At 54.4% G+C, this 70,139-nt stretch overlaps 2 protein-coding genes across 4 annotated transcripts; one reads left to right on the top strand and one right to left on the bottom strand.

Annotated features, from left to right (window-relative positions):
* Window positions 1-37,513: 37,513 nt before the first annotated feature.
* Window positions 37,514-53,358, bottom strand: RRP1 (ribosomal RNA processing 1). 3 transcript variants are annotated; one of them, XM_059921679.1, is made up of 13 exons: window positions 53,132-53,357; window positions 51,845-51,927; window positions 50,566-50,623; window positions 48,774-48,859; window positions 47,265-47,326; window positions 44,672-44,801; window positions 44,519-44,583; window positions 44,166-44,311; window positions 41,299-41,390; window positions 40,550-40,647; window positions 40,365-40,384; window positions 39,349-39,459; window positions 37,514-38,029 (listed from the first exon to the last, which is right to left on the bottom strand). In XM_059921679.1, the coding sequence occupies exons 1-13, from the start codon at window positions 53,262-53,264 to the stop codon at window positions 37,803-37,805; spliced, it is 1,311 nt and encodes a 436-aa protein (XP_059777662.1). In that variant the 5' UTR covers window positions 53,265-53,357; the 3' UTR covers window positions 37,514-37,802. The 3 variants fall into 3 exon arrangements, with proteins under 3 accessions (XP_059777662.1, XP_059777664.1, XP_059777663.1); XM_059921680.1 differs by having other exon boundaries at window positions 37,941-38,029; window positions 40,309-40,384; window positions 53,132-53,358; XM_059921681.1 differs by lacking the exon at window positions 51,845-51,927 and having other exon boundaries at window positions 53,132-53,214.
* An 11,829-nt stretch (window positions 53,359-65,187) lies between these two features.
* On the top strand, window positions 65,188-69,194 carry CSTB (cystatin B). The gene is made up of 3 exons (XM_059922313.1): window positions 65,188-65,382; window positions 68,302-68,400; window positions 68,836-69,194. Exons 1-3 carry the CDS (start codon window positions 65,317-65,319, stop codon window positions 68,962-68,964), a joined length of 294 nt encoding a protein of 97 aa, XP_059778296.1. The 5' UTR covers window positions 65,188-65,316; the 3' UTR covers window positions 68,965-69,194.
* Window positions 69,195-70,139: the final 945 nt, after the last annotated feature.

The following is a 70,139-nucleotide window of genomic DNA, read 5'->3' as shown; positions in this document are numbered from 1 at the left end:
GTGGCTTCTCTGTTGTGGAGCACGGGCTCTAGGGCGCGAGGGCTTCAGTAGTTGTGGCTCACGGGCTCAGTAGCTGTGGCTCGTGGGCTCTAGAGCGCAGGCTCAGTAGTTGTGGTGCATGGGCTTAGTTGCTCCGCAGCATGTGGGATCTTCCCGGACCCCACGGGCTTGAACCCGTGTCCCCTGCATTGGCAGGCAGATTCTTAACCACTGCACCACCAGGGAAGTCCAGTACTGGCTTTTAAATACTATTAGTGTGTAATGTATTTTTTTTTCAGGCCACCCCGTGCAGCTTGCAGGATCTTAGTTCCCCAACCAGGAATTTAACCTGCGCCCTCGGCAGTGAAAACTGGGAGTCCTAACCACTGGACTGGCAGGGAACTCCGTATTAGTGTGTAATTTAATGATAATTTTCTGGTATAGCCTTCCGTTTGGCCCTTATATTTACTTTTAAAAAATACTCTTATTGAAAAAGTGATGTCACAGCATTAAAAAGAAAAATGATGCTATCCTCATATAACACTATTTTCACTGTTGTATAATCTGCTTATATCAACACACATTTTAGAATTACCTGTGTGACAATATATTTAAAGTGATGAAAGGGAAGAACCTACAACCAAGAATACTCTATCTGGCAAGGTTCTCATTCAGATTCAACGGAGAAATCAAAAGCTTTACAGACAAGCAAAAGCTAAGAGAATTCAGCACCACTAGACCAGCTTTGCAACAAATGCTACAGGAACTTCTCTAAGTGGAAAAGAAAAGGCTACAACTAGAAACAAGAAAATAACACATGGAAAAGTTCACCAGTAAAGGCAAGCACACAGTAAAGGTAGGAAATCATCCACACACAAATATGATATCAAAACCAGCAATTGTGAGAAGGGGAGAACACAAATGCAGGATATTGGAAATGCATTTGAAATTAAAAGACCACCAACTTAAAACAATCTCGTTTATATATAGACTGCTATATTGAAACTTCATGGTAACCACAAACTGAAAATCTACAATAGGTACACACACAAAAAAGAAAAAGGAATCGAAACACAACACTAAAGTTAGTCATCACATCAGAGGAGAATAGAATTACCTGTGTGAAAATTATTTTGTATCCTGATTTTTCGAGGCTGCAGGACAACAAAGGTTTTTTTCCTTTTCCTACACAGTCTTCGTTATGCTGATTTTGAACAGTGTTTGCCACGATCTGTACTGTGCTGAGGAACTTTACGTACTAAACAATTATTTTTTAATGACATTGGGTTATTTTAGATTTTGCCATTGTCCATACACTGCAAAGAATTTTCTTGTGCCAAAGGGTTTTACCTCAGTTAAATCACTCCCATGCGATTAATTCCCAGTCAAGGAATAGCACTTCTAAAGATGGTTCTTGTAATGTATTCTGTGTCTGTCGTCTCATTTTTTTTAACATTTTTGTTTGAAAAGTTTAAACTTTAATAGAAAAGTTGAAAGAATTACACACTGGGTACCTACTGTCTTGATTCCACAATGATCATTTCACATAGCCAGCCAGCTACCCACCCAACTTCTACCCGTCAATCTATCTTATTTTTATGAATCTCAAAATAAGTTACAAATACCAGTACATTTCTCCCCACAAAAGACTTCAGCATGCATTTCATTAACTAGAGTTTAAGCTCAATATTTTTTTATGGTTCTTCTGAAGTAAAATTTACACACAATAAAATGCATGGAATTTGCTGATTCCTGGCAAATCCACACATCTGTGCCACCCAAGTCCCAATTAAGGTATAGAATGTGATTGTTATTCCAGAAGGTTCCTTCATGCGCCCACCCACCCCACCAGAGGCCGCCGTTGTTCTGATTCTCCTCTACTGCAGGTTAGTTTTGCCTGTTTGCCCTCTTAGAACTTCATATAAATGGAATGATACAGTAGGTGTACTCTTGGGTAAGGCATAACGGGTTTTAGATTCATCAGTGTTGCTGCATGCATTAACACTTCTTTCCTTTTTTTGCTCAGTTGAATTCCATGGCATGGATATAGCAGAGTTTATCCATTTTCCTGTTGATGAACACCTGGGCTTTTTCTAATTTGAGGTTATTATGAATAAAGCTGTGCTGTGGACTGAATGTTTCTGTAGCCCCCAAAGTTCATATGTTGAAATCTAATCTCTGGTGTGATGGTATTTGGAGGTGGGATCTTTGGGAGGTGATGAGGTCATGAGGGTGCAGCCCTCATGGATGGGATCAGTGCCCTTATAGGAAGAAGCCTCTTTCCATGTGAGAATTCAGCCCAGAGGAGGGCTCTCACAGAAACTGACCTGGCTTCAGACACCCCGCCTCCAGAACCGAGAGAAATAAAGGTCTGTTGTTGATAAGCGCCCCTCACCTCCCGTCTTTGGTACTTTGTTACAGCAGCCCGAACTGACCAGACAAGCTGCTATGAAGATTCCTGCAAGGGTCTTTTTGTGAACGTATCTTTTCATGTTTATCTTGGTAAAAAACCTAAAAGAGCAATTGCTGGCTTATAGAGGAGTTGTATATTTAGTTTTATAAGAAACTCCAAGCTCTTTGACCAAGGAGTTGTAGCATTTTACGTGCCCATCAGCAGTTGCTATGATGTTACCTAAACTCCATCTTGTTAGTTTTAACCATTCTGACAAGTGTTGTAACGGTAGCTCATTGTGGTTTGTACTTTTATCTCCTTGATGTCTAATGATGCTGAACAATTTTTCATGTGTTTTTTGACCATTTGTATGTCTTCTTTTGTGAAGTGTCTGTTCAAATCATTTGCCCATTTCCTTCTCTTTTTTTATTGATTTATTTTCTTTATTTTTTTGGCTGTGTTGGGTCTTCGTTGCAGTGTGAGGGCTTCTCTCTAGTTGTGGTGTGCGGGTTTTCTCTCTCTAGTTGTGGCACGCGGGCTCCAGGGTGCATGGACTCTGTAGTTTGTGGCACACAGGCTCTCTTGTTGAGGTTCACGAGCTCAATATTTGTGGTGCGTGGGCTTAGTTGCCCCGCAGCATGTGGGATCTCAGTTCCCCGACCAGGGATCAAACCGTGTCCCCTGCATTGGAAGGCAGATTCTTTACCACTGGACCACCAGGGAAGTCCCTCATTTGCCCATTTCTTAACTGAGTTGTTTTTTTATTGTTGAATTTTAGGAGTTCTTCACATATTCTGGACCCCAGTCTTTTGACAGATTTGCATTTTACGAATATTTTCTCACAGTCTGTGGCTTGCTTATTTCTCCTCTTTTTTTATAAATTTATTTATTTATTTATTTATTTGCTGCATTGGGTCTCCGTTACTGCACGCAGGCTTTCTCTAGTTGCGGCACGCGAGCTTCTCATTGCAGTGGCTTCTCTTGTTGCGGAGCACGGGCTCTAGGCAGATGGGCTTCAGTAGTTGTGGCTCATGGACTCAGCAGTTGTGGCTCGCAGGCTTGGTAGTTGTGGCACACAGGCTTAGTTGCTCTGCAGCATGTGGGATCTTCCCGGACCAGGGCTCTAACCCATGACCCCTGCATTGGCAGGCAGATTCTTAACCACTGTGCCACCAGGGAAGCCCCTTATTTATTTTTTAATGAAGCATTTTGATGAGCAGAACTTCTTAATTTTCTTTAATGGTTATTGCTTTCTGTGTACTTTCTAAGAAATCTTTGCCTACCCCCAAGTCAACAAGATACTTTTCTATTTTTACTCCTAGAAGGTTTATAGTTTTAGTTTTACATTTATGTCTAGGCTCCATCTCAATTTAATCTTGAGTAAGATGAGGTAGGGACGAAGGTTCATTATTTTCCACATGGGTATCTAGTAATTTCAGAACTGTTTGTTGTAGACTTTCTTACCTGCATTAGATCACTTTAGTGCCTTTGTTGAAAATCAAGTGATAGTATAAATGGGGGTCTAGTTCTGGGTTCTCTATTTTGCCCCAATGATGTATTTGTCTATTGTTTGCCAGTACTATGCAGTCTGATTGCTGGAGTTTTACGGTGAAGCCATAAAACTTGAAACCCAGTAATGCTGAGTCTTCCAACTGTTCTCTTTCAAGAGAGCTTTGGATATTCTATGTCCTTTGCATTTCCACATTTTATTTTATTTATTAACTTTTTTTAATAATGCATTCCAAGACTGGAAGATTCATTGGCCAGCCCTTTTTTAAAAAAACAAAAATTGATTGATTGATTGGCTGCGTCAGGTCTTAGTTGCAGCATGCAGCATCTTTCGTTGCAGCACACAGGCTTAGTTGCCCTGCAGTATGTGGGATCTTAGTTCCCTGACCAGGAATCGAACCAGCGCCCCTTGCATTGCAAGACGTATTCTTAACCACTGGACCACCAGGGAAGTCCCTCCATACACATTTTTTAAACCAGTTCATCAACTGCTCCAACCAAAGCTTGCTGGGATTAGGGTTGGGATTTTGCATTAAAGCAGTAGATCAATTTGGGAAGAACTGACCTCTCGACAATATTGGGTCTTCCAAATCATTGAACATGATATATCCTGGTATATATTTAGGTCTTCCTTAATTTCTCACACCATGTCATTGTGTATGTGCATGTATGTGTACATGTGTGCAGCTTATTCATTATTAAAAGCATAAAATTTCATTGTAAAAAAAATGGAAAGTACAGAAAAGTAGATACAACAAACAGAAAAGAAAAAACCCCGCAGTCTGCGCTGTCGCTCAGAGACCCCCACTGCTAACAGTCAGGTGTGTTTTTTCCCAGTCCCCTTTCTATGCATAGCTTTTGTTTGTTTCATGTGGCTTGTTAGTAGTGTATATAAAGTTGTGAGCCTTGCATTTATGACTCAAGCATGCTGTAGCAAACCCTGTTGGCGCCTGCCCACGTGCCCTGGGTCTTCCCCAAAGATGGTTCCAACACCTGTTTCTTACATCTCTGCCTGAGGCGTCTCCAGCCCTGGAGGCTGCTGGGGTGGTGCACGGAGCTGCCAGAAGCACTGGGGAGCTGATGTCACAGGAGCAGCCCTCCAACACGGAGACGGGACGCTGCATGGACCTCGGTGGAGTGTTCCCTGCCGTCTCTCCCGGGTCCTCCCCTCCCGGTCCTCTCCCGTCCCCCCTCAAGGGGACCACGCTGAGCCTTGGGCCAGCTTTGGTGGGAACCCACACTAAGATGCATTTCCCTGGGTTAGGGTTAGTCTTAATTCTCTGGAAACATCAGTTTCAGTCACTGCATAATATTCCATCCAATATATTGACCATTGTTTTCTCAACCCTTCCTTCTTTTTGGTGAGCTTTTCACTCTCAAGAGTTGTACATGATGATTTTTGGTATCTAGAGTAATTTCCTTAGGATCGTTTCTTGGAACAGGAATTTTTTTTTTTTTTAAGGCTCTGAATTCATTCTGCCAAAATGCTCTTCTGAAAAATTAAACCAATTTAGAGTCTTCCCAGTAGGATATAAAAGTGTCTGTTTTATCATATGCTAAGTGGCCCATATCTTCTAAGAGGAATTAGCATCTACTCTTAGTTTATGTAATGGAAAAATTTTTAAATCTGAGTGATTTTTTTCCATTTCAGGTGATTCAGGAAGAAAACAGACACACCACTAATTTCCACGGCCTCCACCTATGTTTCTCTTGTGCAGAAAATAGCTATTATTTTTATCAGGAGGTGCTGGTCAGAACACCCCCGGAAGGGGGGGCAGCAGCACCCACAAAGGTAACAGCTTCTGGGCCGTGAGTCGGGTCTGTCCTACATTCGGAGCAACCCAAGGACGCCTCACCGAGCACCAGGATTTGAGCACAAATTGCTTTTTCGTTTTTCAGGTATTTTTTCATTTGGCTGAAGACACGTAATAAGGTGAGAAAACATGTGTAGCTGAGAAATGTGGTTTAGGAAGAACAGATTATTAAAAACTAGCTCTTCACTTCGGTCTCCAAAGAATTCCCACAGAGTCAGTCTCTTGGCATCAATCTCATCCTGGATGAGCGAGACTTGACTTCACGTTTAATTGGTTTCCATGGTGAACAGAATAATGCCCCCCAAAGAGGTCCACATCCTGATCCTCAGAACCTGAGAATGTTACCTCACAGGGCAAAAGGGACTTTGCAGATGGGGTTAAGTTAAAGACAGGGAGATGCTGGAGGGGGCAGGGGGGACTCCATGTAATCACAAGGGTTCTGTGAGAGGGAGGCAGAGGGTCGGTGTAAGAGAAGCGAGGTGGTGGAAGCGGGTCAAGCTAGGCTGTGTGCTGCTGGCCGTGGAGGGGCCACGAGCCCAGGAAGCTGGCGCCTGTAGAAGCCAGGAAAGGCAAGAAGGGGATTCTCCCCCGGAACCTCCAGGAGGAAGAGGGCCTTGCCTAAATCTTGATTTTAGGACCTCCAGAACCATAAGATAATAAATCTGCGTTGTTTTAAGCCACTACATTTGTGGTCATTTATTTGTTCTGCAGCCACAGGAAACCACTGCAGCTACTTTCTGCTCTCCAGATTATCAAAAACCCCCACAAACACGTCTCGATGGGAAAACCTCTCCTAGAAACACCACTTTCTTCAAATGTCCAGCAGAGTAATAATTACTTTTTTTAAAACTCCAACATGGATAGACCTAGAGATGATCATAGTACGTGAAGTAATTCAGAAAGAGAAAGACAAATATCATATGATATCACTTATATGTGGAATCTAAAAAAATGATACAAATGAATTTATTTACGAAACAGAAATAGACTCACAGACATAGAAAACAAACTTATGGTTACCAAAGGGGATAGCGGGGTTGAGGAGAGGTAAATTAGGAGTTTGGGATTAACAGATACACACTACTATATATAAAATAGATAAACAAGGACCTACTTTATGGCACAGAGAACGATACTCAATATCTTGTAATAAACTATAATGGAAAAGAATCTGAAAAAGAATATATGTATGTATAACTGAATCACTTTTTCTCTACACTTGAAACTAACACAACATTGTAAATTAACTATACTTCAATTTAAAAAAAAAACTCAACCAGCTTCCCAGACACAGCAACTCTGCAGAACCTGCCCAGAGACCGCCGACCCGGGACAGCATGTGCTGTCTGTGCGGACCCAGGACAGCAGCCCCCAGCAACCCATCTCTGTGCAAACAGAGTGGGGGGAAATGGGGTCAGATAGTAAAAGCTAGCAGTAAATTTAGGAGAAATGTTAATTCTACTACATATTAAAGATAAAATGGAGGGACTTCCCTGGTGGTCCAGCGGTTAAGACTCCCTGCTCCCAGGTCAGGGGGCCTGGGTTTGATTCCTGGTCAGGGAACTAGATCCCACATGCCGCAACTAAGAGCCTGCACGCCGCAACTAAGACCCGGCGCAGCCAAGCAAATAAATAAATATTTTTTAAAAAAACGATAAAATGGACACCTTTACTCCAAGACATTGCCCGTTGGCTCCGTTACTGGGCTTCAGGTGTACATGGCTGCACCACACTCGTTGGAGGGTACTGTGTAGACACCCCTCTCCCAAGTCCATCCACAGGGATGCATCTGCCCTCTCCCGCGGGAGAAGGAGGGAGCCCAGGTTGTGCTTGCTGTGAGTCCTTCCGTGGGTCTCAGCGCTGTCTCATGTCCACGTGGTCGTGTTCACGGGGGACCGCTGCCCACAGTTCCAATTTGATTCCTTTAGCCGGTCAATAAAGCAACATTAAGCACCTACTGTGTGCAAAGCGTGCTGGTCACTATTCCTGCCAGCTCAGGGCCATTTAGGGGAGGCTGAAACATGCGTCACACTGCCGATACCTTGACTTAATTTCTGTTCTTTTCTTTTAAAAAATAAGCTTTAAATTGTGAAAGACGTGCTGTCCCTTGGGCTCCCCTCGCTGGCCCGGTGCGTCTGCACACGTGTCCCCCAGCCCTCCGGTGGGGCAGAACCAACTTGCAAAGCCAGCTGAGCCTGTCCGGGGCTGTTCTGTTGTTGGCTGGCCAGTTTTATTTTTTTTACTTTTTTAAAATTTATTTAATTTTATTCATTTATTTAATTTTTGGCTGCATTGGGTCTTCGCTGCTGCGCACGGGCTTTCTCTAGTTTCGGTGAATGGGGGCTACTCTTCGTTGTGGTGCGCGGGCTTCTCATTGCAGTGGCTTCTCTTGTTGCAGAGCACAGGCTCTAGGTGTGCGGGCTTCAGTAGTTGTGGCACACGGGCTCAGTAGATGTGGCTCGTGGGCTTTAGAGCGCAGGCTCAGTAGCTGTGGCGCACGGGCTTAGTTGCTCCGCAGCATGTGGGATCTTCCCGGACCAGGGCACGAACCCGTGTCCCGTGCATTGGCAGGCAGATTCTTAACCACTGTGTCACCAGGGAAGCCCTGGCCAGTTTTAATGTTGCTGTTTTCTTGGAAACTGCTGAGCCCATGTCTGACGACAATCAGAGTTTCCAGACTTTCTCTTCCTCTTGTATCAATTCTGGTAAATCTGGGTTTTGTTTTTTTAGGAATTGGCCTTTTCATTCAAATGTTTTAATATGTTGGTATAAAGCTGTTCATAAAGTTCTCTTGTTCCTGCTCTCTAAATGTTTTTTATTTATATCATCTATTTGAAACTTTTGGGGTATTTTTTTTCCTTGGTCATTCTTTGCTGAAGGATTTTCATTTTTTCTTGAGTGGCTTTTCAAGAGCCAGGATGGGATTGGTGGTGTTGATCTGTTTTATTGTCATTTCTGACTTTCTGGTGCCACGCCTGGTGCCAACCTGCCTCAGTGCGGTACCTCGTCAACCAACAGGTGAATGAAATCACAGGGAGAATTCACTCAGCAAATGATTGAATTTGATTAAATGATTTAAATTGTGAGATGAAGATGGTCTTCTGTGTTTTAGCTTTTTTAATGTTCCAGCAATTTAAACAGTTACTATGTACGATAAGATTACTATTTTAGAATGACTGGTTAATGAATGAAACTCATGTATGATGGCACCTGTTAGCACTCGAAGGGAAAGTCTGGGCAATTCACCTCCACTCAGCCTCTCCGTATACTCTACGCAGGTGGATTAACCGTTGCCTCTTTGGGAAGTCATGAAACACACTCACAAAGCGTCCTGGACAGTCCAGTCAGGATGACGCAGGGCCAGCGAAAGGTCCCCCGGCCTGGGGACCTGCGTGTCCCCCCGGTGCTCACCTGCGTGGTGAGCTTGGGTTTTCTCCTCGGCCACAGGTGAGAGTTTGGATTTGGAGTCGACGAGCCCATGGTTGTCAACTTGGCTGTACCAGCTGCCACTGCAAAACCGCAGCACACCTCAGTCTCAGAAGCTGCCACGGGGCCTCGCCCTTCTTCGGGCCCGGTGGGAAGTGGCCAGCGCTGCCGGACTGAAGTCCCCCCACTTCCGGAGGCCTGGAGGACGAGGATAATCCCTCCACTACGTGCAGGCCTCGAGATGCCACCGTGCAGGTGACGTCACATCACATTGGGCCCCAAACCGCACACCCAGTCCTGTCTCCGCCTCGCAGGGATCAGGTCTTGATGATCTTAGTCTGTTCTGATGGAGCCCGAGGTGCCAGCAGAGCTGGCCGGGGCCCCCCCTGGCCTTGCTGCCCACGCCAAGGCCCCTCCCCATGCCCCCCACACCCCAACGTCAGCCCAGCGTCACCCCCTCCTGTGGGCCAGGTCAGCCCAGCACAGGATCCGGGCCCCCGGCTCTGCACCCCTGGCGCTGGGCGGATGCCGCTGCATTGCTCCGTCATCCGTGTAGCCGTCGCGGCCACGTCTCCTTCCCTGCAGCTCTCCCTTCTCCCCTCGCAGCCCTCAGCGCCTCCAGGCCCCCCACTGCAGCCCCGCCGGGGGCCTGGGTCTCCCCTGAACTTGGTGCTGTAGGGGCACGGGGAGGGGGGCCCACTCAGTCCTAAAGGAACAAAGTCATCGATCCTGGTGCGTCTTCTGCTTCCTCAGCGTTTCCTCCATCGTGGGACCCGCCTCTGTGGAGGGGACGGAGCACGAATGTTCAGCACACTCGGCCTCGGGCCATAACATCAGAGCAGACACTAACCTGATGGCGGCGTCCTGTGAGTCAGGACCAGTCGATGCGCCTCTCTCCCCGCGAGCGTGCTCCCTGTCTGCCCAGGCCGGTTCTCAGCCGTCAGAGCTGGAGTGCCTGCCGCGTGCTCACGCCTCACCTGGAGGCGCCGCCCAGGTGAGCAAGCAGGTGGGGGGGGGGGCACCTCCACGTGCGAAGACCTCCGACAGGCTGAGTGGGCCCCAGGAGGGGGAACTGTAACCTCTGACTCCCTCAGCCCGAAGGACAAAGTCCAGCCCCGACCCCCGGCCCACGTGCTGGGGTGACCCTCCCGCTGGCCTCCAGAGAGGACGGACAGGAGTGAGAGGCTGCTTTTGCAGAGCTGGTCTCAGCGTGGCCACTGCGGGGACAAGTGGCCAAAGGGCCAGAGACCGAGAGACTCTGAGAGGGCACAGGGGAGGTCAGGACCCCCAGACAGGGAAGGAGGCCCCTCCCATTAGAGGCTGAGCCCTGCCCCATAGGGCGAGGTGTTCGCAGGCCGAAGAGATGACCAGAGCCCCTCCCGGCCTTCCTGACCCTGGTCCAGTCACTGGGACTTGGATTTCTTGCCCAGGGGCCACCTCCGGGGTCTGCATCCTGCGGAGGAGAACCACCCCAGGCCTGAGGGGCTGCTTGCTGCGGGGGCACGGGGAGCAGGGACCCAGGCTGGGAAGGGCAGGGGGCGCAGGCCGGTGCCTCCAGCACCACCTTCCAGAGCCCCTCAGAGCAGCCAGATTCCCAGGTCCGACCTGGTCCCCGCTCTTTGTGGCTCGTTGGCTCGTTTATGACTCTCAAATATTCAGGCACAGCCGCCTGCCTGCACGTGTCCCGCCCACCTTGCCGGCCCGTCACGGGGGCGGGGGGGGGGGGGTGGGCCGGCGGTGGGTGGGCCGATGCTCCCTGCCACCGGCCATCAGCGCCGCTCCCATCCCCACATCCGGTGAGGAGCTGAGCTCAGGGGGACCTTCCTGGGCCCCAGAGACAAGAGTGGAGCCGCTATCCCAGCAGAGTCAACACCGGGCAGACACCTGGGAGGCGCTCAAATGCCCGGGTGTGTTGGGGGGCCTGCACACCTGAGCGCCTGCTGTGTGCCCTCATGAGTCACCTTCAAACAGTCCCTTCAGAACAATCCCAAAGATAAGCATCAGTATGTTACGGTATTATTATCTTTATTGCATTGGTGAGAACATTGGAATAGATTGAACGAAGGGGCTGGAAGACCCCTACTCCCTAGAGCCAGGTGACTACTCTGACCCTCAGTTTCCTCATCTCTGAGACAGAAATGACCACAACGACTGTAGTCCTGCGGAAGTGCTGAACCCAGCACACTCACAGCCCCCGAAGACAGTGCAAACCAGCAGGCTGCTATTACTATTACGACCTCCGTACTCCAATTCCATTTCAAAAACCTCCGGGACACAACTAAACACACAAAAAATACAAGGGCAAAGGATGCTGACCATAAAGGGAACGTGTCTTTGATCACTCGAAACACACTGGTCTTCAGGGACATGGTTGCGAGAGGCCCGCCTTGAACTCAGGACAACCTGACCGATGGCCAGCCCTGTTAAGAAGGGGACCCAGGGGCTTCCCTGGTGGCGCAGTGGTTGAGAATCTGCCTGCCAATGCAGGGGACACGGGTTCGAGCCCTGGTCTGGGAAGATCCCACATGCCGCGGAACAGCTGGGCCCGTGAGCCACAATTACTGAGCCTGCGCGTCTGGAGCCTGTGCTCCGCAACAAGAGGCCACGATAGTGAGAGGCCTGCGCACCGTGATGAAGAGTGGCCCCCACTTGCCACAACTAGAGAAAGCCCTCGCACAGAAACGAAGACCCAACACAGCCATAAATTAATTAATTAATTAATTAATTAAAAAAAAAAAAAAAAAAAAACTAGCTGTAAGAAGGGGACCCAGCTGACCAGGTTTTCTGAACACCGCACACAGCCAAGCTGGCCAGAAACAGCCGGCCCGAGGAGGGAGACGCTGAGTCATTGGCAGCTCCTGATGCCCACACTTCTAGAAACAGATATTCTGGGTTCCTTTGGAAAGCGGTTTCTAAAGAGGAGTTTGACTGGGCCGTCATGTACCAAGGACGGAGAGGAGCAGCCCTCAGAGCCGAGCTCAAGGCGGGCCGGGGAGGGGGCTGAGCCCTCCTTCCATCCTGGGGGCCCGGGGACCGGGGTTCCTCACACAACCACTTCAGGCCTCTGTTTGTGTTTGGGCTCACGACGCGATCACGAAAGGACCCCAAGGGAGATGGGGATCTTTTGGGGGGTGCACTTCTAAGCGTTCTGCGTAGCTCTGACCAGGGTGCCCTCTCCACCGGGGTCTCTGTGGGGATCTCCGCAGCCCCCTCTGCAGATCCTGGCGTGTTCTCCAAGATGAAGCAGGCCGAGGTCACCAGGGGACAGACACACAGTCAGGAGGCCTCAGAGCAGAGGATCCCCGCCCCCATTGTGGGCGGCAGACCCAGCCTGTAGGGGGCCTGAGGGACAGGAGATGGGTCAGCGCCTCTCTGTGGGCCACTTTCTTCATCTGCATAAAAGGAAGCAGCAAGAGGAACTTGGGAGGATTCTAGAAGACTCACCACAGGACCCTCTGCGATCGAGGTCTGGACAGGGGCAGTGGAACCTGAAACCTCGGGACTGAGGTCGGCCCCCCCAGCTTCCATCTGCGTCCTAAGTGCTCAGACCCCTTACAGTTAGCAGGTCACCTCCTGGTGCCTGCTTTGCAGACGCCCGTCCTCGGAACGAAGAGCTGATTCCGCCCCAGACCACCTAAAAACAGAACAGCCAGGGACAGGGGTGCTGGGCGGGTGCTCTTCCCAGGCCTGAAAGTGGGGGGCAACTGCTTCTGCAGACAGTCTTAGGCCCAAACACAACAGCTCTCAACAGACTGTGTGCGGGAAACACCTCCTGCTGACCCCAAGCTGGAGCTGGCGGGCCTGGGGCCTTGAGGGAGGACGGACTCCTGCATCCCGGATCCACCCGGGTGTGTCAGTGGGTTCTAGAAGCCTGTGTTCTCACGGTAGAAACTGCCATCAGCAGCGCATCTTCCCCGTTTCTGACTGTGGCGTTATCGTGCCCGGACCCACGGTGAGGACGCCCTGCCGCGCGGGTTCGGGGTTGTCTAATGGCCAGAAGCTTGGGGCCGCAGGGCCTCAGCACCAGGCGGGAACGGGGTCCCCCCACTGGGGCCCCTGCTGTCACCGGAGCCTGTGCTGGGAACCTGGGACAGTCCTGTGTCCCTCTGTTCTCAGCTCCCCCGACTCCCTGGCCTGGCTGCTATGTGAGCAGCCGCGCTTGCTTGCTCTGGGCCCATCTGCAGCTCTGCCCCGTGACAGAGGTCTGCCGGGTCAGACCCCACACTTGCCTGCGTACCCCCGCCGTTCCCAGCAGCCTCTCTGTCCAACAGCTTCCTCCCTTCCCACTTCAGCTCTCTCCTGCCAGCCTGCAGGCATTGCCCCCTCAAGGAACCTTCCCCCGCCGCCTGCCCTGCTGGGTGGTCCCGATAGCCTCCCCCTTCTCCTCGTGCCCCGGGGTGTGGGACCCGCCACCAGCCATGCCCCTGAGGAGGGGGCTTACATCCCAGTCCCCTGCCTCCCCTGCACCCAGCTCGGAGCCGGGGCTATGTTCAGACTACAGTGAACAAACAGGCGGTTAAAGCAAAATGAAAGCGTCCGTTTAAAAAAAAACAGTGGTTACTCTTAGCAACTGAGAAGAGGTGGGACTTTCCTGGCGGTCCAGTGGTTAGGACTCTGTGATTCCACTGCTGGGGGCCTGGATTCCATCCCTGGTCGGGGAACTGAGATCCCACATGCCGTGTGGCACAGCCGGAAAAAAAGAAATTGAGAAGAGGTGTGGGGTGTCGGGAGTGAGGAGTGGGTAGTTTTTTTAAATAAATGTGTGTTAACTGACTTTCAAAAAACCTTAAAAACCCTCATGCCTTCCACTGACATTATTTGAAATGTGAAATTAAATTCTGCGACCAAAGACAAATCAGCTGCAGACACAGACTGCTTATCTCCAAGTCTGCTTATCTCGTGCAGGGGGCCCCACGCCCCAGGAGGATCTCAGCCTAAACTAGTCTGCAGTGATGGGTCCCACTTTATTCCAGCCCCCTCCTCCTCGAGAGCTGTGGTCACTTGGGCTAAAGACAAATTTTTGCCGAAGTATGAGTTTGTGATGGTCAGTGGGTTTCGGTGAGCTCTGCTCTCCTTCACCCCAACTTCTGTGGCCACAGAGACTGATCCCAGCTGGAAACAAGACCCAGACTGGGGAGGGCAGGCGTGTGCAGTTCTGAATCAGGTAGGATGCCGGCAGGGCTCAGACCCATCCTCCAGCAAACACTCACACTGCACTCCTCTGTGAGCCAATCAGGACCGGGGCCGGAATTCGGGGGACAGATCAGCCCAGCTCCCGCCCTCAGGGAGTTTGCACTTTTATGGGGAGACATAGTTACAGACTGTGGTTAGTGCTGTGAACAAAGCAAATAGGGGCCGAGAAAAACAGACAAAGCTTGGGGCACCTCCTTCAATGTGCCAGTGAGGAAACTTGCCCCTCGCAGCCTGTCCAATATCCATTCTCTTCTCCTCCCTTTTAACACAACTCCAGTATTGGTGGTGCAGCCATGAGCACAGCTCCGAAAATGTTCCTCATTTCCCCCTGCAATGGGGTTTGCCAATGAGATATAAATGACAGGCTGAGACTTCCAGAAAAGTTCCTTATAGAGGGCGGCCTCCACTAAGAAATGCTCTCTTCCTCGCTCCATTCTTCTTCTTCCTGCCTGAAATATGGTTGTGATGGTTGGAGCTCCAGTGGCCATTTTGTGACATGAAGTGACCTTCTCAAACAGTGTTTGGGAATCCAAAGTTTAAACAGCAGGTAAGTTCTAGAGCCAAGCATTGGACTTTTGATTCTAAAACCTATATTCCTCACCCTCTCCAACCCCTTCCCTCTAACACACACACACACACACACACACACACACACAACCCTAAGATGGAAAACAGGGGGAGCCTTTCCATGTTAAGGAGACCTTCTTGTGGGATGGAAGCCTCCTATGACTGCAGGGAAACTTCTTGCCCATGTGAGTTCGGCCTCAGGCAGAGGAAGCAGACAGACCAGATGACAGCAATTCTTGTTCTACTGAGAGCTCTAAAATCAAATTCCCAATTCTCCTCTGTGACTACACCAGACAGAATTACACAGTGCCAGCAACTTATAAATAGAAGAAAATAAATGGGGAGAAACCAGCAGATTAAGCTGTAAGCCACCGGGAGAAATCAGAGGGTGGAATTTGCTTGGTTGCTTTTTCTTGCATCCTGCCAACACCGTGGCTGGAATTCTCTGTGCTCTGCATCTGCTGTGTATGGTCCCCCGTGAGTCTCTGGCTCCATCCCCTTCTCACGTCAGCTGAATCCGAGGTGACAATGCAGAACATCGTGCTCTGGAACCTCGTCTGCACTTTCGAGTCTGCTTAGGACGCTGAGTCCATAGAATGAGACGAATCAGGAGACATGTGGTCACCTCGATGGTCTGTATTTAGTGGCGCCACATTCCTGCAGATGAGGGTCCCACAGAGAGCAGCCCCAGGCAGACCCCAAGGTAAGCAGAGTGGCGGAACACCAAGTTCATGGCCAAGTCAGCAAAGGGATGCGTTTTCTCCTCCAGCACCATTTCTGACTTGCTCTTAACCAGGAATCAGATGCTCACTCGTCTTTGCAAACGCACTTAAAGTGCACGGGACGTCGACATGAAGCAAACCGAAGGGGAGACAAATTTAAAAAGAAGAGATCCAGTGCTTTGTCTCCGGAGCTGCGGAACTCTTCTGATGTGCAGAAGAGACACAGCTGTGATCTTTTTTTCATTGCATTGCTCCGCCACACAGAAGGCGACATTGAAATACGTCAGGCGACATGGTGAGAGCCAGGAAAAGCTCATCTTCCCTGCGATGCCCCCGCAATCATTGCCCAAAGAGACGTCTGCTGGGGGCAAGTCTCAAGCAGCCCAGCCTGCATCTCAGGCCTGCGAGTTTCTTTTCTTTTTTTTTTTTCATGGAAGAATGAGGACTGTTTTCCTCTTTTTTTTTTGGTCTGCGAGTTTCTGAGCAGGACAGAGAGCCTGCCCCGTGAAAGCCTTGGGCACGGGCTCCAGGAAGGGTCTAGGTACCCACATGCAGTGGTCCTGGCTGCTTGCTGTTTTTTTATTATTATAAAACTTTTAATTTTAAGATAATAGTAGATTCACACGCAGTTATAAGAAATAATACAGAGAGATCCTTTATTCCGTTTCCCCCACGGTAACATGTTGCAAACTGTAGAGGAGTGTCACACCAGGACGGTGACACTGATGCAGACACAGAACCTTCCGTCCCCGCGAGGTCCCTCCTACTGCCCTTCTGTAGCCTCACCTCTTCACTCTCGCCCCCCCGAACCCCACCAACCGCCAACCTGCCCTCTGTTTCCATAATTTTGTCATTTTAAGAATGCTCTCTAAAAGGAATCGTAGGTATGTAACCTTTTGGAATTGGATTTTTTTTTTGCTCAGCTTAATTTTCTGGCGATTCGTCCAGCTGGCTGTTTGTCAAGGCTGTTCCTTTTTGTCACCAGTGTCTTTTGAATGGCCCATCTGTATTCGGGGAAGGGCCAGGTCATTGGCATCCTGGTGTAGGAGCCGGAGCTCCCTCTCCACCCCCAGCAGCCCGACCCAGCCCGGATGCACCGGTTGAGGCTTCAGATTGATGGTGGGGGGGCGGGGCGGGGGCGGTGTCAGCACTTGACATGCGTGTTTCCAGGTGCAGGTGAGCTCGGGTTGCTTTTAGGGCCACAGCGTCCAGGGTCAGGGTGGGCGGCCGGCAGTCAGGAGCTTTCCTGGCACAAGTGTGCAGCACCAGGGCAGGGGCTGGGGGATCCTGGGCCCCGGTCTCAGCGAGGCTTGGGGTGCTGCTTTTGGAAGCTTCCCCTGCTTCTATCGCCTCCCAAGCCCCCCGACGTCCCTTTAAACATCCCCTTCCAGCTGAACTGAACTGGCCCGAGAAGCTTCTGCTGCTGTCAACCGAGGACCCCAATTGGGGTACCCTCTTCTCCTGAGGTGAGACGGGGCACCAGGCCCCGCCAGCCCTGAACGCACGGCTGGGGACGGAGCCCCACACGCCCGCACGAGCCCACCCGGGGAAAGGAGTCCAGCCCCGCTGTGCAACGGTCACAGCCCCGGCTCTTGGGTCTCGGTCCCCCCGGCTGGAAGCCAACTGGCATCACACAACGCCTGTCACGGCCAACATCTCTGTTCAGTGGGCGAGAGCCCAGGTCTGGCTGCGAGGCTGCCTCTGCAACGGAGGAGGAGAGGCTTCCCGAGGAGACCTCCTCTCACAGCAGGTCGGGCCGATGGAGTCTCCTCCTGGCCTCCTTTCTCTGCCCTCCCCCGCCCGTGCACGCTCTCTCACACACGCTCACGTTTGCACGCACCGTTGCACACCCATACTCGCATGCTCACATCCAACACTCGTGTGCCCACACACGCTCATGCTCACACTCACTCTCACATTTAAGGTCTGAGCTCACTTTCTGGGTCCTTTATGTGCCTCGGCCTTTAAACTCAAAGATGAGCTTGAAGCAGGAGAAAAAAAGAAAACAAAATCCGTGGTCTGCCTGCTGTTTAACTGCTTAATCTTCGCGTCTTTTGCTACCTTGGCGAGGCACTCATCTGGCTTTTGTTTCGTTTCGTTTCTACTTCTTAGGAAATGAACCGATGCAGCCGGGCAGGCATCTGAGGGCAGGAGGCCCGGCCCTCACCCTCCTCCAGCCGGGGTCGGGGATGGGGGTGACTTCAGGCCTCCTGCCCTGGTGGTCCAGGCCCCACCGCAGGGTCCCCTCCTCTTGTCCTCACATCCCACTAGGCCCAAGGGCGTTACCAGGTCACCCCAGGCTGCGAGTATAAAGGACAAAACCCCAGATGCTGGTCGGGGGGGGCAGGGGAGGCTGGCCGGGGTCCCCGAGGGATCCTGCACGCAGGGCGGGGCCGGGCAGGAGACCTGTGCCTACTTGGGTGAAGTACTTGAGGGGCTGCCAAGAACTCAGCAGTGAGATAAATAACATTTTATTTCAATATTTTAATACATCAAAATGGATGCCCCCAAATCAACAATAAACAAAACAGCAAATTTTTAAACAAAGGCAGAATCTGGCCCTGGCCTTGCCGGCTGTTTTCCCTCCCCTCCCCCAACCCCGGCCCCACCCGTGGGCAGCTCGGGCCCCAAAGCAGGGAAGGAAGTAGGGGTCAGGGGTCCCTCTGTGGCTCAGAGCTCTCTGGCCTTTGCAGCCTGTCAGGTCCTCATGTCACCCATGTGGCAGGGGGGCTTTGAGAAGTGAGTTGGGGTCTTTCCCTGGAGTCCCACAGCTCTTGCCTCTGGGCGTCCCCAACACACGCACACGTGCGCACACACACATGCACACACATCCACACGCGCACACGTGCGCGCGCACACATGCACACACTCACATCCACACGCGCACACGTGCGCGCGCACACATGCACACACATCCACACGCGCACACGTGCGCGCGCACACATGCACACACTCACACCCACACGCGCACACGTGTGCACACACATGCACACACTCACACCCACACACGCACACGTGCGCGCACACACATGCACACACTCACACCCACACACGCACACGTGCGCGCGCACACATGCACACACACCCACACACGCACACGTGCGTGCGCACATGCACACACTCACACCCACACACGCACACGTGCGCGCACACATGCACACACTCACACCCACACACGCACACGTGCGCGCACACATGCACACACTCACACCCACACACGCACACGTGTGTGCACAGCAGCCAGCCTCCAGGCAGCCCCTCCTCGCTGCCCACGGGCCGGAGCAGTGGCTGCAGGGTCCTCATCAGCCAGAGCAGATTTCTGAACCCGGGTCAAAGGCCACCTGGGCAAGAACTGGCGGAGGCCCAGGCGCCCCACGGGGCTGCGTCCATGATGCTCCCTGACCCGGGCCCCGGCCGGGCAGCACCGACCCTCCGGCTGTGGCACCTCCGCGCACGTGCGTGTGCGCTCAGCATCTACATCCCCGGCTGGACGGCACCTCCACAGGGCACAGCCCTGCCACACCATCTACCCCTTGGCTCTGCTGCACCGTCGCTCGTTCTGCTAGAATGCACGAACGACCAGCGCGGGCGGGGAAGCACTGCGCTCAGCTCGCAGCAGGGGCTGTCCGTCCGCGGTGCAGCCCCTCCTGTGCAGCCCCCGCGCTGCAGGGCGGACCGCCGTCTGGTGCAGGCTCGGCGGGCCACGTGTCAGCCACATAGCTCTTCAGGCTGTGCGGAGGGCAGGTGGGCTCGGGCGCAGAGGGGCGGCCGCCACCGGCCCCAGGGAGGGCACGGTACAGAGAGTACCATCTACACTGGCCGCGCTAGGAGCCTGCGTCCTGCGGCCAGTAGAGACGAGCTTCTGTCCTTTCTTCCCTCCCAGCAGTGACCCTTCTGCCTGACCCGACCCGCCGTGCACGTTCATTGCTGTTCCGAGCACCTTCACCCCCTCCTTGCTGTTTCCAGCTCTGTCAGTCCCACTATTTATAGCTATTTCACAGACACAAACGAATACTGGGACATGGCCTTTAAATTTCGTTGAAGACAGCGGGCTGAAACGTTTGCCAACGGACTTCGCGTCTCTGGCGGGAGAGCAGTAAAACTGACTCTCTTCTCTTCAGCGATGAGTGTCCTTTAGCGTTGCAAGAGGCTTCTCCAGAAACACACCTTCCTTTAAATAAACTGCCCGATCACCCCGCTCTCCTAACCTGCCATCCCCGGGAGAAAGGCCGTCTTCCACACTGGGGTTTAGGAAGGTCCCAGACGTTCCCACGTGGCCCCGGTTCCCAATTCCACGGCCCCTCCCGCGTCCTCCCCAAGCTTGGAGGTCGGCCTCCATTCAGCACAGAGTGAAAAAAATGATAAAAAATCAAATCGCTGACACGTGCCCACAGCTGCTCTGGGCCCCGTGTGCTTCTAAGTACTTTACACGTATTAGTTCACTAAATCCTCAGGCGACCTCGGAGGCCGGCGCCGTCGCCAATCCCAGGCGGGAGACGGGGAGACAGGCCTGGCTGTCGCTGCGCCGGCGTCGCGAGGCTGCTCTGGGCCCCGACGGCCCTGCGGGGGCTCCTGGGCCCGAGCCCTGCCCGCGCCGAGCTGCTGGTCAGGGAGCACTGGGGCCTGGGGTTACTGGACGGGCGCGTGCGTAAAGTGTGGGGAGGGATGGCGCAGCAGCGCTGGGAGGCAGACCCCCGCCTTCTGGGGGCCGCTGGCCGGGGCAGGTCACGAGCCTACAGCCGAGTCACGCTGAATGCCCACAGGATTTAGGGCCGACGGCTGCCTCTCTGGCCCATGAGGCAGAAGGAGGTGTAGCTGGGAGAAGCCCCACTCCGGCCCGCAGAGGAGAGGGCGCTGGTGCTGGGACCCAGGTCGGGCTGAGCAGTTACCCGGCGCGGCGTTTGGACTTGGGGAGATGAGTTATGAGAGTCCTCGGGGTTCGCTCCACCTCCAGACAGGCCTCGGCCACTCAAACCCAAACCCGCCAAGCCCATCGGAGGGGTCAGAGCCCGGGAGGGACGTGCGCCTGTTCAGGACGTGGCCCACGGACTCCATTCCAGCCCCGGGGGAGCCGCTGCCTGGGACCCTGGGCCTGGCGGTGACTCACCCGGCGCCCCCTCCCCCGCCCCCGCGGGGTGTGCGTCCCCACCTCTCTGCCGTTTCTAACACAGCAGAGGAGACACGGGCCCGGGGGCCCCAGGCCCCGAGAGCTGGGGGGCAGCAAGACGAGACCTCTCCCAGCCAGCCCCGCGCGGGGCCAGGACGAGGTCAGGTAACCCAGCCTGGGAAAGCCTGTGGGGAGACGGCTGGAAGGGAGTCAGACGCCCCGGGCGCCGGGGCAGGGCCTGGAGAAGTGGGGCTCTGCGCCACCCCACCGCACCCACCCAGGAGGAATCGCCACCCCCGGAGGAACCAGGCAGAGCTGGGGGCCGCCCACCTGGCCTCTCGGCCGGGGCCTTCACGCCGGGTCCAAGGGGAGCCCCCCCACCAGCGGGTCTCCCCCTCGCGCCGGGTCCCAGTGGCTGGCGGACGCCGTCCCCGGCATGTGAGGTCCGGGCGGCATCAGGCTGCGGTCCGGCTGCTGAGAAGCCAGGCAGACGGCGGGAGGGAGCGTCGGGCTGCCAGCAGCTCTCCCGCCCGTGCAGACAGCAGAGGCGCCAAGCGGACCTCCTGAGGCTGCGTGCCAGGCCAGCCAGGGCCCAGCGCCCGAGGAGCTGGGGAGACGGGCACCCTCGCCGGAACCGGGTGTCGGCGGGCGGCTTCCCTGCAGGCCCGGCCCGCTCCAGGAAGGGACTGGCAGACACCCAGGCCAGCGGAGGGCAAGTGTCAAAATCCCGAGAGAGGGCGAGTCAGATGAGGGCGGCAGAGCCTCAGGCGCAGGCGGGGGAGCAGGGGCCGCACGCCCACCTCCTGCCGCCAGGACAGACGGGCCAGCTTTCCTATAAACACACACACACACGTTCACACTCACATGCATACACTCATAGCACATACACACCACAGACACATGCACACACAACACAGATACACACTCGCGAGTACACGCGTTTCCCTGAACCTGAACTGTATTATGGTCCTGTGGACCCGTGCAAAGTATGAACACAAGAGTGCATGGTGACACGAGTAACAGTCCCACCCCAGCAGGGTCACACTGTGAGGACCCCAGGACAACAGCCAGGGTGTTTACCAGGCCATCAGGGCCCAGGCTGAGGCCGACGGCACACACACACACGTGCGTGCACGCGCACACACACACACACACACACACACGGTGCTGGTCCAGTGAGGATGTGTCCCAGGATGTCCTGGCACTGTGGTCGGGGGTATGGGCAGCCCAGGCCGGCCAGGGGGCTCCCCGGGGGCGGGGCTCCACGCGGCCATGAGCCACGGAGGAAGGGATGTCCCCGACACGCGTGGGAAGCCTCACAGACAGCGCAGGGGCGAACAGCGGAGGAGGGATGAAGCCCCAGCACAGCGATGTGTCCATGGACCCAACAGACGGCCCTGCGCCCAAGGACCAGCCAGCAAAGTCTGACTGTGGGAGTCTGAGGGTCAGAGCCCAGACTCCCCAAGAGACAAGTCGTAGGGAAAAGAAAGGGATGGAAGGGGGGGGGGGGGCCCTGGGTGAAGAGGGACTTAAACATTTCAATCTAAAAACAAACGGAGAAGTTTGGCAGTCCTGAAATAGTTAAACAGAATTGAAAATAGGTGTTCAAACAAAAACGTGTCCCCCCAGGAGAGGGGCCAAGATGGCAGAGCAGGAGGACCCTGAGCTCCCCTCTTCCCACGGGCGCTCCCAAATCACAGCTGTTCACAGAGCAACCGTCAGTGAGAAGGACCAGGAGACTAGCAGAAAGGATCTCCTACAACTAAAGACATAAGAAGGAACCACAACGAGATGGGAGGTGGGCAGAGCTGCGGTTTAGTCAAGTCCCACATCCCCCGGCGGGCAACCCGCAAACGGGAGGATCATGACAGAGGCAGAGGTTCTCCCCAAAGAGCAAGGGGTCTGCGCCCCGTATCGCGCTCCCCAGCCCGGGGGTCCTGTGCTGGGAAGACAAGCCCCCGGAACATTGGGCTTTGAAGGCCAGCAGTGCTTAATTTGGGGGGACCCAGAGGGCTGGGGGAAATAGAGACCCCCGCTCTTAAGGGGCCCACACAACCTCACACACTTGGGAATCCAGGGCAGAAGCAGGAATTTGAAAAAAGCCTGGGTCAGACCGCCTGCTGGCCTCGGGGAAGCAGGAGGTGACTGGACCTCACCCTGGGGATACAGACACTGGTGGCAGCAAGTAGGGGAGGTGGTTCTACCACGTGGGCACTGGTGCTTGGCAAGCACCACTGGGGAATCCTCCCTCTAGTTATCAGTGCTGGGACCCGGCCCCGCCCAGCAGCCCGTGGACACCGGTATTGGGACACCTCAGGCCAAGCAGCTGGCAAACAGTTAGCATGATGGGGACACAGCCCCACCCACCAGTAGGCCTGCTGTCTTGAGACCTTCTGAGCCCACAGCTGCCCCAAGACCCAGTCCTGTCCACCAGAGAGCCAAGGACCTAGACCCACTCACCAGTGGGACAAGACATCAACTCCTGGACACCCAGGGCCCTGTCTCCAGAGACCCCAGGATCCAGCTCCACCCACCAGTGGGCTGGCACTAACCCCAGGATCCAGCCCATCCACCAGCAGGCCAGCACCGGCCCCGGGACCTCCTGGGCGCCAACCCCATCCACCAGCTTTGGGATCCCCCCAGGGCTCTACAGCCAGAGACCCCAGGACCCAGCCCTGCCCATCAGTGAGCCAGCACTAGCCCCAAGACCACCTGGGGCTCTGCAGCCAGACACCTCATGACCTGGCCCCACCAACCAGTGGCCAGCAGCCTTGCCACACAAGGCAGGGCCTGGCAACCAACCAGACGGGGGCAGCCAAACCTACCAGATGCCCACAGTCAGCCCTCCACAACACAAGGAACCACGCAGCCCAGATAGGGAGCACCCCTTAGAGCACACGGTTCTCGCAACCAGAGGAGAATGCGTTCCTGGGGCGCATGGGACGTCTCCTACAAAAGGCCACTTCTCCGAGGCCAGGAAAAATAACCAACCTATCGCATACGTAGAAATAAAAACAGCAATATTAGGCAAAATGAGGCGACAGAGTAATATGTCCCAAATGAAGGTACAAGATAAAACCCCAGAAGAAGAACTAAGTGAAGGCAACCTACCCAAGAAAGTTCAGAGTAATGACTGTAAAAATGATCAAAGAACTCGGGAGGAGAACGGACGCACAGAGCGAGAAGTTAGCAGATTTTAAAAAAGAGCAAGAAAATGTAAAGGACAACAAAGAAGAGCTGAAGAATGCAACGACTGAAATGAAAAATACACTAGGAGGAATCAACAGTAAACTAAACGAGGCAGAAGAAGGGATCAGTGAGCTGGAAGACAGAGTGGTGGAAATCACTGCTGCTAAAAAAAAAAAAAAAAAGAAAGAAAAAGAAAAAGAATCAAAAGAAATGAGGACAGTGTCAGAGACCTCCGTGATTAACAAAAGCCATACTAACATTTACACTATAGGGGTCCCAGAAGGAGCAGAGAGAGAGGAAGGGGCAGAGAACATATTTGAAGACATAATAGCTGAAAACTTCCCTAACCTGGGAAAGGAAACAGACATCCAAGTCCAGGAAGCACAGAGAGTCCCAAATAGGATCGACCCAAAGAGGACCAGGCCAAGACACACTGTACTTAAAATGTCAAAAATTAAAGATAAAGAGAGACTATTAAAAGCATCAGGTAGGGGACTTCCCTGGTGGCACAGTGGTTAAGAATCCGCCTGCCAATGCAGGGGACACGGGTTCCAGCCCTGGTCCGGGAAGATCCCACATGCTGCGGAGCAACTAAGCCCATGTGCCACAACTACTGAAGCCCATGCACCTAGAGCCCATGCTCCGCAACAAGGGAAGCCACTGCAATGAGAAGCCCATGCACCACAACGAAGAGTAGCCCCCGCTCACTGCAACTAGAGAAAGCCCACGCGCAGCAACGAATACCCAACACTGCCAAAAATAAATAAATAATAAAATAAATAAATTAAAAAAAAAAAAGCATCAGGGAAAAGCAACAAATAAAATACAAGGGAACTCCCACAAGGCTATCAGCTGACTTTTCACCTGAAGGGAGTGGCGTGATATTAAAGTGATGAAAGAGAAAAACCTACAACTAACTCTACTCAACAAGGCTCTCGTTCAGATTTGATGGACAGATCAAAAGTTTTACAGACCAGCAAAAGCTGAAAGAGTTTAGCAGCACCAAATCAGCTTTACAAGAAATGTTAAACGGACTTTTCCAAGGAAAAAAGAACAGACCACAACTAGAGACATGAAAATTACAAAAGGAAAAATCTCATTGGTAAAGGTAAACGTACAGTAAAGGCAGCGAATCATCCACACACAGAGCTAATGGGAAGGTTAAAAGACAAAAGCGGTAAAATCATCTATAACCACAATAAGCAGTTAAGGGATACACAGGACAATTAAACGTAAAGTATGTCAAAAACAGTAATTGTGAGGGAAAGAGTACAAATGCAGGATTTTTAAAATGTACTTGAACTTAGGAGATCAGTCACTTTAAATAATCATATATACACATTTATGTATGTATATGTGTGCATATATGATTATACATACACACATCATGGTAACCACAAACAAAAATCTGTAATAAATACACACATTCAAAAGAGAAAGGAATCCAAACATAACACTAAAGATAGTCATCAAATCATAAGGGAAGAGAGCAAAAGAAGAAAGGCATAATAAAGAACCACAAAACAACCCCAAATAGTTAATAAAATGGCAATAAGTACATACCTATCAATAATTAATTTAAATGTAAATGGACTAAATGCCCCAATCAACAGTGGCTAAATGGATCCAAAAACAAGACCCATAATGCTGCCCATATATATACAGCAGAATATTACTCAGCCATAAAAAAGAATGAAATCTTGCCATTTGTGATAACATGGATGAACCAAGAGGGTATTACGCTGAGTGAAATAAGTCAGACAGAGAAAGACAAATACTGTATGATTTCACTTATATGTGGAATCTACAAAACAAAACAAATGAACAAACGTAACAAACTTATGAGATACAGAGTTGTAGATACAGAGAACAAACAGGTTGCCGAGGGAGGGGGGCTGGTGGAGAGGAGGAGAGAAATAGTGAGGGAGATTAAGAGGTACAAACTTCCAGCTGCAAAATAAATGAGTCACAGGTATGAAATGTGCAGTGTGGGAAATACAGTCAGTTACTATGTACTACCTTTGTGTGGTGACAGATCGGAACTAGACTTAGCGTGGTAATCATTTTGGAATGTATAGAAATATCGAATCGCTACGTTGTGTAACAGGGACTAACATAGTGTTATAGGTCAATTATACTTCAGAAACAAACAAACTCATAGAAAAAGAGATCAGATTTGTGGTTACCAGGGGCGGGAAGGGGCAGGGGAATTGGATGAAAGTGGTCAAAAGGTACAAGCTCCCATTATAAGTACCAGGGATATAATGTACAACATGATAAATATAACTTACACTGCTGTACGCTATACATGAAAGTTGTTCAGAGGATAAATCCTCAGAGTTCGCATCACAACGAAAAATAATTTTTTTCTACTTCTTTAATGCTGCATCTATACGAGACGAAGGATGTTGATGAAACTCATTGTGGTCGTCATTTCATGACGGGTGTATGTCAAATCATTACGCTGTCCACCTTAAACTTGTACAGTGTCGCATGTCAACTACATCTCAATAAAACTGGAAGAGAAAAACACACTCCAGTGTTCACAGCAGCACGATGCACAACAGCAAAATGTGGGAACAACCCAAGTGTCCATCGGCAGATGATGGATAAACACAACGTGGTCGCCCCCCCCCGCTCAGTGGAACAGTGTTCAACTACAAAAAGGAAGGAAGTACTGACACACGGGACAACAGGGACGAGCCTTGAAAACACTCTGGTCAGTGAAAGAAGCCAGACACAAAAGGCCACGTACTGTACACTCCCATTTAGAGGAAATTCCCAGAATAACAAATCCACAGAGGCAGAAGTAGCTTAGTGGGTGTCAGGGGCTGAGGCTGGGGGTGGGGAGTGACGGGTAATGGTGCAGGGCTCCTGTTGGGGTGGTGAGAATGTTCTGGAACTACATAGAGATGATGGCTGCACCGCACTGGGAGTGGACTAAATGCCACTAATGGTAAAGTTCATGTTATGTGTATTTTAGCACAATAAAAACCACGTAGAAAAACAAGAAACAGACCAGAGTAAACTATAGGCTCTAGGGAAGCACACTTGGGTGGTGACCCTATTTAAACACACAGGCGGTGATAACTATGATGAAATAAAATTTATATGTGAAGGCAGGACAAGAAAAATTAAACGTAAGATCCTCTCCGTGTGTTTGTTTGGGCCTCTGCATTACACATGAGGCCGACCTCCTCAAAGGTGGGAAGTCCTGTTCACCGCAAAGATCAATTTATTTTCTCCCTTCTGACGCTGGCACTGTAACTTCTTAGAAGGATGGCGTCTTTCCCAACTCTAGGAAGTCATGGTGACCTGCTGCTCGCTGGGTATGTGCTACCGGGACTGTGTATTCCTGGTGAACTTTATGCAAGATACCAGCATGTCCTTTTGACATACGATCCTTTGTCTCGGAAACGTGTATGACTGTGCCTTGGACTTCGAGCAGGAGAACAGCGCTCAGAGCTTCTGAGAATCTGCTTCCCGGGTTAGAATCCTCAGTTTGGAATAAAATTCCCTTTTTGATTCGTAACTTGATTGTTAACTGAATTCTCGTGGACCACAAGAAGCCAGGATGGTGGTTACCTGTGTGACTGGGAGGGGCATGTGGAGGGGCCTCTGGGGGGTGCTTGGTGCTCCTGCCTGACCTGGGTGGGCTTCCCTCTTCTTCACCTGCTTTTGCGTGGTCTCTGCATCCTCTGGTTTCTAGGACAAAAGACTTTCAGACGTGCCCTGATGGCCCTGAACATTGCACAGGGCGGCTGCTTGCCCCTCACCTGCCGCCCCTCACCTGCTCCCTCCCCTGGCTCCCCCTGAGGACTTGCCCATCCATGGGTGCTGCGAAGTGGCTGTGTGACCCCCAGGGGCATGGCCAGCTGGCGCCTCTGAGCCCCCTGGCGCTACTAGAAATGGGAGGAGGAGGCCCAGCCCCTGCTCCCAGCCTCCCATGTCCGTGGGTTCCTGTGGGCAGAACCAGCAGGAAGCTGGCTGGTGAGGAAGGCTGGGAGTCCTTCAGAGACCCCTGCCCTCCTGTGGGTATGGAGCTGAGGACACAGGGCGGGGGCCGGGAGTGGGGGACAGCCGGGCAGGGGAGGGTGGGGAACACAGGGCTATGCCCAGAGCCTGGCCAGTTCCTCAGCACCCCGGCCCCCTGGCTCCCATGTGGGTGTCGCGGTGGCAGGGCGTCCAGTGAAAGGGTCAGGGTGAGTGGCGGCCGTCGAGGCCATGACTGTGGTGCTGATACTGAGCATTGGGGTGACCGTGGTGAGGCAAGAAGGGACGAGGGGTAGCAGGGGGCTAAAATGGTTAACCATGAGAACGCACACATTTACCTCCAGGGCAGGTTTGGAAGGAGGAGGCTGCCTGCCAGGGTAGGTCCCTGTCCCCAGGGGACGCCTGTACCCCCAAGAGGGCCCCACGTGTGTGGACGGTAGGTTCGTGAGTAAGCGAGGGGCCGGACCCACACAGCACACAAATGCTGCATCTAGATTTAGACTCTGTGTATAAACCAGAACAGGATAATTTAAAGCAAAATGATTTCAATTTACAACATAACGTAACCAACTGATCTACTTTGTTCTCATATAAAGGCCTGGCTTATTAAACACATCCCATTTCTAAAGCCCTAAAGGTGGCAATAAAACAGAAATCATGGAAATGATGTTTTCCAAAGATTTCTTTTACTTTTCTTTTACTTCTCATAGAGAAGTAGGTGACATCTCAAACAGATGAAAGAAGAAAGAATCATAGGATAAACCCCTGACAACCTCAGTGGTTCCCACCCTTGAACCCTTGAGTGTGTCCTTCCCACAAGGATGCTCTCCCACCTCCGCTGCACGGCCTGGAGGTCAGGGGACATGGCGCACGTGTTGTCCAGCCCTCATTCCCACTCTAGTTCCCCGGGTCCTGTGACATCCTTGGGAGCAAACTGCCCAGCTCAGAACTGGGTCACTGGACACGCCTTATGAACTTCCTCCTCACACCCCAAATCACATCTCCTAAACCAACGCAGCCAAAAATGAATAAATAAAATTAATTAATTAATTAAAAATCTTAAAAAAAAAAAAAAAGAATCTACGAGTGTCCATCTGGTCGCTGCTATGAAGGGAAAAACAACAATCCCCAGAAGAATGTTGAGAAATACCTTAAGATTATTTTCAACATCCTTGCCAAGGCAGGAGGGACCCTCTGTCTCTTATTCAGTCTCCTCAAATAACACTCGGTTACTGCACACCTCTGGGCTCATTAGGTGCTGGCGGCTGCCACGGGCTGACCTGTGACCCCCAAAATCCATATGTTGAAGACCTGGATCTTGGACGTCCAGCCTCCAGACCCTGAGAAGATAAATTTCTGTTGTCTGAGCCCCGAGTCCGCGGTAACTGTTAAGGTGGTCCCGTGACTGGGCCACCTGTTACCACCCATCTGGCCTCTCCAGCCACTGGCCTCCTCGCCGCTCCACAAGCCAGCATGCTCGCCACTCAGGGCGTCTGCACGGGGTCCCCTCTGCCCCTAATATCCCTCAACTCACGGCTTTGCCCAAAGGTGGCCTCACTGGACCACCCCTCACCCTCCACACCCGACCCTTCACCTTGCTCTACTTTCTCCAAGCCCGTGGTCTCTGCCGCTAGAACGCGGGTTCCGTGAGGACAGAGCCTAGCACGTGGTAGGCCCTCAGGTGAGGCTCAGAGAGGAGCCCAAAGCCGCGGCGCCCACAGCAGGGAAGCCAGGAGCTCCCGTCAGCGGCGGGGGCCCAGCTCCATGGCTGCGGCCTGCACGGTTGCTCAGGGTCCTGCACTCAGAGACCCTGCGCTTGGGTTCATGTCCTGCTCGGAATTCCACATGATTTTAAAGAGGGGCCCCGCCCCACAGGCTCATTATTTTAGACAGGGTCCTGCAAACTGTGGGCCTCGGGGCCCTCACCCAGTTCTAGACACGTGGACGCAGACTCCTGGACACCGTACACCTTGAACACTCTCGTCAAGGTTTTACCCTAACCCCACAGCCAACGACTGATTTGGGGGCTTCCCCCAACAGGCCGGCCTGGCCTTAAGACGCCCGACTCTACGGCGGCCCTGCTCCGGGGCTCCCGTGGGACCAGGTGGAAGGTCCCCAGCCGAGCCCACAAGCCAGGCGCTCCTTCCCAGCCCGTCCTGCCTGCCCCCTCCTCCCGAGAGCTGTGCCATCGGTCACGTGGATGAGAACCCCCGTCTCAGGCTCTGCTTCCGAGAGCCAGCTGTCAATGACCCCCTGGGACCCCTGCGGGCAAACCTGGGCTCCACATCCACCCTGGGCTGCGTGTGCTTTAGCCCAAGTTCAGGCAGAAAATGGGGCCCTTCGACAGCACCTACAGACCTGGACGCAGCTGCCCCTGCACTCACAGGGGCCTCGTCCTGGCCTGAGCCCGGCTTCCGGGCGACAGCCTTTCCGCCTGTGTCAGCTCATTTCCTCCCTCCCAGGACCTTCTGGAACGTGCTCGGACTCCCACAGGGTCGTTACTCTGAGGGGACTTTTGCTTTCATCTAGAGAGAAATGCGTGCCTTTCACCGGAACTTTCTAAAAAGAAATTCTTTCAAAGGAAAAACAACAACAAAATAATAAAATCTCACCAGGCCTCTCAGCTGCTTCCAGCCAGGAAAGTAAAATGCTCATCGTCACGTCGCTATCAAGCGGGCACAAGCAGAGCTGTGAAGGATCAGGCCCCGGCCGCAGTTCCCACGCTGCCCACGTGGGGAAGAGGGGAGGCAGGCGGACCAGAAAACCCACGTAAGTCCTGCACTGAGGGGCTTTGGGAGAAAGAGGGACACCAGGCCACCATGTGTCATCAATGATACTCAGCTTCAGAGCCAACCGCCCCTGACTTGCCGGCACTTCTCTACTTTGTCCGGAGTTTTTGCCCTAAGAAAAGGTGAAGACAGGAAACCCTGGGGGACGGGGGAGTAGGTGTTCTGCGCTCCACCTGCCCGACGCCTCCATCACTATGTTGTGGTCGCAGAGGTTCCGTGGCCTGTGGGTGTCAGGCTGTGGCACCCTCCTCTGACCAGCGGTGGGTCAGGGCAGCGTGAGCCTCAGGACTCAGGCTGCGAACACGAGACCCTCCCCAGTGGGGCGACTGAGCGCGCGGAAGCCCCAGGAGCGGCCGCTCGGTCAGGGGGCACCAGCCATGCAGGGAGGAAAAGGGACTTGACGGTTGGTGACCTCACCTGAGGCCAGCCCACTCCCAGAATTCTCCAGGGCAAGGCCCGTGACCCCCCTCCCCTGCATAAGCCAGTGTGAGTCTGGGTTCTGGGAGCTGAAGCATTCTGAATCCAAATGCCCCTAGTTTTGAAATTCAACCACATCTTCAATTCACATCAAGGCAGAATTTACTTAGTTATTAAAAGGAGAGGGACTTCCCTGGCAGTCCAGTGGTTAGGACGCCACGCTTCCACTGCACGGCGCACAGGTTCGATCCCTGGTGGGGGACTAAGATCCCACATGCCACGAGGCGTGGCCAAAATTTTTTTTTAATTTAAAAATTAAAAAATAAAAGGACAGAGACAGACTGCAATGCCAAAAGCCCAAGGCACAAACCCCTCGGCCTGAGAGCAGCTGAGGCCGCTCCTCCATGGGTAGGGGGTGGGGCTGGAGCCAGAGGCCCAGGCTTGGACGGAGATCCCGATGACCCTGCTTGGTGCCAAGTGAAGGGGGCTGTGAGCAAGTCAGAGCCGGTCGGACTGACCTGGAAGGCCCGTTTCCTTGGAAACCACGCTGCTGAGAGACGTGTAGCAAGCCGCGTGCCCAGGCGCAGAGCCGCACTCACAGTGGGGTTTGCAGCAAAGTTAAGGGTTTACTGCAGGCCCGGAGCGAGGGACGGGGAGACAAGCCTCAGAGCCACTCCCACCTGGTCTTTGGGTTGGGGGATGTGTTTAAGGGGAAGAACAAAGAAGCTGGGGTGAACCTGAATCATGGTTTCGGGAGTCAGGGTGTCCCAGGTGGTCCCCGGCTCAGGGGTCTGTGAGCTCACCTTGCCTTGGAGAAACAACCCGAGTTTGTACGTTAATGATGACTCTATAATAGCAATTTTAGTACGTTAACGATGCTATGGGCAACAGCAACCTAAAGCATCTGACTCTGGTGACCAGTGCTGTTAGCACAGGCTTGAGGTCAGAGGGGACAGAAAGGGGATGAAGTTCTGGACGAGAGACGGATCGTAAACTCGGCAAAGGAACTCAGCTTTAGGGGTCTCAGCTCCAGAAGACGGGGTCTGGCCGGCAGGGTGGGGAGCCTGCTCCGGGGGGCGGCCCCTGGACGGGGAGCTGCGGGGTGTGCAGACCTCAGGCCTCCTCGGGGATGGTGGGGGGTTTCTCCGTGTGCAGGTGACATGGAGCCCTTAGGTGAGAGCAGGACCTTCTGTCCCCACAGGGGGAGGTCCCCACCCCCTCCCCGGAGGGACACCTCCGGGGCAAGGCCCAGGCCGCTCAAGTGCCACGAAGCAAATGGGGTGCCGGGGGTGCCCAAGGGAGACCCCGCACACCACGCCAGGGCCGTGGGGCCATCATCCTCTCCCATCGGTCAGGAGAGGACCGAGGGGCGCTGGGGGCTCAGAGAGCAGCGCCGGCCCCGCCACCGGCCGCCACGGAGCTCAGGCTCAGAACCGCATCAGGGATGCCCGCCAGCCTGGAGCAGGTGGGGAAGGAGCCGGTCCAGGCGGCCCCACACTACAGGGGAGGCCAGGGCCGGCCGCCGGCCCTCAGGGTGACGTGGGCCCAGGCCCAGCAGACAGCGCCGCAGCCCTCACTGGTCCTGCAGGCGTCACCAGCTCCTGCCACGCCCCAGGTGCTCTGGGGGCAGCAGGCAGGGCAGAGCCCAGGGCGGGGGCGGCGCAGCGTGAGGACCAACAGGGAAGCGCTGGCTGTGAGCCAGGGGCAGCCGGGCCAAGGGTCACGGGGGGGCAGGCGGTGACAGGAAGACCTGGAACATCTCCCCCTGCCCCCTCATCACCCTGGACCCCCGCCAGGGAATTAGCAGCACTGCAGGACGAGGCAGGCCAGTCTGGGCGTCAGGGGCTCTGGGCCCCTTTCTGGCTCAGTCGACCCTACGCTGCTCCCCAACAGTGCGGTGTTTTCTATCCTTTCACTCTCTGGCAGACCTCCCAGGGCAAGGAACTTTCCAGGGGCAGGAGAGGGAAAGGACCCCCAGTCTTCTGCTCCTGGGTCAAGCTCTGAGGGTTAAGACTCAGGAGAGAAAGAGGGACGGGACGTGGGGACTGTGCGGGTGGATTCTCAGCCGGCCCCTGGGTGCCCACCCCTAGGTGTGCACACCCTACGTGTCCCCTCCCCCAGCGTGGGAGGGCCCGACCTCATCAGGTGAGTTGGAGCTGGGGACAAAGTCAGAGGTTCGAAGCGTGAGCATTTCTCCTGCCGGCCTTGGGCACGTGGCCAGGAGCTGTGGGCAGTGCCGAGGAGCTCAGAGCCACGCTGGCTGACAGCCAGCAAGAAAACGGGGACCTTGGCCTCATTTCGCCAACAAGCAGTGAGCCGGGAAGGGGACCTGAGCCTCGAGTGTGGTGGCAGCCCCGCGACACCTGATCTCAGCCTGTGAGACCCCGAGCAGGGGCCCCACTACCCACGCCCTGACTCCTAACCTACAGAGCTGCCACTTCCACCACCAAGTTTGCAGTAGTTCCTGACGCAGCAGCTATCCCGTACAGGATAGTCCTGCAGCTATCTCCTGCGAGACTGAATAAACATTTAGGCAGGAAAGGGGGGAGGGGAGGGGGGAGGAAAAAAGGGAGAGGGGGTGACTATGAAGAGGGGCAGGGAGCTGGGCTGCCAGGGGCACGGGACACCCGAAGGTCTCAGGTCCAGCCAGGGAGTACAGCCCCCAAAACACCGAACGTCAAAACTGGAAATCATGCAGCTCGGACCCCCAAGCGAGATGGAGGAGGGGAAAGGGCGATAGGGGGCGCCGGGAGGTGTGCAGGCACCCACGTGTGGCCGGACCCCAGGGGCTGGGGGCGGGCGCTGCCCTGGAACCACCAGGAGGGGCCGGGCGCAGACTGCCCGCCTCCCGTCCTCTACGGGCACTGGGGCAGCTGTTGCAAGACGCTGTGCAAATCCTAACTCAGGTGAACGCCTCCCAGGAAAGGAGGACAGAGGTGAGGCTGGTTTCCATCATCCCTCCCCCGGCACCCCACACTCCGTCGTGCTGGCGCCAGGGGCAGGCCACTGCCCACTTGTCAGGGATGCCCTGTGATGTCGCCTGATACCACTGGCCACACCCCATGTACAGATGAGGAAACAGGCCCAGAGCAGGCGGGGACTCTCCTGGGGAGGGACCAGGACCCGGTCTCAGCTGCCGGGGGGTCCCCAAATCCACCCCACCGCACTACCCGAGGGGGGTCCCAAACCGCCCTGGCAGGTCCCTCCCCTGTGTGAACTGTCTGCAGCACACAGGCCCCTCCTCACGCCCACCCCTCCCGGAACAAGACCTTCCCATGCAGCCCTTAGACTCAGCCTGGGCCAGAGCTACCCTGCCAGCGCTAAGGAATCAAAGTAGCCAGGCTGGCTCCAACTGGTCCCGCCAACGACAGAGCTTTGGGCCACAGGAGTGTCTGATGAGCAAATAGGCTGATGTAAGCGCTTTAAGAACTTCGGGCTGTTGTTCTGGACCTTTCTCAGCAAGCCAGGGCGAAGAGCCAAGAAGCCCACGGCACGGCTGCCATCTCGTCATCAGGACGAAGCTCCGGGTCGGTCCACGTGTACCGGCACACGGCAGGGGGGGGCGGTTCCCGAGACACTGCTAGTGAACTAGCTCGAGCGACCATCCAGTCTCCCGGGAAGAGAACCTTTAGCAGAGCCAATCATAACCGCAAAGCTATAAAAACACACTTGCTACTGGAAGCTCTGAGGTCCCTCAGACACAGTGATATCTGTCCTAGACCCCAACTGCTCCAGGAAACTGTAACTGAATGTCTTAGCCTGGTGATCAATAATCCCACGGTGGGGGCCCCTGGGGGTCCAAAAGCCTCCCTCAGGCTTTCTCCCCAGTGTACAGGAGGCCCTGAGCACAGGGTTTCTTTGGGGGTAAATGAAAATGTCCTAAGATGGACTGAGGTGACAGACACACAACCCTATGAATATACTAAGAACCACTGGATCGTATGGTCTGTAAAGTAAATCTCAATAAAAAAGACGAGGGGCCCAGAGGACCCTCATCCACACCCGCTCCTCCAGGGCCGTGCAGGGCCAGGCCCTCAAAGGAGCCAGCGCTCTCTGGAGACACGGCTGGTTCAGGGCTGGGGCTTCCTGCCATAACGAGGGCAAGGGAGCGAGCGCCTGGGGAAGGGTCTCAGGAGCCGGCCTGAGGGCTCCCACCAGAGACTGCACCAAGCAGTAATGTAAGTGACAGTAAGGGATTACGTACAACCACTGGATCAGACAGGAAACCATGGGCTGCTGACACGGATCAATGAGTAAGTGGAAGTCTGATGAGAAACTGGGTACCAGAATTCCAGAGCCCCCTCCTACAACACTGTGTTAGCCCCCAGGGGGAAGGTCACTTTCTCAAGACCCCCCCTCCCAGCTGCAGGGCAGGTGGAAAGCCGGTGGCCTGGGCAGGACCGAGGGAGAGCCGACGTCGCTTCTGCGATGCTCCCGCCCAAGAGGGCCTATCCGCACAGCGGGGTATTTACTACTCAGCCATAAAGGGAAGGAAATTCCGACATACGTCCCAAGGCGCGTGAACGCTGAACACACGCTGAAGGAAGCCACACACTGATTTTCACTATCTGAAAATCGAGAAAGCAGCACAGAAAGTAGTTAGCGGTTGCCAGGGGCTGGGAGGGGCCCAGGCATCCTCAGGGGTGAAAACGTTGTATGGAGTGTGAATCGTATCTCAGTAAGGCGCTTAAAATAACGATGCCCCCTTTGGAACACAAGCTTTCCTGGGGCACAATGGCTGGCGGTCGTATTTCATTTCCTCATTTTGCCCAATGGGAACGTTTCCTCACACCGGAGAAACGCTGCCAGAAACGCTGTCAGAGCAACTGCAACCCACAGCCCACCAGTGCCCGCAGCTACGTAACGCGGTTACAGTTGAAGGATCCTGAAGACACGGGAGGTGTTCATACAACGTGGCCTGAAAACGGTGACAGGAGAATGGCACTGGTTTAAGAACTGCAATCAGGAATGACTGCTGCTTCTTTCCCCCCAGAAACTTCTATAGTATGGCTGCTTCCATACTTTTCGATCAAAGGAATTTCAATAAAAACAAAAAAAATACCTGCCCGCACCCACAAAACAGTGCTAACAGCAGCAGCGCCCTCCCTCCCAGGGTCCCTGTTGGGGAGGAAGTGACGGCTCGAGGGTGTCAGCCAGGTCACCTCGCCCCTTAGCCAGCCCTGCCCGCCGGCAGTCTGTGGTGGGCGTCTCCTGAAGCCGCTTTGGGGTGGTGAAAGGAATGTTCACATACTGAGGCCTGGGGAAGGCGTTCTGGCTTATGCATGAGCTAACTTGCATTTGGTGCTGACTAGAACAGCCTGTTTGTGGCCCATCAAACACACACTGTCCACCTGCTGCAATTATTAAAGCAGAGGGCGCACTGACTGGAAGAATGTCCATGTTAAACATAAAGATGAAATGCCTCCCTTCCTGGGAGGCCAACGCTGGTCCTCCTCTGACGATAAGCCTCCCTCCCAGGTGCCAAGGCCACGCTGACTCGCTGTGTACCTGCTGGTCTGGTTTTTGAAACCCTGAAGGAATGTACCCCTGACTTCACGTTCTGTTCTGACAGGACAGAAAACTGTGCTGAAAGCCTGCTTCTCCGGAGCGGTCCTCAGAGTTACGACAGGCTGCCTTCCGGGTCAGAGTCCTCAGTCCGGCTCAGATAAAACTCTTTTCTATCCCTATCGCGGATTGTTTACTGATTATTTTTGCCAACGGGGAAAGGCACTGAAACTTTAAGGGACGTAGACTCTGGGACTTGTCACTACCCTCCCCGCTCCTGCACCCCACCAGCCCCACCCACCTCACGGCTGGACCAAAACGGGGTCCCCGGGCATCTACTCCAGGGAGGCCGTGCTCATACACGGCTGGGCTTTGGAAACTGAGGTTTGGCTCCGGCCTCTACGGGTGCCCCCCAGGCTGGGCCTGTTGCCGGGCTGCACACACCTCGGCCCAGCAGAGGCCGGCCTGGCTGACTGAGGCGGCACGCACCCGTCACCCGGGCAGCCCTCGCCACGGCCACAGCCCTGCCTGGGAGCCACCGGAGCCCACACGGCACTATGTCCCGTTTCTATTTTCCATCTAACCGGGACTCGGGCCAAGGGCTGAAACGGGATCCAAAGGAGCCGAGGGGAGGCATGCAGACGCCCACAGGGACCTCAGATCCAGCTCTGCCTCAGTCACGGACAAGGGGCGGGCAGGGAGCCGACCCTCCTGCCCAGGCAACGGGGTTGGCCCAAAGCACCGGTTCACTGTCAGCTCCCAACCCGAGCCGATAAAGTGCATGTCCAGACGACGCTGTTAACCCTCGGCCTCATCTTGCCGAGTGTGTCTGAGGACCGCATCAACAGACTTCGGGTGCAAGACACAAACACCCCCAGAGAACCCGCATAAACACACCAGGGCAGGACTGGTTTGTAGGTACCGCGTGGCACTTTATTTACAGACGCCCGGCGGGCAGCCGGTCCCCTGCCCAGGGAGGGTGCCTGCAGGGAGGCTCCAGTCCCGGGGGTCCGCCGGCCTGACCGAGGTCAGCACAGCCGCAGCACTTTCTGGGACGCAGGCGCTAAGTGAGGGCCCAACCCCCTTTAGTCCTGACCTCTGCCACTTCCCGACGCAGTAGTCGGGGAGCAGTCGGTGTCCAGAGTCTCGGGAACCCAGCCTGTCCTGTCCCGTCATCCTCCCCGGAGCGCCTGGTGGACGTCACTTCTGGCCCTCCAGGGTCCGCTTCCTTTTCGCCTTTGGCGCCTGGCCATCGGCCGCCTTCGCTCTGGCCCCCGCCCAAGGCCGCCGCCGCCTCCTGGGGGCCCCTCTCCTGCCACGGCCCCCGGGCTGCTCCCGGGGCACGGCGGGGTCAGCCCCTGCGCTCCGGCGCCGCCTCCCGGATGCCGGGCTCGAGTCTGGACACGAGGCCTCCTCTGCGGCTCTCCCTGAAATGGCAAGGCCTAGTAAAAGAGGCGTTGAGAAGGCCGGCTCCAACTGCTGTGGTGCTGACTGAGGTGCCAGCCCCAGGGCGGCAGGGGACACACAGCGCTCAGCAGAGGCACCGACGGCCTCGGGAGTGGACCCGCGTCGGCCCCACAGAGGCCTGTGCCAGCGAGGCTGTGAGTTCCACGGCCGTCAGGCGGGCGAAACCTACTCGGGCTCCCGACGCCAGGGAGGCTGACCAGGAGGTGGGCCTTTAGGACGACCGGCACGAGGACAGAACAAGAAGAAAGGGAACTGTGCAAAGGCAGGACCTCTGGGGCGGTTGGGCGGGCCCAGGCTCAGTGCACACAGGGCCAGAGGGTACGCTGGTCAGAAGGGGCCGCTGGGAAAGCAGGGCCGGGCCTCTCAGTCAACGTGACAGCCGACAGTCAGCGTCCAGGGCCCAGCCTGGCGTGAGTACGCGAGCCAGTCCACTCCTGCTAAGCGGCCCTGGCGTGAAACGAGCTGGACAGGGCTGGCCCGGGCCAGAGCAGGGGTGAATGGAGAGACCCTTCAAAGGGTGCATCCCCAGGACTTGGGGCCAGTTGACCACACACGGATGACACAGGAGGGGTCTCGGTGGGGGGTGGAGCCACCATCTCTCCCTCTTCTGTGTCCCCTTCCAGCCAGGGGTGCCTCTGGCTCCTGCCCCACTCGGTGCTGTGGGCACAGCCCATCCCACTGCAGGGGGCAGTCCCAGGGGTCTACAGTGGGTACAGGGCTTGGGGTGTGACAGGAGCGCACGGACAGCCCTTAGTGAGGTCAGTCACGTTCTAACCACAAGCCTGTAGACAAGCTGGGGGAGGGAGGGGAGAGAAGGGGGAGAGGCAGGAAGGGGGGAGGGGCAGGAAGGGGGAGGGGAAAGAGGGGGAGGGGAGGGAAGACGGGAGCGGGGGAAGCCTCTAAAATCAAGGAGGAGAGCGCAGCGAGGTCAGGGGCTCCCTGGAGGACGCCACGGGAGGTGGAAGAGGAGGCACGGTCCAGGTCAGATCAAAGATGGAAAAGGGTCAGGAAGAGGCACCAGACCGGAGCCACAGGGAAGGAGAGTGGGGACCACAGAGAGTGGCCCATGGGCCAGACAGCAGAAACAGCCCCCGTGCAGCGGGGCGTTGGGGCCAGGGCGCCACATCTCCAGGACACACGGGCAGTGGGCAGTGGGGGGCAGCAGGCTGGGGAGGGGGAATCACGCCTGGAGACAGGCCTCAGTCACAGGTGACACGAGCAGGGAGGAAAGAACGCAGGTAACGAAGCCCCAGGCCAGCAGCCCACCCGCCAGGCCTACCTATCTTGTTCTGCAGCTGGGATTCGAACAAGCGCTTCTTCATCCTCACCCGTCTCCCACCCCGCGGATTCCTGTAGGCTTTTTCTGGGATGTCGTCCTCGGGGAAGAGGCCTAAAGACCAAGGCGGGCCATCAGGAGGCTGTGGGCTGGGAGGCTACGGTCTGTGCATCCACGGCCACCAGCACCATGGCCTCAAGCTCCGGGCAAGGAGGCCGCGGCTGGACTCCGCCGCAGCTGCGGGCAGCTCATTGGGCACCAACAGACGGCGCCCAGAAGAGCCGGTTCCTGGGGCGCTGGGACACGTCTCGCTCCATCCTACACACGCTTATGTCGGGAAGGGGCTGGTGACCTTTCTGAGTCCCGGTGGGTCTGAGTCACACACGTGTGTGCGTCAGTCTAAGCCCACCAGGTGCACCCAGTATTCATGCGTTCCACTGAACGTACATTTCACCTAAAAACCACTACCCCAGCGTGAAGTATTTGGGAGTACAACCTGACTGAGGGGTGGGCGGGGGGAGGCAGAAACACGGTAAAACAAGGACACTAAACTGATGGCGGAACCAAGGTGGCGGACATGCAGGTATTCACTGTAAAATCCTTTTCAACTTCGCCACTTGTCTAAAATTTTTCATAATGAAATGTTGGGGGGAAAAACGCTTACATCTTCTACCTTAAACCTTCTAGGAAACTGTCTTTCAGAACAAGCCACGCCGGCTCCGCCAGCCACACACCGAGGAGTGGAGCTAGGTGCTGCAGCGCCGAGCAGCAGGGCGGCAGGCCGGGGCACTTACTGGAAATGCGGGTTCCTGGGCGCCAGGTCAGCCCTCCCGCACACTCAGCCCTGAGGTCCCCCGGGCTTCACTAGGACAAGGGCCGCAGAGGCCTGCAGCCTGCCTCCCCCTGGAGAAACGCCACCTCAGGCCTCTCTGCACCCATCCGCGCTGTGGGAGAACACGCCACCTGATCCACGGCCAAGAGGACGAGATGCCGTCTGGGCCTGGCGGCCCAATGCTCACCTTCCGAGAGGGCCTGCAACCTGAAAGAACAAGAGACGGTCACCCGCCACGGCCTCTGAAGAGGGGGGAGCCGCCCCCGGGAAGCCCCTTCACACCCGAGCTCTGAAGACGGCTGCCCTCCCACCTGGCTGAGGCCACCAGAGAGCGGAGGGGCGCGGACACAGCGGAGGGCCCGGGCTACTCACTTCCGGATCACTTTGTAGAGGCGCTTCCGGTTCTGCGGAGGGGTGTCCTGGCGACTGGCCATCTCGAACAGTCTGTTGGCAACGGCCTCGTAGTCGAACTGTTTCACAGACAGACACCGTGGAGGCCAAAGTCAGCCCCCCCCCCAGGTGCTCCCAGGACGGGAACCAACAGAGAGAACGAGCCCGAGGACCACACGCCAAGGCTGTGCCCCCAGGTCCCCCGCGCACGCGGCAGCAGACGCCCCGGGGCAGCGCCGCCCAGTGGGTCGTGAGGGGCCGCACGGCGAGCCTCTGCACGACTGTAAACCCTCTGGGAGAAACAAGTAAAATTAATCTGATAAATTTAACCCAAGCTACCTAAATTCTTATTAATTCATCAAGTAATCAACTTCTGAAATGTATCAGGAAGGACCCTACGTGTCCAACTCGCCTGAAGTCACAGATCCTGTCTGCTGAGCTCTGACCCCGCGTGGGGACCCAAAAACCCCCCACTCAGCACACGCCACCCTGGCGGCCCCAGCGCCCTCGAGGGCAGCCGCAGGCAGACCTGGGGCAGCTGTCGAGCAGTGAAGCCGGAGCCCAGCCTTCTGGCGCCCAGCCCCCAACTCCACTTTCAACAAATCCGCGCTTCTTTCTGCAGCCGAGGCTCCGGGGCACCTGCGCTCCTCCGAGTCCCGGCTGGACGGGTGCCACCCCGCTCCGCCTTCCAGAGGCCGAGGGCTCAGCCCACGTGGGGCCCGGCCACCCACCTGGAGGACGGTGCCGGCGCTGTCCTCCTCCTCCTCCTCGTCGTCTCCCGCCTGCTCCTTGCCCGGGTCGGGCTCAGCCCCACTGACGGAGCCTAGAACAAAAGGGCCCCAGGGACTCAGACACGCCTGGTGCCGCAGGTGTCACGGGGCCCCAGCACCTGGGAACCAGAAGCCCTGCCTGCCAGGGCCCACACCTGGGCAGGGGAGCCCATAGCACGGGATAGCAGGAGCACTGACGGCCTCGCCCCGAGGGCAGCAGTGCCCACACTGGCCTGGAAACACGGGAGCCATCCCAGAGAAGGTGGGGCCCGACCAGTCCTAAAAGTGAAACCAGGAGGGGATCATGAGTGGGCATCTTAGGCAGAAATCGCAGGGCCAGAAGTCCCAGGATGAGGAAGAAGGGTGGCTGGTCCAGCCACGGCGCAGCCTGGATTGAGGGGCGACGGGAGATGAAGCTTCCCGTGAGGAAGCTTTTGCTGGCCAGACATCTGGGGCCCTGACATCACTACCTACAGAAGACAGGTTCGGTCAACAGGTGGCCGAGAGGGACAGGCATGTGTGGCGCAGAATGACGACAGCAGGGCTGCAGGCAGGCCCTAGGCCGCCATGGGCCCCTGGGTCAGCCTGTGCCGGCGACTCGGGCTACTGAGGAAGAGGAGGAGGAGAAGGGAGGGCCAGGAAGGACGTCCAAGACAGCCGGACAGTGTGGCCGGGGTGCTGACCGACGAGAAAGCCCAGGGGCACTCCAGCAAGGGCACGGGAGTCAGAGGCCACAGAAGTCAGCCCTGGCTTCTACCATCAAACTACCTTCCACGAGGGCACAGGGCCGGTCAGTGGGGAAAGGACTGTCCCCTCAACAAACGGTGGGGGAAACACTGGACATTCACATGCAGAGGAATGAAGTTGGACCCTTACCTACCACCATATACTAAAATTAACTCAAAATGGATCAAAGACCTAAAGAAACAATAAAACTCAGAGGAAAATGTAGGGCAAAAACTTCAGGAGACTGGATTTGGCCACAATTTCTTGGATATGACGCTGAAGGCACAGGTAACAAGAAAAATTAGACAAACCAGACTTGATAAGACCTTTAAATTTTGTGCATCAAAAGGGACTAGCAACAGAGTAAAAAGGCCACCCACAGAGCAGGAGAAGATACCGGCAAATCAGGTATCTGGGGAGGGGTTATTATCCAGAATATAGAAAGAACTCCTAAAACTCAACAGCAAAGAAATCTGATTCAAAAATGCGCAAAGGACTTGAACAGACATTTCTCCAAAGATGTATGGACGGCCAATAAACACATGAAAAGGTGCCTGACACCAATAATCATCAGGGAAATGCAAATCAAAACCACAATGATACTACTTAGCACCCACGAGGATGGCCACTACCAAAAAAAGACAACAACAAATACTGGTGAGGAAGTGGAGAAACTGGAACCCTTGTGCACTGTTGGTGGGAACGTAAAACAATGCAGCCGCTATGGAAAACAGTATGGCAGTTCCTAAAAAGTTAAACACAGAAGTACCATATGATCCAGCAATTCCACTTCTGGGTATAGACGAAAAAGAATTGAAAGCAGGGTCTCAAAACAGATGTCTGTACACCCATGTTCACAGCAGCGTTAACCACGAAAGCTAAAACATGGAAGCAACCCAAGACTCCATCTACCAATGAATGGAGAACAAAATGTGAAATACGTACAATGGAATATTATTAGGCCTCAAACAGGAGGAACGTTCTGACGCATGATACGGCATGGATGAACCCTGAAGACGTTATGCTGAGTGAAATGAGACAGACACAAAGACAAATACTGTCTGGTCCTACTGACACGAACCACAGAGTCGTCAGCAGTCAGATTCACAGAGACAGGAGGCAGAACGGTGGGTGCCAGGAGCTGAGCTGGGCAGAGGGAGGAACGGGGAGTGTTTAACGGGGACAGCTTCACTTTGGGAAGATGCAAAGTTCTGTGGATGGACAGCGGTGACGGCTGCACAAGCGCACTTACGCATGGTCAAGGTGGTAAACCTTACGTTATGTGTATTTTACCAGAAAAGGCAAGAGCAGAAAAGTCCTGAAGCTGGTGGACAACACACACCCCTAAGGCCACAGGACACAGTGCGCAGGTCACCCGGAGGACAGTCACGAGACCAGCTGGCGTCCCACGAAGACCCACTTTAGCATCGAGGTGCACAGGCGAGACTGGACACCACTGATGCGGAGCCCACAGGCCCCGCCCCCAGAGGCTTCAGGGGGACGTTCACAAGTGCTACCTTCTACTCGTTCATTCACCCGCTCACTCACTCATCCAGCGCAATCGAGTGGGCGCCTCCTCCGTGCCAGGTGCTGCTCCGAACACCAGGTACACAACATGGTCAACAGTCCCCGCCCTGGCGGAGCTGACATCCAGTGGTGGAAGCCGGGCCAGAAAGATGAACAAGTGATTTACGTAACTTCAAGTGACTTACGCCAGAAAGTGAGAATCACCATGGAAACGCCCAGTGAGCGAGGCAGGGTCGGGGCTGGGAGGCTGCACTTGAAACAGGGTGGTCAGGGTAGGGCCTGGAGGGACAGAGGGCAGAGACCCTGCCAGGGAGGGGAGAACAGAGCAGACGCCCCGGGGCAGGAGCAGAGCCCAGGAAGCCATGAGGACACGGACGGCCACGGGGCAAGGGTGAGGAGAGTGAACAACATGTGTGCTTGTTTCCAAGGTCACCCTGGCTGCAGAGCCGAGAACAGACTTCGGTGGGGAGGGCAGAACCGAGGGGACGGGACAGGAGATGAAGGCAGGGGCCCCGCAGAGCCACCGCGGGCTCAGGCCAGGACAGGCCCGTCACCCCGGTCAGTGCGGTCCTCACCCTCAGGGGGCTCCCTGGACGGCGTGTCCCCGTCCCGCTCCTCCTCCTCCTCCTCCAGTTCATTCATGAGCTCCTCGATGGCCAGCGGGGCCTGTTCCACAATCGCCTCGAAGACGCCTCGAGTGATGTTGTGCAAAACCAGGGAGCTAAGGGGCAGCCGCAGCAGAGCCACCCGTCAGGCTGGACCCTGCAGGGAAGAAACGCCGCCTCCCCGTGCCCGTCTCTCCTGACCCCAGCCCCTCAGCCCCGCCGGCCCCCTGCTGGCCCGTCGTGAGCACACAGCATTTCCTAAGGGCAGTCCCCTCGGGGACTCAGCGGAACAGAAGAGGCGAGCAGGAGGGAACCGCACTCACTCCTGAGTCCGGGCGGCGACCGTGCAGAAGGGCCCAATGAACCTGAGGTTCTGGTCCGCCGTCAGCTGCGGGGACAGAGCGGGGGCTCAGTTCCTGGGCCGCAGGCACCCGAGCGGCCCGGCCGCTGCACTCGCCCTGCCGCCTACCACGTACCTCGCGGGCGCCCACTTTGGTCAGCTCCTCCAGGAAGATCTCGATGAAGTGGCTCTTCACTCCGTTGGGGGCCTGGCTGTCGGGGTGCAGGATCTCTGTCATCAGAAGCTCCAGCAGCTGCTCGGTCTGTCTGGGGAAAGAAGAGGCGAGTCCAGCAGCAGCACGAGGGGCAACAAGGCGATGGGTTCACTCTGCCTGAGCGGGGGGCTCTGACGGGACACAGTCACAGGCAGGCGCCCCGTCCACCAACACAGGAAGACCCAATGACCTGGGTCTGTGGCGGCACAAAGGACTCCTGCGATCATGGATCCATGGGCAACAGCCAGGACCACGACACAGGGCAGGACTGAACCTTGGCTATAAAGCAAGAGCCCACCGTGTCTGGTGTCCCTCCTGTCCCCGCTGGGAACTGCGCGGGAAGGCTCACCAGGACAGAGCAAACGCAAAGGGAGACAGATGCCAGAGAAGGGGACGAGTTTGCCTCCCGGGTCCTGCTGGACCGGGCCTGTGGATGGTCACACATCACGTATCAGACCTCACCCAGGCACGTGGGTCTCAACAGTCTCAGAGGCCTGGGGATCCCAGATCGGAGAGCTCCAGAGACCGGTCTTTAGTGGCCCAGACGCACCTGAAACTCCTGGGTGCTTGTTAATATACGGATACCTCCACCTGAACTGTAAAGCATGTACCCTTCAGAAAGCTCCCTGGGCAGTGCTGACGCTGGGGTGCCTTCCATGACTCAGCGGAAGGGAGGCAGGCCAGGGGCCAGGGACCTCCTCTGCCAGGCTGCTGACAACACTCGCATTCACACGGGCAAAAATGTTACACTTACAGCCTGCTACTCGTAAGAACGGAAAAGGGCTACAAGAGCAGATACAACGAGCAGGGCTGGCTACCCCAGGGCAATGGGAGGTTACTGGTTTCTTCAAAAGGATCTCTGCACTGAATTGCTAGTGACAGTAAGGATGGAACTACTTTCACGGTAACAACCACACCCCCAAAATTAACAGAAATAAAATCGTCCCTTTAACACTGAGCCCGGCTTCAGTCACCAGCCACCCCGGGATAACATGACCCTAAACGCGGAAATGAGTGAGACGCCAGCCTCAGGTCTCCACAGAACTTGAAGGATGAAAACCACTAGAAGAGGCGCCCTTGCCCAAAAGGCAGTCGCCACAGCCATTCTCAACCTATAACAGCAACTCCAGTAACTGCAGTCCAAATCCTGCTGACCAAAATGTAGTCACCCACAGTCATTCTCAACCTATAACAGCAACTCCGTAACTGCAGTCCAAATCCTGCTGACCTTCTATGGGGGCCGGGGGGCTGTGAGGCCAGGGACTAAGAGTTTGTTAACTCCGCTATTCAGAAAATGAGAAAGTCCTAGAATAACATGGCCGTAAGCTGCATTCTCTAGTCTGGCAGCTATTCTGACATCTGGGTCCTAGATTTATTATCCTTGGGCTTAAAAATAAACTCTTTTACCATCACTTTTTAATCACAAACCAATTCAAAATATACTGTTTCTAAGCCCTCTCCCCCAGTGCCCGCCCTCCCCAAATCATGCAGCACCAAGACACTGATGTGAGATGTTTCTGACACATTCTCAGTAAAATGAATAAGCAGTCTGCTACACCACTTTTGGACCATGCCATCAGGCAACACTTTAAAAGTATCAATAACTGTCGGGGAGTCCCCTGGTAGCCTAGTGGTTAGGAGTCCGCACTTTCACTGCCGTGGCCCGGGTTCAATCCCTGGTCGAGGAACTGAGATCCCACAAGCCGCGCAGAGCAGCCATAAAAAACACATGTATATATTAAAAAAAAAAAAAAAAAGTAATTGTCTGCTGGAGTTAAAATTGCTTTTCAATGTTTATAAAAAGTTTCCTGAGTTCTTTATATTGAACATCCATCACTCTCATAAGTAGAAAAAAGGTTTTTTTTTTTAAATTTTAATTAATTCCAAAAACTTTAAAACGTGAATGCTCAGAAACCCACTTTCTGTTGTGATCTCAGACTGCCCCCGGGAGGTTTGGAAACCTGCTGCTGTAACCTGGATGCAGAGCTTCAGGTGAAGGGGCAGGTCCAGGCTGCAGGAGCCCCGCCCCTGCCTGGTCTCCAGGAGGGGTTGTGGGAGGAGCTAAGACGCAGCAGAGCCCAGCCCAGCCCCACCTGAGGATCCCACCCGGCTGCCAGGTGCCAGGGGAGGCCTGAGGTCAGCCAGAAAACACAGGCCCTTCCAGTTTGGAGGGACACACACAAGCACCACTGTCAAAAATGTGAAGTCTGGACAGCTCAAGTATTTGCAGAGCTGAGAGCAATGACCGCTGACGACAGAGCTGAAGGCGCCGCGGTTTACAAGAACACCCGCTCAGCTGCGCCTCCTTTGGTGAGGACTTAGTTCTGATCCATAAGAGCCCACCGTCAAGGCTGAAACAAACATTCCCACGAACACGTGCACAAACTTAATTTAAAAAATGCCTTTGTTTCCAGCACTAAGTCACCCTTCAACATAAAGCTGGCAAACGAGTAGAGGAGAGACCCAGACCGGCCCGAGTGGCACAGGCTGCCGCAGGCCGCTCTGGGACACTGACCTCTCGTCCCATCCGCGCGTCTTCAGGGCCTTCAGTGACTCGTGCAGGACCATCCGCATGAGCTGTGGCACAGGAGGGGACCCCGTTAGTGGCACCACCCCGACCTCCCCTCTGCCCCGGGTCGTCTGGGCATCGCACTGCACACGGCAGGCCCTGGAGAGCTGCTGGGGACCTGGGCCTGCGGGAGGCGCCCAGCCTCCCAAGAGCAGCAGGACGTCGGGCTCACAGCAGGGACACGGGGAGTGACCACACACCACAATCGACGGCTATGAGGGACGGGCTTGTTTCCAGAGTGAAAACGGGACGACGTGGAGCTCCCCCAGGAGAGCGGAGCCTCGCAAACACCAGGTCTGCACCGGAGACTGTTTCCTCTGAGCTCCCGTTTCCTCTGAGCGCCCCCTGAGCTCCTCCCCAACCAAGGGAGAAACCAGTTTCCTTCTCTGCCCACAATCCCCAGCACAGCGGCTGACTGCCCGGTTTCCCTACCCATGTTGGGTTCCAGGCATGAACCCAACAAGCCTGCAGGGGGGACCCGTAGTGGTGAAAGGTGACAGAGGACACCTGCGGTGCCGCCAGGAGGACCAGCCTCTAGAGCAGGGCTGCGCTGCCAGACGTGGCCACAGGGGGGTCGTGGGAAACAGGCCGCGGACAGCAGCAGAACCCCCGACCTAAGGCCCAGCACCACATCCTGGGACACAGCCCCGTGTCTCATGAGCGGGCGTTCTGTAACCGTGCAAAGCCCGGCGCCCGACCCCCCGCCCGCCCACACGCATCAGCGCCCGTCCTGCTTCTCTCCTGAGCCCCGCGCTCGCCCACCAGCTGTCCTCACTTTAACACGTGACATCACACACGTGGTGACCGCGTAACCCTGGACCGAGACGGAGCGGGTGACCGGCCTGAGGGGCAGATCACAGGGACCTGTGCTCAGCGAGGCCTGGCCACTGCCCCGTCCAGTGTCCGCATCGAGCCACCTGCTCTCGGACGGCAGCACTCATCTGGGGACTGTCCCCAGTCCCAGGGGACACCAGCGCAGTAACAAAGCTGCAGCTCAATGGGGCAGCAGTAACACACAGTCCAGTTTTTCCTGCATTTCTGAGCGCAGATCAATAACCTAAATTCACCAGAATGCAGCGCAGGAAAGGAGAAAGACAAGGAAGATTCTGCACGCTATTATGTAAACTGTCCCTGCCCAGGGGTCTCTGTCCAGGGCCCGAGCTCTAAGCTTTGCTTTCACGGCAGCAAAGAAGCAAGGGCTTCGCCACCGAGTCTCCCCCAGGGGCAACTGTGACCCTCCTCCCCTGAACCGACAGTTTGTGCAGAAACCTGGCATGCGCACCCCACGTGAGGCCGAGGCTCCCCTCACGGCCCAACTAGGCTCACAGGGAACAGACCACCCAGCAGCCTTGGTCCTTGGCACTGCTGGGGCGGTGGGGGGCTCAGGGGCCGGGATGCTGGACGCCGCGCCCCGGCACCGCAGGGACCCCCGCGGGGAGCGGGCAGCTTCCTCACCACGTAGAACTTGTCCAGGCGCAGCCTATCGATGCCCATCCACTCGCGGTTCATGGTTTGCCAGAATGTCTGAAGGAACAGGTGCTCTGGTGGGAAGAAAAGGCCAGAAGAGAGTCGGGGGGTGGGGGGGGGCAGGGGAAAGCGGCAGCTGCCTCAGGAGGGGAGGGGAGGGGAGAGACCATGAAGAAGCCCTGTCAGGACCTCGCATGGCACCGGCCTCGGGGGTGCTGAGCCCCTGAGTGTGCTGAGCTGAGAGCAGTGCTATGGATTTGGCTTAAAAACGGGGCTTTTAGGAACCTTGGAAAGAAAAGCAAATCCCAGCTACAACCACAAACTGAAGCCACATCCTCTGAAGATCAGGCAGAGGATGATGTGATCAGCGCTCAGGCCGCTTCTCCCCACTCAGCCACTGCCACTGCCCCACCTCGGCTGGGGCTGAGGACCCTGCCAGGCGCCCATGCCCTGCGCCAGCACTCGCCCCACTGAATCCACTGACCTGATCAAACACAAAACCCTGCCAATGACAGTATGTCAGAACCGGAGTGCTACGGGCTCAGCCAGGTCCCCAGCCCACACCTTGAATCCCTAACCCCCAGTCCCTCGGAATATGACTTTATTCGGAGACACAGTCTTTAAAGAGGTGGTTAAGATAAAAGGTCAGTGGGGTGGTCCTAATCCCATCTGACTGGTGTCGTTAAGAGGAGATCAGGACACAGACACACAGAAGGACGACCACGTGAGGACAGAGTAGGAGACGGCCGTCTATACGCCCAGGAGAGAGCCCTTGGGAGGCCCCGACCCTGCTGACGCCCTGACCTCGGGACACAAAGGGCCCCCCACCTTTTCTTTTAATATTTATTTATGTATTTATTATTTTGCTTGCACCAGCTCTTAGTTGCGGCACTCGGGTTCTTCATTGCGGCATGCGGACTTCTTAGTTGCAGCACGTGGGATCTGACCAGGGATGGAACCCGAGCCCCCTGCCTTGGGAGCGCGGAGCCTTACCCGCTGGACCACCAGGGAAGTCCCCAAAGGGCACCTCTTATCTCCCACAGGACAGGCCTGCGTTCACTACCTCATTCAAGTGTCACCAAGTGAACACTCTGTACCTGGCCTTCTACTGAGCACAGAAAGGCTTCTGAAGTTTCTTAGAAGGTAAAAATTATAGAGAATGGATCTCCTCCAGTGACTACTCAAATGCAGTTAAGAGACTCTCCCGAATGGAGAAAGTAGTTACTGTAACTGCACACTCCCTACTTGTGACTACTTTGCCAGCTTAAGCATAACTGCACTAAACCCACCCACACAGCCGGGGCACCACCAGCATCGGTCCCGGGGTCCATGCCAGCGATGCTGCCCAGCCCTAGCTGTCCTCGGAGCAGGGCAGGGGGTGTCGCAGATGCTAGCGCCCAGGCCCCACCCCCAGAGCTTGACCTGATGGGACCAGGGTCTAGACATCGGGATTTCTAAAGACACAACGGGCAGGCCGCAGGGTTGAGAACGGCTGAAGTTGGTCAGAACAAGAACGCACGAGTCAGAAAGATGCTCTGCAGGGCCCTCACCGCCATCAGGCGGGGTTCAGTCACACAGCTGCTGACACTACACCGCTTCCCCCGTAACTGTGAAATATAAGGGTTAGCCCTCTAGACCCCTGAACCGAGTCTACTCCGGGCAAGTGAGCGAACACGTGCAGGACGAACAGAGCAGCACAGCAGACGCCAGCTGGGACGGGGCCCTCACTCCCGCTCTCGGAACGCAGGCCTCGTGTCCAGGGGCTGGCGGGGATACTCACGTGCCTCTGTGGTCTGGAAAGCGTGGATGAGCTGGGAAATGGTCCTGCCAAGCTCCTCCTGCGCAGGAAACAGAACGCACGCCCTCAGTCCTGAACGAACATGATCCCACAGTGACGAGCAACGGCGGTAAGACAAACATTCAACTGTCCTCACTCGTCGCGGGATCCGGCTCCACGGGGCCTCGCAGCCCAGTGAGCTTGGGGCTTGCAAGTCTCACACTGGCTGCGAGAGGCCTGCCCTGAAGGCCAGGGCCCACAGGACCTCACAACAAGCAAGGGCAGGGACTGCCCGCGTGACCGACGCTGAACCCCGCGCAGCGGAGGCTGAGAAGGAAGGGGCGGGAGAGCAGGAGCCTGGGAGCACACGGCCACCTGACCAGCAGAAAGGGGGCTGGCGGGACCCCTGTGAGCTACCGGCTGCCTGCCTGTGTCACTGTGCCAGCCATCACCTGGCACGCTGGCCAAACAGACGACTCCAGAGCCTCCCCCGAGAGCTTCTAGTTGAGCGGGCGTGGAATACAGCGCAGGAATCTGCATTTTAACTAAGTACCCTCACCTCCCAGGTGATTTTGAACAGTAAACAATGCCCACTGGGAAACACTTCTAAAAAGGCTAGTACCTTAGGGCAGTGAAACTACTCTGTAAAATACCATAATGACAATGCACGTCATTGTACATTTATCCAAACCCACGGACTGTACATCACCAAGAGTGAACCTTAAGGTAAGCTGTGGACTCTGGGTGATGACCACGTGTCACGGAGGTCCATGGACTGGGACAAAGGTCCCACGCTGGTACGGGTGATGACGGGGGAGGCTGTGCTTGGGGGGGGTGGTCAGGGGGCACGTGAGAAAACTCAGAACCTCCTCCTCTCGTTTTGCTGTGAGCCCAAAACTGCTCTAAAGAATAAAGTCTGTTTTTCTAAAAAAGGCTAGCAGAAAAAATACTTGTCTCAGAAGACTTGAATTCTGTCCCCTGGTTTCCAGCATTTCAGCACTTAATTGCCATCTCTGACAAACACAGAACAGACAACCCGGTGTTCAGCCATGACGTACACTGGCAATCAACAGTGTTGCTGCGGTGCTCGACTCAGCCAGTGCAAGACTCACTTTAACCCAAGGCCCTGGACCCTCCGGCCATTAAAAGCAAAAAAAGTATGGAAGCTGTAAAACTGTGCCCAGCATGTCTGCAGTAGTAAAATGAGGGTCGACAACGCGCTCGCCTGTCCTCCCACTGTTACTGCTGCCCTAGCTCCTTCTGTACCCTCCCAGGCGCTCACCTGGAGGAGTGGCTTGTCCTGCATCCACATACAATAGAACAGTCCTTTCCACACCTTCAGCAGCTCGTCATGCGTGAAACCACCTGCACCAAAAACAGCAACACTCACAACAGATGAACCCAACTTTTTAGTGCCAGAACACAGCCAGAGAAATGTGAACGCCTGAATTAGACCAAAGTCATCTTACTGTAAAGGTACCTGGACCTCCCTCTCAAGCCATCCTCCCAACTCAGAACCTGCTGGGCCTGTGGCTGGAAGGACTCCCCCAGATAACTGTCATTTCATTCATTCAATAAACGTTTACCGAGAATCTACAAGTAACAGGCGCTGTACTCCATTTCTGTAGATTCAAAATTGAGTGAATCACCATTTCCTGGTCTGGATGGTGCCTACTCAGGTGAGTCTGTTGGCAACAATTCACCCGGCGTTACACCTGGGCTTTGTGCACTTTTCAAATTTTAAAATTACAAGTTACCTCATTCAGGGTCGTTATGAAGGCAGATACTGAACATATAAAATCACCCAACAAGTATGTACTGAGGTCCTAACTACGTGTCTGGCACCCTGTTCCAGAGCAGTGGTTCTCAGACTTAGCAACAGGATCACATCACCCAGAGGGCTTCTTAAAACGGATTTCTGGCCCACTTGTCAGAGTTTCTGATTCAGCAGTACGGGGATGGGACCCAAGAATTTGCATTTCTAACAAATGTCCAGGTGATGCCGAAGCTGCTGATGGGGCCACGTTTTGAGACCCACATTTTGAGAATCAATTAGGAAGCATGTTCTCTGAGGACTGCACACTACGTGAAACTCAGACGACAACCCAATAATTATACAAGAAAAAGACTACCAACAGTGATAAATGCCGCTCTGAGGAAAAAACGCAGGGTGCCCAAACAGTGGGTAGCAGGGATAGCGGGATATATGGGCTGATGCGGGGGCCGGTTCCCAGAGAAAGGCAGGTCTTAACTGGGAAGAGGAAATAAGGCCATGGGGAGGGGGAGCCTCCGCATAGGGACACGTGGCCACCGCAGCAAGAGGTGAGCGCCGCGCACCTTCAGGGCAGCCAAGGTGGGGAAAGGGCGCAGGGCCAAGCGCTCAGGCGGGAGCGCGAGAGGGAAGCAGGGGACGGGTGGAAGCATCGCCGCAGGCCCCATCCACTCGGCCCGACCACGTGGAGGCTCCACGAGGTTGGAAGGTCCCCTAGCCCGGGTGGCCGCCCCGCGCCCCCCACCCGGCCCGGCCACCGAGGCGCCCCCGCCCACATGCCGCCAACCCCGTGCCCACCTTCGGCCCGCTGAGTCCTGGCGACAATGTATTTCCGGAGTTTCCTCACCGCCCGGTCTCGGGTCACCTGCTCGTTCCCTGCCAGGCGCTGCGCCAGCTGGATTTCTGGCGGGAGCTGCACCCGCGGACCCATGGCGACCGCGCCGAGACCCCAGGGTATCACCTACCGCACCGCTTCGCCTGGCCGCACGACGTGACGTCACACAACCGCGCCGGCTTCTCCCAGGCGCAGCGTGACATCACACGCCCGCGCCGGCCTCTCTCGGACTCGGCGTGACGTCACGTGCCCGCGCCGGCCTCGCCCGGGCCGCACGCCACCGCCCTCTAGTGGCAGGGCCCGGAATGACAAGTCCATCTGGCTCTGTCTTGGCGGACAGTCACTCTGGACACAGGCAATTAAAAGGAAGTCATTAAGCGTTTGCCCGCCTTTTGGGGAGTGGGGGGATGCTGTAGTTCCCCCCCGGCTGCTGAGGGAAGGCACTTCGTTAGCAAAGAACGCCAGCGAGCACAGGCAGAGGAAAGCCCCCAGTGAATCCAGTGAATGTTGGGTCAGCCAAGGTCATCACAAAATGCCACGACGGCCGGGAGAAGGTGGTCGGGGCGGGGGGGGCGGGGGGCCGCGAGTATCGCCCCCGCCCTCAGTGGCCTGCCGCTGCCGGCCGGTGCCCCACCCTGCGGCAGCATCACCCATGGGGCAGGCTGCACTGGCCTCGTCCATCCTGTAGGTCCGCGCCCGGCCTCTGGACACAGGAAGGCCGCGCACGGGGCACGAGGAGGGAATCGCGAACCCGATCTGAGCCAGTCCGCATCGCTTCACAGTTAGTGTCATGAACGAAGGCATGGGTGAAGCATGTGTAAAGGAGGGGATGCAATATACAAATCTTGACTGGACTCTGATTTTTTAAAATAAGCTAAAAAATCATTTGGGGGACAGCTGGAAAGCTTGCATAGAAACTAGAGGTTAGGTTATATTGCAGAATTATTGTTTGTTTTCTTAGGTATAACAATGGTGTTTATGTAGAATGGGCCTCAGCAGACGTTTTCTGTAAAGGGCCATGTGTCCGGGGGACCCAAGACGCCCAGATTCATTGATAACGCTAGGAAGACCCATGGCTATGATTTATTATGGCAAAAGGATTCAAGGCACAGGGAAAAGGCTCGTAGAGCGAGCTAACTTCCCAGCAAAGAGCTGTGACAACACATTAAATGTTAGAAGGAGCTTGTTAGAGACCAGAGCCCAGGGTTTTTTGGGACTTCCCTGGTGGTCCAGTGGTTAAGACTCTGCGATCCCACTGTAGGAGGTGGTCTAAGCTCCCAAATGCTGAGCGGCACAGCCAAAACGTTAATTTAAAAAAAAAAAAAAAAGCGCCCAGTTTTTATTATGAGCTAGTCACAGACATGCACGGAAACTCCGGACTTCCAGAGAGAGAACAGATGTTCAGCACATGCTGTGTTGTTTGTACAAACGGTTCAGGCCCAGTGAGGCACTCTTATCACAGTTACGGTGATGGAGACCCTCCCCAAATCCACATTCCCAGGTGCCAGCTAAGGGCCAAACTCATAAGCAGGACTTTGTAAGGATAGCGTTCAGGCCTTAGGTTAATGCTTTTCTGCACGGGTGAGGTAGTACATATTTTCGGCTTTGTGAGCCAAAACAACTGCTCCTTTAGTGCAAAAGCAGCTACAGGCAACATGCAAATGAATGTGTGTGGCTGTGTTCTAATAAAACTTTATTTACAAAAACAGGTGATGGGCCAGCTTAGGCCCAATGATCATAGTTTGCCAACAAGTGATGGAGAAGAATGTCTCTACTTTTAGGAAATAACTGCAAAGTGTTTGGTGGGGGTGAAGTGTCATGTCAATAAATAGAGAAACAATCACACACAGGGCACACAAGCAAATACGGCAAAATGTTAACAATGGTTGACTCCAGTGGCAGGAATACACGTGTTCATTGCCCCATTCCTCCAACTTTTCTGTTTGAAAAAGCTATTTAAGTTCTTTCACCAGCAGTGGCGCTGTTGAACAGGACAAGATCCCTGCCTCACCAGCTATGTCTCAGCGGAGGCGCGGGGCAGTGAAATAACAAATCCATGCACTCCAGAGATGGGGGTGCTACGTGCTTTTTCCTAAAGCAGGAAAAAGAAGACAACAAAGCCTAAAGAAAAGAGCAATGTTAATAGACATTCAGTGAATTTCTGACAGGGAATTTCACCAAAAGAATGCAATGAAATGCACCAACATATACTTTAAAAATATACCAATACTTGACAGCCTATACAGCTATTAGACACTGACAGCTAATGAAAGATTTGTTGCATATTCAGTGTAACTAAAAAATACATGTTTTTGTTCAGACGAAGTAAAATTTATATTTTAAGGCAGGACGAGAAAATGAAGCATAAAATTCTCTCTGTCCATTAGGGCCTCCTCACTCCCCCTTTGATGGCAGTGTGCATCCGCATTATACATTAACTGGACCTCCTCAAAGGTGGGAATGCCTGCTCGACCACAAAGATCAATTTTTTTCCTTTCTTCTGCCGCCGGCAATGTAACTTCTTAGAAGAATAGTGTACTTTCCCCACTTCGTAGGGGGTCACGGTGACCTGCTGCTGGCTTTATACGTGCTACCTGGACTATGTATCCTTGGTGAACTTTATTTAAAATGTCAGTACGTCATTTTGATGTATGATCCTTTGTCTCGAAAATGTATATGACCACGCCTTCGACTTCTTACAAGGCAGAACAGTCTTTCAGAATTTTCTGAAAGAATTCCTCCTGGGTTATAATCCTCAATTTGGCGCAAATCAAATTCTTTTTTCTTCTTGTCAATTGAATTTTAATCGACAATTCTAAATGCAAAATTATCCTTCTTTAGGAGACTTTTCAAAGTCCGCTGTGCATCGCAGGCAAGAACCATCCATGGATACTAAAATTAGTGGCAAAAGGACGATGACAGACATGATATTTGCGTAGCCTCAAAAGTACTTATTGGTTACAATGGGGAAAATAGTAACTTTACAATGGAGAAACCTGGTAGACACGCCTTCACTCAAGATGGAGATCTACATCACCAGTGCAAGGCGTATGGACATCACGTGCCCTTGAAGTGATGCACTGAAAGGACAGCATCACTTTGGTGGTGTTCCTGCCCCAAACACACAACCTCTACCTGTTCAGGAGAAACATCAGACGAGCCCAAACTAGGATCTTCCTCAAAATAAACAATCCATACCCTTTAAATGTGTCAAGGTCATGAAAGACAAAGACTGGGAACCTGTCCCAGGTCGAAGCCGGCTCAGGAGACGTTACCGGGAAGGACCACGTGGGAGGAGCCTGGGTCAGACAGAGGACTGTGGTGGGACAGCAGTGAAACGTGCGTGGATTCTGGACACGAGCTCATCACAGCGCATCTCAAGGCTCATTTCCTGCTTTTGGTAACTACGCTATGTTTAGGTTTGTGTGAGACATTAACATTTAGGGAAACTGGATGAAGAGTTTACAAAACCTTTACAGTATTTTTGCAACCTAAAATTATTCCAATATAAAAGGTTTTAAAAATTAGAAAAGCAAAAACAGAAAGTCTGACAGGACTTGGGGAAGGATACATTTTCCCACTTCTACACACATTACACACCCTCCACCCCATCCCACCCTGAGGGCAGGGTTTTTCTCTGTCCTACTCATCTGCACCCAGGACGGTGCCTAGGAGGTGACAGTGTGTGGAACAGCTGTGACTAGCTCACTAGGTACCAATTAGCAATAGGCGTGTGCTCATGTCTTCCACAAATAACAAAGACCAGCATCTCTCATTTCCTGCAGCATCATGGGATCCACTTCTCATCCTGAGGTTGTCCTGCTTGCGTTTGTTTTCTGTAGAAAAACCCCTGTTCGTGGATCCTGTGTGTTTTCCTGGGTCATGGTCTTTCAACTCCAGGCTCAACTTGGTGAAGAAGGGTAGGCCCATCTTTGAAGCATAATTTTGCATCTGTGCTAGGAAGCGTGTGCGTGATGTGCAAGGGAGGTGACTCAGTTTCCTGGAGCTGCTGTAACAAAGTGCCCAAAACTGGTGGCTTAGAGCAATAGAAAGTTATTGTCTCCCAGTTCTAGAGGCCAGAAGTCTGAAATCCATGTGTCCACAGGGCCACGCTCCCTCCGAAGGCTCCAGGGGAGGGTCCTTCCTGCTTCTGGGGCTCCTGGTGATCCTGGGCCTGTGGCTGCGTCATGCCATGTCTGCCTCTGTCCTCACGTGACCTCCTCCCCTGTAGCTCTGTCTTTACATGCTGTTCTTCTTGTCTGTCTCTCTGTGTCCTCTTGTTTTCTTTTTTTTTTTTTTAATAAACATCTTTATTGGAGTATAATTGCTTTACAATGGTGTGTTAGTTTCTGCTTTATAACAAAGTGAATCAGTTATACATATATATATATATGTTCCCATATCTCTTCCCTCTTGCATCCCCCTCCCTCCCACCCTCCCTATCCCACCCCTCTAGGTGGTCACAAAGCACCGAGCAGATCTCCCTGTGCTATGCGGCTGCTTGTTTTCTTATAAGGACACCAGTCATTGGACTTAGGGCCCGCCCTAATCCACTATTAACCTCATCTTAACTAATTACATCTGCAAAGAACTTATTTCCAAATTAAGGTCACATTCTGAGGCTCTGGGTAGATGTGATTTTGGAGGACACTATTGAACGCACTACAGAAAGTGTAAAGAAGATAAAATAAGTAACAGTCACTACCATCTAATGAGGGCCTACTATGTGCGAGGACTTTATAAATCTTAAAACAACCCTGCAAGGGAGGGGTGGCTTTTGCCCTTTTGTAGGTGAGCAAAGAGGCTTACAGGTTATGCTCTTGCCCAGAGTCTGAAAAAGACAAGGCAAAGGTAACCCCCAGGCCAGCCCGCCTGCCCAGCACAGCCGTGAGCGCCCTACGTTGGGACCAGCACCACCTCACGGGTGGCAGGTGGTCCACGTGTGCAGTTAGCAGCGCGGCCCCAAGCAGAAGGGCTGCGCCTGGTATAGCGCTGGTGCTGCCTTCTTGAAATTCTTAACACATTTTGAACAAGGGCCCGAAGATTCATTTTGCACATACATTAGACAGCCTGTCCGTTGTCGTGGCCCAGCCGCTCCCCCTCCGGGACCCCCACCACGTCCTCTGGGCCCCCTGCTGCTCAGAGCTGCTCTCCAGACCCAAACCCATTCTCTCCATATTGTGTGCTTCTCCCCCCATATTTATCCCTCAACTGTTATTATAGAAAATCAGGGAAATAAAAAAAGTTAGGGGAGGAAACCAATCATGGTCTCATGGCCTAAAAGAAAAATTTCTGACAGATCTGTTCTTTATTTTCTGTGCATAAGATTTCTATTAATTATATGTTACTATATTATAGTAATCACACTATATTGACAGTTTTGAAACTGCTTTTCAATAACATATCTAGCATTTTCCCATGATATTAATTTCTCAAGAATATGCAATATTCCAAAAAAAAACCTTTCTTCTAAAAGCAAAAAGGCCTTTAAATAAAAGTTTGGGAAAACACTGAAAATCACAGTAAGTTGTTAAATACCCATTCCCCACCCCCTAGTGATGGTTACTGTTAACATCAGTGAATATCCGTCAATCCCGCAGGTGCCTGGACCCCACCGAACCCCAGGGACTCGGAATCTCCAGGGAAAAGGGCTGAGAACTCAGCATTTCAACACGCACCCAGTGCTGCCAACATCAGGGCCCTGGCAGACACGCTTTTATAAACACTTCTTCCCAACTACACAGGGCTCCTTGCTATGGACGGAGGCTGGGCATGGAGGTGGCTTCTAAATTCTGGGATGGACATTTTTATAGATAAATCTTCTGTCCATCCATTATATTAATTTTCCTTACAATAAATTCCTGGCATTGACTGCTTTGTTTTTATTGGCCACACCACATGGCATGTGGGATCTTAGCTCCCCGACCAGGGATCGAACCTGCCTCCCCTGCATTGGAAGTGAGGAGTCTTAACCACTGGCCGCCAGGGAAGTCCCTTTTAGATTTTTTTTTTTTTTGATGTGGACCACTTTTAAAGTCTTTATTGAATTGTTACAATATTGCTTCTGTTTTTATGTTTTGGTTTTTTGGCCTTGAGGCATGTGGGATCTTAGCTCCCCAACCAGGGATCGAACCCGCACCCCCTGCATTGGAAGGCGAAGTCTTAACCACTGGACCGTCAGGGAAGTCCCTCGATTGCTTTAATTTGCAGTTTTGTTTTTGATTTACAGAAGTGTGTAAGTGTAACTGAGCAGGATCCTATGGGGCCTTCCCAGGACAGACTGTCGTCCCCCCAGCGTCCTCTACCTGCCTCTTGTCTGTAGAAAAACTTTAGCCAAAGAATAAATTTAATCAGAGAAGAGACAACATGCAGAAGCAAAGGAAAGCTGTCAAACAAGACAAAATAATGTAGTTTAGGCATTAAAGACAAGGATCTGAGACTTCCCTGGTGGCACAGTGGTTAACAATCCGCCTGCCAATGCAGGGGACACAGGTTCGATCCCTGGTCCAGGAAGATCCCACATGCCGCGGAGCAACTAAGCCTGTGCGCCACAACTACTGAGCCTGCGCTCTAGAGCCCGCGAGCCACAATTACTGAGCCCACGAGCCATAACTACTGGAGCCCGTGCGCCTAGAGCCCAGGCTCCACAACAAGAGAAGCCACCGCAATGAGAAGCCCACGCACTGCAACGAAGAGTAGCCCCCGCTCGCCGCAACTAGAGAAAAGCCCGCGTGCAGCGACGAAGACACAACGCAGCCATAAATAAATAAATAAATAAGTAAAATTTTAAGTTATAGAGGTATAATTTTTAAAAAGTACTTTAAAAAAGAAAAAGACAAGGACCTTTTGGGACTTCCCTGGCGGTCCAGTTGTTAGGACTTGGCACTTTCACTGCCAGGGCCTGGGTGCAATCCCTGGTCAGGGAACTAAGAGCTCGCAAGCCTCGTGGTGTGACAAAAAAAAAAAAGTCAAGGACCTTTAATTCCTCCTCAAAGTCTGTAGATAATATTCTGAGCCACGTCCTTTGAGCTATTTTGCAGATACTGAAATCCCCACCAGATGGAAGAAGTTAATTACATGACGACAAGACTATAGCCATGACATGAACTGCTGGTCCATCTTACACAGTTCCAAGAACTGGCCTCAAGGAGATGGGAACAAACCAGTTCTGGAACTGAAGATTAACTGTACTTAAAACAATCGAAGGACACTGATCACATCACCGCATGACTAATTTCAAGATGACTATCAGAGCTGACTGTGCTCTTCTGCATGTAGCTCCCCCCAACCCGGGCCTGTGCACCCCTGAAACTCCCCTTTAAAATCTCTTGTCCCCTGATCAGCAAGGGGGAGTTGATTCTTTGGGACATGAACCCACCTTCTCCCCAGGATTGCCAGCTCCCTCAGTAAAGCTGCCTTTCCTCTTACCCAACACTTGGCTCTTAGTATTGTATTCCTGAGTGACGAGCAGCCACACGAGAGTTCCGTAACATAAGAAGTCAAATATTTATTTAATGCCTCCTATGTGACAGGGACGGAGGCAGGGAACAGTCCCACCGCTGCCTGTCTGCTGGGGACCTGGACAAGCGTCCGTAGGTCATTAGGAGACACAGAGAGAACAGCTGGATGGCCGAGGACAGGTCAACAGGTGCACCCAGAGAGTCACCTGCCCCCACGTGGGTCCCGGCCTTTCCCTTCTGATTCTTCCGATGCTTCTAAGCTTAGAAAATCCTTTGCCTACATTAGTTTATAGCAACGGCTCTTCAAGATGTACATCTGTTCCCTCCCTTGAGTCGTCCCAATTTCTGCAGCTCCTTCCACCTCTCAGAGGCGGCTCAGGGCTGTCTCTGCTCGAGCTGGCTGCTTCAAGGGGCCGGGCTCGGAGGTAAAGCCACTGCCCGCTTTGCTTCCAGCTTGGCCAGGCAGCTAGGCCTGTGATGGATCCTGATGCAGGAGGCTGGGCAGCAATGTGCCCACGTGGGGCACCTATTTTCAGGTTTACCTCCACTGCTATTTCCCTTGTTATTGAAGGTGAATAGGTAAATGTGATAAATGCTTACTGGTTTAAATGTTTCATCTTTTTCTTTTTTTTCTCCCCCCACCCAAAGGGTCTCTTGGGCTAGAATTTAATTAGCAACAAATTCTGGTGATGAAATTTTTGCAGTATGAAACACAAGCAACTGAATAGAATGGGGCACAGGTGTATGAGTCACCTGCCTAAGCGTGCCAACAGGGAAACACACAAGCCAGGTTATGAGGAGAACAGAATACGCCCCTTTGGCATGTGGACTATTTTGAGCTGTCGGCAATCAGGAGCCAGCAGGCTCAGGAAAAACTATGACCTCTTCCTTAACTACCTAAAAGAATTGAGATAGGGGGCCTGTACCAGAAGAAGAGCTATTACCAGAGATAACTTTTTTATCTGAAAGACTTCCCTGCACAGCAGGGCAAACATTAATTACCAAACTCGGCTCTCTGTATCGCCCCGTGAAGGGCCCTCCTCCCCTTGGGAGCCCCAGGCCCCCATCCCATTCCTTGAGGCATATAAGCCTCAATTGCCAGGCTCGCCCTTGGTCTCATATCTTTGGGGCTCCTATATGTAAGAAATTAAATTTGGTTTTCTCCTGTTAATCTGTCTTATATCAATTTAATTATTAGTCCAGCCAAAGAATCCAGAAGGGAAGAAGGGAAAATGTCTGCAGCTCTACAGCTGTCTTGCTGGGGTAGAAGGGACCAGGAGACACTGAGAAAAAAATAAACAAAACACCTGGCTTCTACTGACTCTGAGAAAATCAGAGATCACAAGTGAAACTTCAAAATTGCTTGAATTTAAAATTTTGATCCTTCTGAATAGGGATCTCAAATTGAAGTGAATGGCCTCAGGACTCTAGGTGGGGAGACGGGAGACTAGGTCTCTTCCCCTGGGTCTAGTAGGATAAAAAGCTGTGTCGTCAAGGAATGAGATGAATGTTAACATTTTTCAGGGCATTTGGGTAGGAAAAGTAATGCTAATTATGGGTTAGACTTATGTCAGTCTAGTAATTATAGGCAATGACAGTGGTGACATCATCAACTCACCCTAGGGCTCAGACACCGTCCCAAGCATTTTATGCTCATTAATTCACTTAGTGCTTCATTTAAGCACAGAGAGGTGCACCAGTTACTCCTAGGCCACACAGCAGGTACAAGGAAAGGGGGGATCAGCATGCAAGAGTTTGACCTTCAGAACCTGCCTTCCGTGGCAGCTTGAAAACATGTCTGGACCCAAACCTGCAGCAATAAAGCAACACTGACTTCATAAAGCAGCATGAGACCAGGACTATACAGACAGACAATGGCCAGACCATGTACATGTGACAAGAGACCCACCACCTGTGCAACAACCATCCAGAAGCCAAACCACAGCCTCTGCAGCCATTGGCCCAGAATGTCAGGAGGTGGCCGTGACAGTCACCTTCCCTAATTTTTGCCCCATCCCCCTTCTAACTCAGGACAACCAGAGAAGGCCAAATACGCCCCTGAACGCAATCACACAGGACGCCCAGCTTGTAGTGAGCCTGCCCACAGCCTCCCCGGGCCCAAAGACTCCATCAGGGTACACCTAAGCTTTCCTTTTTTCTAGTATAAGCCGCCCCCTCCTCTGCCTGCCTGTGAGTCTCTGTCAAAACCCAAGTGATGGTGGTGGATGCCCTGCTACAGCCAGCTTCGAAAAAACAGCCTTTCCACAGGTGTTACCCTCCTAGTTCTAAACGTGAGCACCTGCAGACCCAGGTCCAGCAGGGTGAGAGGGTCAGGCGTGAGAGGCGCCTCAAGGTGCCCCCCGCCACCGCCCCGAGCTGCAGGATGACAAAAGCCACAGAACCGCCTGCCTTGCCCTCTGGGTCATTATTTTCTGATGCTTTGTTTTTGACACAGAGGAGTTTTCCATTTTGATGGGGTCAAATCTGTCTCTCATTCATTCATTTATTCAATTATGAATTGTGGGAGTCTTGAAACTCAGTCCTGTGACTGGTTTATAATTAACACTCATGCCCAGGTGTCTGTTCTTGTTTTTCCCTCTTGTCCAGCCCATACCTGTTTGATCACATTTTTGCCTAATCAATAAGGAGTAGTGAAGGTCAGGGGCTTGGAGCCACAGTGCTCCAATATGCAGCACTGTTTATGTGCTGTTCTGAGTCATCTTCCAGGGCAAGATGACCTCTACAGAGTATGTTGACACAGACGCTGGAGTCACAGACCACCAGACCAAAGACACGTAGACGGCAGATGATTCAGATGATTCACCCCAGCTCCTCTGTTCTTCCCCTTTAAAAACTGCTAACTCAATTTTTCTAAATGTAAATTGGAAGTGCCAGTTCAAGTACACTGCCTATTTTTAATGATCTTTTACTTATTCATTGGTAGGAGTTATTTATATATTGTCAGATATGTGTAATGAGAATATTTATCCCAGTGGGTGGTTTGTTTTTTCATTCTCATAAAAATGCCTTTCAATGAATAGTAGTTCTTTCTTTTCATTAAATGCAAATGATCAATGAAAAAAAATAAAAACTGCTAACTCAGACCAATGAGGAGTGGATGTGAGGCTTGCCTCCTCCCTTGCTTGGAGCTGTTACTTTGCTGCAAACGCCGCTGTCAGGGTTTGGCTTTCTGTGCTTGGGCCTTTGATGGGTGTCAGTCTCTCCTTCCCCTCCCCCCAGGGCTCAACCACACACGACCTCCCATGCTTCCCTGAACTTACAGACCAGGCTCTGCCCTAGAAAGTACCAGAAAGGCTCACCTCCCCACACACTTGCTCACGGGCCACTCCCACTGCGCCCACCAGGAGGCGAGGCTGGGCCTCTGCCTGCAGAGTCAGCGCCCAGTGATGGGAGAGGCCCAGTGCCCACTGAGGTGCAGCCCTGTCGGGTGGGGGGCAGCTGGATCTTTCGGAAAGGCCAGTCCTGTCCAGACAGCTCCCAGAACAGGCCCCACCCTGCCCCAATACAACGGGGACCCTTCCCTTCCCAGGATGTTGAAACTTCTCATCCCAGGATGTCTCAATCCCAAACCAAACCCCGTCAGAACCAAGCCCTTAACTAACTCCATCCACCTGACCCCACCCCAGCCTGAGGCCCTGGGAGTCATCACCTCCCCACCACTGGACTCCTTTGTGCCTCTTCTGTCCACCCACGTCAGCCCTTCACTGTGTCCCCGGGTCACACGCCCATGATGTTCACAGCAGCCCACACGACAGGCCGGCCCAGGTGGGGCGCTGGGCCGGGCCATGGGATGAGGGGCGCCAGGCAGGCAGATGCCCGCGGGAGGGAGGGCCTGCCAGCCAGCCCCTGGCCCTCTCCCCCAGCTCCTCCAGCTCCCGCGCTGGGCGGGGGCTTCTCTCCCCTCCGTCCCCGGTCCAGCTGCCCGCTGCTCTCCGGACCCCAAACGCCCCTGTCGTTTCAGGACTCACTACTGTCATCTCACGCAGGGGGTCAAACTGTGGGGACCCGGAGACCAAGACAGGACAGTGGGGTCTGGGGGCACTGTGGTCCGGGAGGCCAGGGAGGAGTCAGGATGGGCCAACTCCATCCCGCGCCCTGCCCCGCACCGGCCTGGTGCCCCCGAGGTTCCCCGCAGGGCAGTGCCCGGGGCAGCGCCCGCCCAGCCCCCGCGAGACCCGGAGCACCTCCCTTCCCGGGAACCTGCGGACCGCGCCCGCACTCCCACCCACATCCTGCAGGGCCCCGCCCACCCTCTCCGCGGGTCCAGCGGCCGCGCCGCCATCCCGCCCTCTGACTCAGCCGACGGGGGTGGCCGACACCAAACCCAGGGAGGGGGGACAGCCCTACAGCACACGACCCTTGGTCCCGAGAAGGTGCCTGCCTGCCGGGGGTCCCAGGCTGCGGCCTGCTCCCGCCCACGGCGCATCCCTATCAGGAGGCCCCGCGCCCCATTCCCGTCCCGGGCGCCCGGCACCCCATTTCTGGTCCCGGATTCCCCCCCAGCCGCGCGCCGTGGTTCCGCCCGCGCGTCACGTGACCGCCGCGCCAGGTCCGGGGGCTCGGTTTCAGTCAGCTGCTCCCGCCACAGTCCGCTGCTCGAGCGCGCCCGCTGCTTTAGAGTCACCGCCGCCTGGGGTCCACGCCCGCCCGCCCCGCCTGCCGCCGAGATGATGTGCGGCGCGCCCACCGCCACGCAGCCGGCCACGGCCGACATCCAGGCCATCGCCGACCGGGTCAGGGCCGCGGGGGGCGGATGGGGTCCTGGGGGGCCGGGCAGTCCGCAGGCATCGCCGCTGGGACGGAGGCGGTGCGCCCGAGCGCATCCCGCCGTGGGCCGGGCTGGGCGCGGGCCGATGCCCCTCCCCGCCTGGGAAGAGCGCCCGCGAGCGGAGGTGTCCACAGGGGCAGGGCCGCGACGTGCCCGTCGGGGAAAAACACTTAGAGAGCAAACGGTACAGTAGGAGGGGTGAAGTCACCCTGAGTGAGTCCGGGGACAGGGTCCACAGGCGTCCTAGACTTAGGCTGTTATTCTAGCACTTTCGTGTACGTTTGAAGTTCTCTCCAAATGAACGTCTTCGAAACGCAATCCAGCCTGGGTCGCGGAGGCAGAGCCTGGTTCGGGCCCTGGGCAGCTGTCGGGCCCGGGTTCCGAGGAGAGCACCTGCACCCAAGGATCAGGTGAGGGTGGGAGGAGCGGGGCCTGCCCTGCCTAGCCTCGTGTGTCAGCAAAGTCGGCTCTTGACAAGCAAGACCCCTTCCCGCCTCTTCGTGGTTTTCCGGGCCTGAGAATTCCCCGCTTGTCATGTGAACTTTAAATGTGTGTCAGCTCACTTGGGAGGGAAGAGTTACTGTCTAAAAGGGCCCCTTCGTTTGGGGTCAGTCCCTTGAAAGTGATATGTTAGTGGACCGTTCTCACTGCCCCTGGGAACAAGGAGGCTGCCTGTGTGCTGGGTGGTCTCTGTGGGGGGCATGGTCACCATCTGGTGGCCCTTTGTACTGACGCTTTTGGGACAGTCTGGGCTGCACATGAGAAGATCAGAGGCCAGAGACTGGCCCCGGTCAGAAGGACGTCGCGGTGCTGCACTCCGCCCCCATCTCCTCCAGTCCCGTCCTAGGGCCCTCCCTGGCCCTCTGCCCCACCTGGTCCCCTCAGGGCTGGGAACTGGCAGCTTCCTTAGTGACCCGGGGCCTTCTGCACACCCCCTGGCTACAGCCCAGCTCATCTTTCTCCTGGCCGGCAGGCAGCGGTGTCGGTGACCTGCCATCCCGCAGGCCGTGGCCTGGCCTGGCATTCGCCGCCTCCACATGCTCTGTTCCGCCACCTCCTTTAAAGTTTTCTCAAGCCAATCAGGCCTTGCACAGGGCGGGGGCTCTGTGCAAGCCCCCCTGAAGCAGAGAAAGAGACGATTCCATCTCAGACTCCCAGGAGGGTCTGTGGGTGTCACTCACCCCGCTGGTCTTGTAAACTGTCTGCAGGGTCAGTTTCCTGCAGACCTGGCAGGCACCTGGCAGGAAGAAGGGCCCCACGGGGGAGTGTTCAGACGCAGGTGGCACCAGCCCCAGGGGGACACGCGCACCGCCGTGAGAGCCGTGGCAGCTGCGTGGAGAGAAGGCGGCCCGCCTTCTCACTTCCTGACCCACCCTCCTGCCCTTTCTGCCCACCTTATCCACAGGGAGCCCCCCTCCCTGAAGGCCTTTGCCACAGGGACTCGCTGGCATGCGTGGCGGTGAGCCCCTCGGCTCCCAAAGCAGCTTGCTTCCGGGCTTCGCGGAAATCCTCCGACCCGCTAGAACTGGCCCTGGGCCCGCAGTGCAGAGGCAGCGTGCTCTGGGGCCTGCCAGCAATCCGAGAGCAGCCAGGGCCCTGTGAAACTAGGTTAGGTTTTAAAGTCAAGACACAACAACCTGCTCCCCGCTTCCTCCGTGAGAATGCTCAGTCCCCAAAAGGCCGAGACCCTGGAAAACAGGACTGATCCGAAAGTGTGATTACCGTTTGACACCAAGCATCAGGATCAGCCTCTGCCCAAAGGCATTGCATCCTAGAGAAATCATCTAAGAATGCAGCAAAGCATTTTTCCCTGCAAAAGTGTGTTATCTGCTGCATGATCTGTCACACAAGAAATTGGGAATACTTAAGAGAATTAAGGCACATGTAGAAGATGGAAGATTAAATTTAATATTAAATTTAGTTTAACATTTTTAACTGTTTTAGCTTTCAATTTTAAAGGAGTAATTAGGGACTTCCATGGTGGTGCAGTGGTTAAAAATCCTCCTGCCAATGCAGGGGACACAGGTTCAATCCCTGGTCTGGGAAGATTGACATGCCGCGGAGCAACTAAGCCCGTGCGCCACAACTACTGAGCCCGTGTGCCACAATACTGAAGCCCGTGTGACACAGCTACTGAAGCCCGCGTGCCTAGAGGCCGTGCTCCGCAATGAAGAATAGCCCCCACTCGCTGCAACTAGAGAAAGCCCACAAGCAGCAACGAAGACCCAACGCAGCCAAAAATAAATTAATAAATAAATAAATATAATTTATTTAAAAATAGACAAATAAAAGTGTAATTAGGAACTTCCCTGGTGGTCCAGTGGTCAAGAATCCTGCTTCCAATGCAGGGGACACAGGTTCGAGCCCTGGTCAGGCAACTAAGATCCCACATGCCACGGAGCAACTAAGCCCGCATGCCACAACTGCTGAGCCTGTGCGCCACAACTACAGAGCCCACACGCCGCAAGGGAGAGCCCGCATGTGGCAACTGAGACTCGATGCAGCAAAAATTAAAATTAAAATTAAAAAACAGAATTTAAAAGAGTAATTAAAAAACTATATATACTCTTTGCAATGAACTGTTTGTTAAGTAAAAGAGAAAAACAGGGTATGAACTTACATACGTTGTGATGATGAAAATATCAAACTATTCCATGCCTGGAAAAGAAAGGGAAAATGACACAGAGAAATAGTACCGTTGAAACTCGGCAGAATGAGAGAGCTGTTTTCTATACTTTATCAGCAGAGCTGTCAATTTAATGTGTCTGCTCAGTTGTGAAGAACAGTCGTGTTATAGAAAGTCTGTAGAGGGCCAGCGTCAGAGTTCAGCTGTGACATTTAATTCAAGTAAGTGCACGTGTCTCTCCGTTCTCTCCTCCCCCAGGTGAGGTCCCAGCTGGAAGAGAAGGAGAAGAAGTTCCCGATGTTCAAGGCTGTGGAGTTCAAGAGCCAGGTGGTCGCCGGGATGGTCTTCTTCATCAAGGTGGGATGTCAGCCTCTTCGGAGGGTCTGGCCTGAATTGGGGGCTCCTAGGTGCCTGGGCAGGGGTGCTTAAGAGGGTCGAGTGGCAGCCCCCAGCTTCAGGGGGTTGCTGGCCATCAAAAATGAGCACGTGTGTGCATGCGCGCGTGTGTGTGTGCACGTGTGTGCACAGCCTCCTGGAGGGGAGGACCGAGCCTTTCGGGGACTCGGGGCTCTGACGGAGTGCGTGTGGGTGCCGGGTGCTGGCTGGGGCAACGAGGGCGTCCCCTGCACTCGAAGGAGGAAGGTGGGAATGTCCTCAGACCAGTTGCTGGTCACCTGAAGGGACGTGGCCTCCAGGCACCCAGGGCCTTTCTCCGAGTCCAGCCGAGTCCAGGGGAGCAGGGGGGCTTGGGGTCAGAGGCCGCACCCGCCCATCACTGGACTCTTTTTCCAGGTTCAAGTGGACGAGGACAACTTCGTGCACATTCGAGCATTTGAAAGCCTCCCGCATGAGGGAAAGCCCTTGGCCTTGGTCGGCTACCAGACCCACAAAGGCAGACACGACGAGCTGACCTACTTCTAGTCCTGCTCTTGCACAGAGCCCGTCGCCCACGTGGGTCTCTGCACTGCCAGCCTGTGTCTGGGAGCTCACGCGGTGCCACTCGGGGTGGGGGTGGGACGCACCTCTCCGGTGTCTCTGTTCTTCACTTTCATTGTGTTCATTTTTTTCTCCCAGTCAATGATCTTAAGTAAATTACTTTCAAGGAGGGCTTGTGTTATCTTTAAATATATGTATTTTTTCAGTGTTCACAAGTTTTCTCTGTTCTGGGGTTTTTTCTTCATCTGAAGCCGTAATCACAGTAGAGAGGGGTCACGAGGTGAGAGCTGTCCAGGGTGGAGCCCCAGCTGGGCCGCGTGCGGCCTGAGACCCCTCCGGCCTGAGGAGCTGAGCAGGGCGCCGGGAATGCCCAGGTCACAGCAGGCGGGCTGTAGACCCAGGAGTCCAGGAGCCTGTGTTCTAACCGCAGCTCCACACGCCTCCGTTGCTGTGACTCCGTATGCTGTCTCTAAAATACAAGATTTGAGGGAATTCCCTGGCGGTCCAGTGGTTAGGACTCCGGGCCTTCGCTGCCGAGCGCGAGGGTCAATCCCAGTTGGGGAACTAAGATCTCGCAAGCTGCATGGCGCGGCCAAAAATGAATAAATACATAAATACATGAATACATTTTTTTCAGCAAATCCGATTCTAGAGCATTAGCTCGAGATGTCCTCAGACACATTGGCACATTTCTGGCTCCGGTATAGAGATGGCTAGGTGCGGGCAGGAGAGGTGGTAACCCTGCAGGTACCGCCGAGCGCCATCAGCCCGCAAGGCTGTCGTGAGCTCAGCCTCTGGGCTGCACGTGGTCTGCACCGTCTCCCACCCCTGAGACCCCTGACCACCTGACGCTCCCCATGCCCACCGGCACCCAGGAGCCAGTCCTGCACTTCCTGGGCATGTAGGGCATTCCTGGCCGCTCAGGCCTATGCTTCCCTCTCCGCTTGGCTGAGACCTGGCTGGGGACTGGCCTGGAGCTCCAGAGGTGGTAGAGGTGCATCTGGAAGGGAAAAGTGTCGGTCTGTGAGGCACCTGCCTCAGGTGTGTGGCTGTTGCTTGGTCTCCAGGTGTGGGAGCTGGTTTTCAGCCAAGGCAAGTGTGGTGGGCTGCTGGGCATCTGGAGGAATTAGGGATTCAAGATCCTCAGACCTGTCCTTCCA

This window comes from Balaenoptera ricei, chromosome 4, assembly GCF_028023285.1.
Source record: "Balaenoptera ricei isolate mBalRic1 chromosome 4, mBalRic1.hap2, whole genome shotgun sequence".
In the NCBI taxonomy this organism is placed as follows: Eukaryota; Metazoa; Chordata; class Mammalia; order Artiodactyla; family Balaenopteridae; genus Balaenoptera; species Balaenoptera ricei.
This window is presented reverse-complemented; position numbering and strand designations above follow the sequence as displayed.

Bases quoted from the DNA above. Each gene is read 5' to 3' on its own strand.
- RRP1 (XM_059921679.1), bottom strand. From the start codon at position 53,264: ATGGGTCCGCGGGTGCAGCTCCCGCCAGAAATCCAGCTGGCGCAGCGC. The intron at 41,391-44,165 runs GTGAGGACCGCA...CTTTTGTTCTAG, and splicing joins GTCCAGGGAGCCCCCTGAGG to GCTCCGTCAGTGGGGCTGAG. The intron at 40,648-41,298 runs GTGGGTGGCCGG...TCTGTGAAACAG, and splicing joins GCGCCGGCACCGTCCTCCAG to TTCGACTACGAGGCCGTTGC.
- CSTB (XM_059922313.1), top strand. From the start codon at position 65,317: ATGATGTGCGGCGCGCCCACCGCCACGCAGCCGGCCACGGCCGACATC. The intron at 65,383-68,301 runs GTCAGGGCCGCG...CTCCTCCCCCAG, and splicing joins TCCAGGCCATCGCCGACCGG to GTGAGGTCCCAGCTGGAAGA. The intron at 68,401-68,835 runs GTGGGATGTCAG...CTCTTTTTCCAG, and splicing joins GGATGGTCTTCTTCATCAAG to GTTCAAGTGGACGAGGACAA.